The sequence below is a fragment of the Gossypium arboreum genome, chromosome 1 (assembly GCF_025698485.1).
Source record: "Gossypium arboreum isolate Shixiya-1 chromosome 1, ASM2569848v2, whole genome shotgun sequence".
NCBI classification, from domain to species: domain Eukaryota; kingdom Viridiplantae; phylum Streptophyta; class Magnoliopsida; order Malvales; family Malvaceae; genus Gossypium; species Gossypium arboreum.
The window spans coordinates 1,204,741-1,275,538 of NC_069070.1; the positions used below are offsets into that span (position 1 = coordinate 1,204,741).

Sequence of the window (70,798 nt, forward strand, 5' to 3'; positions counted from 1 at the left end):
TAAAATTATATATGTAAAATCATAGTTTGAATGAAGCTCAAATAATTAATCCTAATCAAACGAGTTAAATAATTCAATTGTATCTCGAGTTTTGTACGAGTTCAAATTAAATATTCATCCTTAATTTTTTAATTAATTTGGAATTCAAATTTATTACTGTTCAAATTTAATTTCAGACATTAAAATCTAATTTGTGGGTCAAGGTTTGTATTATTTTCAGACAAGATTGGTCATCTTGTCATTGAATGAAGCCATGGTTTCTTTTCAAAATAACATTCACCTTTAACTATTTCTTGTACGTATCATCACTTAATTATTAAAGCAATGACAATTGTATTAAAACTCTTTATAAAACTCCAAAGAGAATGGCCATTTAACTTTGGAAAATGACAAATTTGAAAAGAAAGGTTGAAATTAAAGTCGTTTATGGGCCGAGTCGAGTAAAAATTTTAGGTTCATTTTTTAGGTTTGGGTCTGAGTTCGATTCGAAATAAAAAAATATACGATTTGAGTCGATTCGAAATAAAAAAATATATATTTAAGTTGTACTTAACAAGCAAATATCTTTAAAATAATAACAAAATCAATACTAAAACAAGAGTTATACAATATCTAAATAATAACAATAAAATAATACTAATATAATTGCGAAATAATAGTAAAACAATGACAAAATAGTAAAAAAAACAACAATTTTTTTTTTTTGCAAATTTGGGCCAGGTCGAATCCAGACAAAAAAAACTTACTAAAGGCCCAGCCAGTTTAGAAAACGGGTCTTGTTTTTTGTCTAAACCTATTTTTTGGGCTTATATTTTGGCCCAAACCCTCTCACTTTTCAGATGTACTTTCCGATTCGACTCATGGACAAATCTAATTCAAATATTTCAAATAAAAATTTTATAATTCAAGTTGAAGTTTCATTATGTGCAAATATTATATATAGACTTTTTTTTAAATATTCTCAATTTAAATTCCATCATTCTGTCTAAATTTATAGATATAAATATATTCTGACTTTCGGTCTGTTGTACTTTGTATTAATCGATTATAATTTTAATTAATCAGAAATATATTGTTTGGGGTTTTATAATTGTGATTCATCCGTATTTATATTTATAAACTCTTTCAAAGATTTCAACTAAACTCATAGCATATTGTTGGCCTACATGGCTAAATTTAGGCAGTCATCCCATGTTCACTTATTTGACCTATCTTTACAAATTCATGCATTTGAACCCTTAAAAAATCATCCACATTGAGAAAATTGTGATATTCTGTGTATGATATTTGAGAGGAATTATTTTATGGAAGTTTTCTATCACACTATTTATGATTTTTTTAAATATTTAATGATATTTTAGTAATTTTTTTCATATCATTGACATGTATAATTTTAGTAATTTTTTACTCAAAACTTTAAATCTTGAACTTAAACCTTAAACCTTGAACTTCAAGTGGTTTGGGTTTAGAAATCGAGGTTTGAGGTTTGAGGTTCAAGTTTGGAGTTCGAGATTCAAAATTTTAGATTCAAGTAAAAATTACTAAATTATGTGTCAATAACATAAAAATTACTAAAATATTATTAAATAATTGAAAAGGAACCATAAATAATGTGATAGGAAGAATCCATAAAATAATCTCAATGTGTATTTCAATATATATATACCATATATTTCAAATATATATATACACACTATAGGGACTTCAAGGACTTGACTTTCTTTTAGGCTAAATTACCAAAAAGCCCATGAACTTCACATATACATTTTACTTTTAAATAAACATCAATTCGGATACAAGAATCGGATACAAGATAAAAGATCAATAATTTATTATAGTTATCTAAATCTACAAAAATTATAAAGTTTAAGGGCTTTTTTAATATTTAAACCATTTTATTTATATATAGCTGTATTCTTGCATTATTTATACGGTTTATGCCTTGACACGATAATTAAATAAAATAATTATTAATTTTTACTAAAACTGTCGAAAACCTAAAAGCAAACGAAAACAGAGATCAACAAGGAAAAGGACGATTAATAAATTACAGTAAACAACAAAGGCAGATAAAATAATTATTCTAAATTTCAACTATTTAAAACAATAAAATAACAATAAATTAAAATTAGTTTAATTATGCTCTAGTCCCTATATTCTTAGTACATTTAAAAATTTTAGTCTCTCTATTTTTAATTTCAAATTTTAGTTTATTTACTCTTTTAATTTAATAATTGAAGTCGAATGGATTTAAAACTATATGGGAGTTAGGTAAGAAAATTTTTCGACTCTCTGCTTTTTTAAAACATTATTCTCGATGCTAAAAGATGGTAAGGAGGAGATTGGAGTCGACTCACCATGTTTGTGTGGAGATCCATAAAGATTGAGTAATCTAAGAAGGCTATGAACAAAGAAGAGCTTGGGGAAGAAGATAATAAGGTTGGAGTTAGAGTACTGGAGAATGAGCATTTGTTCGAGCTTCAGGATTGAGAGAGGAATTAGTATAAGATTAACTTCCATTGTCACATGTTGGTCTCTTCTGTGATTTCTTATTAAGCCAACAATGCGACATGAAGTGAAGTTGCTAGGTTTGGGAGTGACACGTGATGGACGTTTTGTTAGAGTAACTTATTGACAATGGTGGTTGGTTTACGTGTTCCCTAGGATTTGGTGGAATATTTCTTACAATAGAGGGAATACATTAGTGAAGTAAGATGGTTATGGTGCTCCAGCGAGGGTGACTAGATGACGGAGCATAATATGTATAACAAATACTAAATAATCTTAAAATTTTGACATGTGTAATATCGGTAACATAAGTAATTTTTTATTTTAAAAATATTACATAATTCAATTTATGGATAGTTAAATTTATAAGATCAAAAATAAAGAGACTAAATTTAAATAAATAAAAAAATACAGGGACTAAGAGAAAAATTAGACCGCTAAAATTTTAAAACACGAATTGAAATTTCATTAAAAAGATTAATTAAATAAACTGAGGATTATTTTACTTGTTCATGTCAAACAAATTAAAATCTTTGAACTTTCAATTTAAAAGAGTCCCATTTGATTCATGCTTCTTCTCTTTTTATCTCTTTCTCCAGAGATCAAGAGAGCTACTTGAAATTTGTACTTGAGAAAACTCTCTTCTCCTTTCTTTGATTTCTCCTCTTCTCAGGTAAGTTACAATGCTTTATGCTTTCGTTTCTTGTATTTTTTTTCTTTGATTTATAGCTGTTTTTTTTTTAACTATTTTAATTTCAAATTTTAGTTACCCAAAAATTTTCTCGTATTTCTCTCTGGGGTTTCTCGGAAAAACCCCGAAAATTTTACCCAAAGTGGAACCCCTCCACCCCAACACTCAAAAAGCTGTTAATTTTTCATTCTTTTGTTGCTTTTTAGGGTTTTTTTTGCATTATGCTAAGTAGTAGAGAATCATTTGTATAATAAACTGAAATTTTGATTTCATGGTGCAGAGGATGAGGAGCTTGTGATATAAGATTGTAGATTCTAAGGTTAATTTTTTTTAAGGGGACAATGCAGTTGCTTCAATTGAATTCGAGTGTTACAAAGGCGCAAAGCAATGGAGGAAATAATCGTGCTTTGTTGTATCTCAATGTATATGATCTTACACCTATAAATAAGTTCCTTTACTGGTTAGGCCTTGGTGTATTTCACTCTGGGATTGAAGGTATCGTTTCTCCGATATGTTGATTTGTGTTAATTTTCTTCCTTTTTGAACTTCATTGTTATGCTTAGATGTGGATAATGTTGTTTTAACTTCATTGGCATTGCTAGTTTCTGACACCAAGTTAGTGGATAAATAGCTTTCAACATGCAGACATGGCAGGGTTTAATTTGGTTTTTTGTTTAAAAGCTCTTCATATACACATGTGCGTGTGTGCAAACATATATATATGTGTGTGTATGTGTATGGAAATAGGATCTACTGATTCATTAATGTCCCCAAATGTGTTAAAATTCCCCATTGTTAACTTCTTAATGTTGTTTTAAGTTGATTGGCATTGCTAGTTTCTGATACTAAGTTAGTTGGTAAGTAGCTTTGGATGTGCAGACATGGTGGGGTATAATGTGGTTTATTGTTTAAAAGCTCTTCATATATATACATGCACACGCACACGTGCGTGCATGCATGCATACATTTATATGTATATATAGAAGTGGGATCTAATGATTCATTAATGTCCCCGAAAATGTTAAACTCCCCCTTTATGAACTTCATTTTGCTGCTTAGATGTGGATAATGTTGTTTTAATTTGATTGGCATTGCTAGTTTCTAACTCTAATTTGATAAATAGCTTTGAACATGCAGGCATGGCCGGGTATAATGTAGTTTTTTGTTTAAAAGCATTTCATATATATATATATATATACATGCACATGCGTGCATGCATACATATATATGTGTATATGGAAATGGGATCTAACGATTCACTAATGCCCCCCAAATATGTTAAATCCCCCTTAAGGGTCTTCATTTTGCTACTTTGATGTGGATAATATAGTCTTGAGTACTAAGTTGATTAGCATTGCTAGTTTTCGACACTAGGTTATTTGATAAACGGCTTTGGACATGCAGGCATGGCAGGATATAATGTGTTTTTTTTTTTGTTTGTTTGAAAACTCTTTATATATATATATATGGAAATGGGATCTAATGATTCATTAGTCACCCCAGATATGTTATGCAATTTAAAAGTTAATCTCATTTTACTATCATCACTGTTTTATGAAGCGAGTCCATAGTCTTCATCTCTTAATAATTTGTTATTTATTAGAAGAAAATGTTAACCTTCGACTTTGTCTTGCTTTTTGTTTTCAAAAAGATTTTCTGTGGGATTAACGTAGTTTGCTGTATTTGCTGCCATTCAGTATATGGATCGGAGTATGGCTTTGGAGCACACGAGTACCCTACAACTGGGGTGTTCGAAGTAGAACCAAGAAGTTGTCCTGGTTTCATATTCAGACGATCGGTATTGTTGGGCAGCACCGACATGTCTCATTCAGAATTTCGGTTATTTATGGAAGAACTTTCGCAAAAATACCGTGGGGACACATATCATTTGGTTGCTAGGAATTGCAACCATTTCACCGACGACGTGTGCATGCAGCTTACTGGAAAACATATTCCTGGATGGGTAAATAGGTTGGCTCGATTAGGTGGGGAAACTGCCTACTTTTTTATGTTCTCGTCATCAAATAATCTGGATTTTGCGAACCGTTATTATGCTCGTGCAGTTATATCATCTGATCAAATGAGGTTTTTGATGTTTCAGGTTCGTTTTGCAATTGTTTACTTCCAGAAAGCATTCAGATTCCAGCAGTTTGGCATGTTCCTGATCGTCCAGCATTTTCTGGTATGCTATTTCTGGCTTATCATGTCTTTCCATTAGTTTCACCAAACGAGTTCTTATTAGCACTTCCGTATCGGATGAATTTATATTCAGCTTGCAATACGGTTCAAAAACTTGGTCACTTCTCTTACGGTTTTGCGACAATTATTACACATTGGACTTTTGTTCTGCTACAGATTCTTATGTTTAAATTTTATCAAATCTTTTATAAAGATTGCGTTTTTCTTACTTTTTGATCACTATATTTCCAAATGCAGACGATGAGAGATCGAATTCGGCTGGAACTTCTTTAACGGGGGAGAGCGAGGAAGAGGAAGCAGATCATCATCTACTGTCAACACCAAATATCGATGTTGCATTTCTCAAAGAAAAGCCAGTGAGGATTGCCAAAGAACTCCTATGAAGGTCCTTTCTTCTATTTGTTGTTCTTCAAATGCATGGTCCCAAATGCATCACAGAACATATATATATATATATTATACCTCTTCATTTTTATTCCAAATTGTATGATCAATTGATCATCATTCCATAATTAATTCCTTTACTAGTGTGGAAAGATTTTGATTTTGATTTTGATTTTTTTATATTATAAACCCATTAATTCATGAGTTGCAGCTAGATGCTAATTTGAAAGCATTCCCATGCTTTGATTCTCAAAATTTTTCTAAATTTCAGTGCCTAAAATAAAATATTTTGTGAATGTGGATTTCAATTCTGGTCCTTTTATTTTTTAATTATATAAAAATGGTCGAATTTTATTTTCAATCCATATACTATGTTCAAATTTGAACATATTTAAGATTTGATCTCCAAGGCATAATTTGAAACAGGCATTAATTAATTTAAATATTTTATTCTAATTAAAATACGAATGTAAATTTAAAAGAATTATTATTAAGGTCTTTTATTATTATGGTTAAATTTTTTATTAAATTCAAATTTATTACAATATTATTTTTTATTTTTAATTATTTTTAATTATATAACAATGGTTGTACTTTAATTTCAATCCATATATTCAAGATTTGATTTTATGTTTTAAATATTTTATTCTAATTAAATGTAAAATTTGTTATTAAATTTTGGGTAAACTCCTAATTAGTTACCCAACTTTTCATGCAATATCATTTTGATCATCCAAAAAAGATCCTTTCAACTTAGTCACTTTCGTTAAAAAAAATTATCATTTTAGTCATCAAACTCTAAATTCCTACCGGCAACTATTCTCACTGTTCATCTTCTTCCTCGTATAGTATATGAAAAACCACAGGTTGATCTCTATTGAAGATTAAACAAGCAGGCAAGGTTTCATTGAAGTAAATGAATGAATTAATCTATTGAAGATTAAACAAGCAGGCAAGGTTTCATTGAAGTAAATGAATGAATTAATCTTGTGATATGCCCATCAAGAGCTGGTGGGGGAATTTAAAAAAAAAAATCTCTGGAAATTCAAAATTACAAACGATGAAATGGGTCTTTTATTCTTGAAGCTGGAGATTGGTTTCTATTTCCCAATTTTAAATTAGAGTTGTAGATATTTAGGTAAACTGATAATTTTGAGTCAAGGAAGAAGATAATGAACAATGATGGGAGTACAAAAAAAAAAAAGTTAAAAGTAACGATGTGGCACTTATTATTAACTACGATTAGGAATTTAACATTTGGATGATTAAAATGATAATTTTTTCTAACGGTAATGACTACATTGAAAGGAATTTTTTTTAGTGATCAAAATGGAAGTGTGTGAAAAGTTGAGTGACCAATTAAAAATTTACCCTAAAATTTTTGTTAAATTCAAATTTATTACAATATTGTTTTTTATAACATGATTATCCAGAGAGCACTTTTTAAAATTTAGAATGTTACACTAACAAATTCATTAAATGAATTTTAATAGTATTAATCATTAAGTCAAAATATTTAAATTCAAAAAAATAAAAAAACTAAATTCTTAAAAAATAAAAATATAGAAATCAAATTCTAAATATACGGGAAGTACAGTCACTTGGAGGATATTATTTAGTCTAAAATCAATTAACTCAAGTGTGAAGTATGGGTTGTGGACAAAAAGGAATGCAAGTGATGGTTCACATGGTAAAAATTATGTAAGTGGGGTTGAAGGTGTTTTCCGATATGAGAGCCAGTAAGAGATTTCCTTATGGGATAAGTGTGGGATATATAATCTATTTGTAGATAATGTATAGTTTACGTGTTTGTAGTTATGTAACACTTTGATAAGATAATTTTTAAAATTGATCGTTTAAGATTTTAGTGTATAATGATCGACCTAATAAGATCTTTATAGCACAATGAAAACATATATCAACTATTTATATAATTCTCCGATTAATTCTCATTATTGAATTCTATTTCTATTTTGGGTTTTTCAAAATTTTTGGTAGCTTTGATTGAGACTTACCAGTTAGCACATACACTTTAAAGCCCGGTTGAGATTGCTTAATGCTAGAAACTACATAAAGTGGTAAAGGATGATTCCTTAACTCCTAGATAAGTAAATACCAATCATTCAATGGCGCAACCAACACGAAAGCAATCTGCTTTTCTATGGCAAAAATAAAGACTCATAATTATAAACCTCTTTAGGATCTTGAGATGGATAATAAAAGACCCCCAAACCAAATTATTGTGGTCCATAACATTCATAATTAAGACAGCAATTTCCACAAACCTTAAAAGGGGTGTATCTAGTCAACTTTTATATGAAGAAAAAATAAACTTTAATTCTCGATTTCATACCTAATTTTTTTTTCAATTTGATACCTAAAGCATGCATCCGTTATATTTTTTAGTCCATTTTCTGATAAACGTTAAAGATAGTCAATCATAAAGCACTATGTGGCGTCTTTATATACCAAATTGGAAAGTGATTGATACATTAGGTACCAAAATGAGAAAATAGGTATACCTCAAGGGCCAAAATGTGAATTAAGCCTAAAAAAATTATAAGCCTTATTGTGATATTTTAGTTCAGGTCAGTTTTTAGATTCCCATGACTTTGGGTTGACTAATTTGGTTTTGAAGTTTGAGTTCTCAAGATTGGGTATTTTTTCTTTCTTTTTGGATTATTTTAAGTTTTTTTTTAAATTTCGAGTTATTTATTATAGTTGGAATTAGATTTGGGTCATTTCGAATTTATTTTTTAATTTTTATGATCAAACTATATTTGGATTTGAATTAACTATATTGGATTTTTGAGTTTAGGCTAATTTTTCTTTAATTTAAGGATAAATTAAATTTGATGTTATTGAACTATTGGTGAGTTTATAGTTTAATTTTTAACTTCAAAAATTATAAAATGATCATTAAACTATTAAAATTTTCATTTAAGTCGTTAAAAATATTTTGGATTTTTTATTATCTTTTAATGAATTAACCTTCTTTGTTTGCATCGTTGCACCAATCGAAAATTTTTTTTCTATATTCTTTTTATGGTTTAATTTTTTATTAAATAACTTTAAATTTTACAAATTTGTAAACTAAAATTTAAATAATTTTTTTCGATCTCTACATCGATTATCAAATCGACTTAACTCTTAAATATATTCTTTTACTTGTTTATAGGTAATATTCTACTGTATTAATTAACAAACCATTACTTAGAACTTATCAATCACATTTTAAAAGAAAAAAAAAAGAATACTTAACAACTAATTACTTAAATAATTGAATGCGGCCAACACTAAGTCTTTTTTTTTTAAGTCAATGTTTCCACGTCTCTGCCGGTCCTTGTGTGTGTGCTTGACTCTTCCTTCACTCTTTTACATATTTTAACTCCACCACCCCCCCCCCCCCCTATACGGCTATATTAAACCATTACCAAAAAACCCCCAAACTCCATTCCATTGTTCTTTACCATTGTTAAACCATGAATACTCCCTTCATCTTCATCTTCATCTTCTTCTTCATCCTTTTCCTCTCATATACAGAAGCAACAAAATGTCGATCAAAGGGTCTCAATATCAAGTCCCCTTTCACCCTTTTACCCCATCACAATAATGACCCAAATTTCAACCTTTATTGCCAAAACACTAACACCACCATGATTCACTTCCCTTTTTATGGCAATTTAGTAGTCAAATCTATTTCTTATAATACAAGGAAATTAGACCTTATTGACCCCAAAAGCTGTGTCCATGAAGTGTTTTTAAACCTCAACCTTTCATTAACTCCATTTCGTTACTACTACGTTGTTAAGAATTATACTTACTTGAATTGTTCAGTTCCCATTAATGGCAATTCAATCCCTTGTTTAAGTGGCTATGGGCACCATGTTTATACTGTGAAACCGAGTGTTAAAGTTCCGGATTCTTGTCGGGCGGTTAAAACTGTTGAAATCCCATTTGGTTATAGTTCTTATCTTTCTGATAATAGCTTTGGTTTGGGGCTAACTTGGGAGTTGCCTGAGCGTGATGATGAAGACGGTGACGATGGGTTCGAAGAGGAAAGAACTTGGGTCCATTTGACAACGAAAAAAGGTAAATTTGCTCTTTTTTTCCTTTTTTTGGTGCAATTTTAGTTTTGGTCCCTTTATTATTGTTTAATTAGGGATTTAGTCTCTATACTTTAGTTTGATGATGACTCAACTTTTATAATACAATTACTCATTAACTATTTGGATTAAAAAGGTTGGTGTATATTTAAAAAAAAAAATACTGCTTTTATAGCGTCGTTTTCATATTGATTTTTTTGGATATATCATCAATTAATCCTTAAATTTGGTAATTTTTCCACCTTGATCCTTACTTTTTTCACATTAATCCCTAAATTTGAGATTTTTTTTTTTAATTTAATCTCTAAATTTGAATTCCATTGAGGTAAGATGATATGACACACTGAGATTATGCCACGTAATCATATGACTTTTTTTATAACTTTTTTTTTTGCATTTTTTAGATTTTATATAGTTTTTTTTTAAAATCCACATGTGATGGCATCACATAATCTCATAATATCATGTCATCACACCTTAATAAAATTTAAGTTCAAGGATCAAATGTTGCTTTTTTCCTAATTTTTTTTTATATTTTGAGAGTGATATTTATAAGAAAAAATAATACTCGCATCTTAACTTAAATAGTTAAGACATTATAAACGTAGAAGGACCAAATTAAGACAATTAAAATAAAAGAATTAAATCCAAACTTTGAGCATAGTAGAAAGACCAAAATCATAATTCTAAATATGGTTTATTATTGATTGCAGTCCCAATGATAGCAGGGTTGGTAGTTTTAGCTGCTGTTGCAATGGTGATGAAAATGAAGATCCTTTATACCAAAAAGATGTTGGTTTCAAATGAAGATATGGAAAATCAATTTTCAGAGGACTTACTTGCACAACAACATAAGATCCCTCAAGCATTAGGGTAGTGATTGTTGTTAGGAAATTTTACTCTCTTTTTTTTTGGGGGGGGTGATCCCTAGTTTCCTTTTTTATTTCACCAACTTAAAAAATCATAAAAAAGTTAGATAAAAATATCATGGAAATCCCTATATTAGGTTTTAGATTACAAAAGGGGCAAATTAGCCATTTTACTTTATATTAAAAAGTAAAGTAGTCTTTTTTTTTTTGTTAAAATTTCATTCATTTCTTTTGTTAAAATTTCGTTTATTTCTTTGGTTAAAAGTTAGTCTGACCGACAGAATAACCAAACACGTGTACTTCATGCAGATATACACGAATTGGTTTTTAACATTAGAATTGGATAAAATTTTGAACAGAATGACCAATTTACTTTTTAATTTAGTGTACAGGAATTTTTTTTTTTAAATAGAGAGGAAAAAATGTAATCTAATTTTTAACCATACTTTTACCAAAGTAATGAAATGTTTTGGAAATTTTATGCTTTGGATAATGTTTTTCTGTAAATATGTAGTAAAAAATATTTCATTTTATATGATACATGTGATGATGAAAATACGAATCAAGAGGGTTCATGACAAATGTATGAAAATGGCTGGGAAAAAGATGGTTGGTAGGTCATAAACATTAAACTTTGTCTTATATAACTTTAATCAGAACCAAAAATCTAAAATGATTTATACCTAAATTAATTCAAACTCGAAATAGCATAAATTAAATATGAAATTCAACCAATTAGAATTTGAATTTATTTAAACCCGTAATAAATTTACTCAAATATATTGAATCTCAAACTTTAATAACCTAAAGTAAAACGAGCCCAAAACAACCTAAACACAAAATAGACTAAACTAAAAATGTAGCCGTTACCCGAATTCGCGCAAGTGTGTCCACACCCCCCAAACTGACTTGACGAGGAATCCATTCTCGCGAACAAATAATATAAAATAATTTTAAAATCCAAATTGACGCAACTCAAAATCAATCCAATCAGGTCAATAGTTATAAGGTTGAGCATTATTTTGGTTAAATCGAGCTAATCGAATTTAATAAATTGAATTATTTTGGTTTTTCAGGGTTTAAACAATTTATTTAATTTTTTTTTTTTTTTTGAATATTCAAAATGAATAAACCCATTAAGCATTGTATCAACCAAACTTAGCCCAGTATCCATACCCAACCCAATATTTAAATATCTAATACCCTTGTATAAACCAACCCAAAAATAAATAACTCGACTCAATTAAATTACTCAAATATAAAATTAATAACTAAAATAAAAATTTCAACTTATTAATTTATAAATTAATTTAATCTAATATATAGAATAAAATATAAAAATATCGATTAAATTAAATTAAGTTATCCAATTAATTTAATCTAAAAATAAAATATTTTTATCAAAATGAGATCTAAATTATTTGTTATTTTTCTAATATATGAATATATATTCATCGATTATGAAAATAAATTCATTGAAATACAAAGTATTGTTTTAAATATTTAATAATAGATTTTTTTATATAAGTTGTAAAAAGAAAAAGAAAACAAAAGTCAAAAGTTAGGTTTGGTTTGGTTTATTCAATTTTGAAAACAAATACGGTTCAGTTTATTTGATTTTCAAGACTTAATCGATATATTCGATTATCGATATTAAAAACCTGAACCAATCAAATGTCCACCTGATAACCATATGAGAAGCGACCTAAGAGGCACTCACGGATGGCCTTTTGTCTTGTTTATTCTAGCTAGTCCTTCAGAATTCCGTTTACTTCACACCAACCATGAAGAGGCCACCCGTTGGACTTTCCATCAAGCCACCCGCTTTTGGTGGCTAATTTTTATCCCCCAAAAGAGGAACCATTAAGGCTTAACAACCTTGTACTATCTCAGTAAAGGGAATGTCAGAGCAAGATTATAGTACTACATTTGGCAATAATCAACATATAACGGATCTGCCACCTGGCCAACCACATGAGTGGGCCGCCATTCGTGTTGTTAGTGAAATGGCACTACTAGGCATGGGGACCTTCCCCCTATACATACCTTAAGGCATGATGAATTAAGGATCTTCTCCCATTTTGGCTCCCCTAAAATCTTTTACCTACATATCCAACATTCTACAACCTTCTTCTCTCATTTCTCCTTCCTCCTCTTTCTTTAGCTACTCTGATTCTCTACCTATTACAGGTGAATCGACCTCTTTATCACCACCACCTTTTCCTTCTTATCTCTTCCTTGTTAAACACAGATATCAACAATATATTACAAAACTTTTCATTCCCTAAGTGTTTAAAGTTCACAAAGATTCCTATTTAATTAGGAATTGAGTTATATTAGATTTTATTTATGAAACAGTTCTTTTAATGTTATTTTCTTCATTTACAAAATAAAAAATCCAAACTATCATTTAAAAGACATAAAATTACTTATCATTTAACTAGTAAAAAGAACTTACAACTTTGTTGGTCAAAATAAAAGGTATTGGTTATAAAATATTAATTTTTCCAGTCTAGGGGTTGTTAAAACTTCGGTTAAACCTGAATTAACTGATTAAATTGATCTAATTCGGTTAATCGGTCTGTTAACTAATCTAGTTTGGTCGAATGTCGGTTAAAAGTTTTTTGAAATTTTAATTAATGGTTAATTTGGTTTGAAATCAGGTAATTAACTAAACTTAATAAATAATATTATATATTATATGGAATTAGGCTATTACTAGTTCAATTAATTCGGTTAATCCATCAAATAAACATTATAAATTTATTTTTATATATTTTATACTTGTTTTAACAAAACAAAAAAAACATATAAATTTCGGTTAATTTAATTAATCGATCAAATTAACTGAAATATTTCAGTTCGATTTTTTTAAATTTCCGATTCAATTAACGGTTAAATAATTAAAAATTTTAATTAATTTAATTAATACTAATTCAATTCGATTAATCGTGTTAACACCCTATTCCAGTCTTCCAAATATGCTTATGAAGAACATTCTCACTTTTCCTTATAATTTTGGTACTTATTTTGATTATTAAAATTAAAGTATATCCGAAGCCATTGCGTGGACCTTAAGAGCATCTAAATTTAAGGTTCCACATATAGGAATAGATTCAAATGGAGAATAAAAACAATGGAAGTTAATACCAATATGTTTAGCTCGAGTAATAAAAAATTCAATATAGGAAAACAACATTAGTGGGATAATTAGGAGCTTTAGCTCCCTTGATTTGATAATTTTACTTATTAGGAGCGAATTCATAAATTTATTTGGGGTCGGAATTAAATTATAAATTCTTAAAAAGTTATAATATAATTTAATTATGTTTTATTTATGATTACATTATTTTTAGAGGACTTTACCGAATTAATTTTTGAGAGAATTAAAGTACAATATGACTATATATTAATTTATAATTTAAATATATCTTAAAGGATTGCATAACAATTTTTCCATTTTGGGACTAAAACCTGCCCTTAAAATAAAATGGTAAAATTTTGGATGGTCAAAATGGTAAAATGTGAAACTTTTATTTTGACAACTCAAAATTTTACAATTTTTCCCAGCTATGTAATTTTGGCTTGCCCTTGTGTATAAAAAAAAGAAATACCAAAAAACTTTGCCTCCCATTTAAATGTTTAACCTGTTTTAACTCCAAATTTAATTGAGATTTAATATAATTATCAAGGTTAAAATATTCCATAATTTCTTGTTCTCTTCAGATAATTTTCTATTTTGAATTTTAAAATTTTAGCCCAATTATTAATATTCTTAAAATTATTCTATTAAATTTAGATTCATTACAAACATCTTTTTAGTTACTTAACTACTGAAGAGTTTTTTTTAATTTTAAAATGTCACATCAATAAATTTAATGAATAAATTTTAACAATTTTAATAATAGGACCAATTTTAAATTTTGAAAAATAAAAGAATTAAATTAAAAAAGAAATATAGAGACTAAATTCTAAATTATTGAAAATTACAGTACTACCAACAATTTGTTGAAAATACAAAATACTTTTATTTTGCGTTTCTTATTCTTCCTAGTGGCATAAAAAAGAAGCTACAACGTAGCGTAGGCAATCCAAAAGAAGAATCTTGATGGGACCCATTTGCCCTTCGCCTTATCCTTAATTCCCATCATATCCCCACTCAGATTCTTTGCCCTTTGCTTTTTTGCCCCTAATTGTGCAAATTCTGCCATGCATGGCTGCCACCTTTTACATTAACAATGCATGTTTCTCAGTATACCAAGGTTGTCAATTGGAATATGTGTTTTACAATATTAATATAAAATCTAATTTAATATTTTTATATATTTATATAAATTTTATAAAATTAGGATTAAATAATTTTTGTATACTTTTTTAAAATTATGAATAAATCAATATCAATTATTAGATGAGATTTGTAGAAAGAACACTTGGGAACTTAAAAAGGGAAAGCAACCCGTAGATTAGCTTCAACTATGCTTTCACATTTCCCCATGAACTCTCTCTCCCATTCTCTCTTATTTTCCTTAACCCCAAAGTCTTCCCTTTCCATAATCTTTGCCATAAACAAAACTCTTCAATGGCAGAAACAGATTCTTACACCAAACATCATCAACTATTAAAACAACAAAACCAAACAAACCCAAACAAGCACAACACGAGTTTCCTTTACGAAAAACCTGTTGTAATCATCATTTTCTTGGTTATAATCCCAGTTTTTCCCTCACAAGCACCTGAATTCATCAACCAAACACTGTTGACCGTAGCTGGGAGCTTCTCCGCTTGTTGTTCTTCGGCATAGCTGTTTCTTACGGGCTTTTTAGTCAACGAAACGATGAAACCGATAAAGAACCCACCAACAACCAGTCCATGTTCGATAATGTACAGTGTTTCGTGTCTAGATTCCTTCAGGCATCGTCGTTTTTCGATGATGAAGCTGAAAACATGTCTGGGTCTGATGAGAGTAAGGTCCAGATATGGAGTAGTCAATATTATAGGAATGAATTACCTACTGTTTTGGTAGCTAAAAAGAAAGGTGATGATGAAATTGAAAAGCCTTTGCTTTTGCCTGTTAGGAGCTTGGAATCATCACGTGTTATGGAGGTCGATAATGGTGAGAATAACGTTGTTCTTCCTTCACTAATTCCATGGCGGTCAAGGGATGGTGATATAGTGAAGAACAAGACAAGTTACAGGTCTCCATCACCGCCGCCGCCTCCGCCGCCATTATTGAAACAAAGGGACTATGTTGACGGTGAAATTGAACATGGGATGGAAACTAGTGATGATGATAATGATGGTACAGAGAGTGAGGATGAAGATGAAATTGTTGGCAAAACATGCATTGTTTCAAGCACCAACAATGGTGAAAACAATGAGGAAGCTGTCGGTCCAAGCAATGGTATAGATGGAGGATCTGATGTTGATAAAAAGGCTGATGAGTTTATAGCTAAAGTTAGAGAACAGATTAGGCTTCAAAGGATTGATTCTATTAAGAGATCAAGTGGTCAAATCAAGAGAAACTCTACAAGGTAAATAGTTGAATAGCTTTGGAGGGGTTTTTTTTCTTTTTAATGTATAGATAGCTAATTCATTGAAGATTATTGATTGTGTTCTTGTTGTAATTGAAAGTATTGTTTTTGAGGTGTTATACTTAATTTAAGTTTTAAGTTTTTATCTCTTCATTAATTAAGTGGTGATATTTTTATCAATCAATGTCGTATAAAAATATAGGTTCGACTCTTATAAACATTAAATACAAATAAAATTTGAGATTAAAATTAAACAAATGCAACATAGGTTCGACTCTTATAAACACTATATACAAATAAAAACTTGAGATTAAAATCGAACAAATACTCTTGATGGTTTAACAAAGAGAGGAACCTCCTCTCAATAAAAAGGAAAAAGAACATTTTTGCTTCTCATGTCATACTTATATGTAACTATTATTACTTGGTTTGTTAAGATATGTGTTCCATATGAGTGTATTGGGTTCTATTTCGTATCGAATTGTTTGAAAAAGTCGGGTTTTTAAGGCTTTTAAGTATTGGAATAGTTGGTCCAATGGACCCAAATACGTTACGATGAACCAAAATCAGTATGTTTCATTGGGCTTTCCTTCTTATAAGATATTGTTAAATAGGGATGAAGTACAAAAATTTACTCTAGTGAATATCATATACGAATCATAAATTTTTGAAGGTAAAATGCAGTTTTACCATTATAATAACTTTCAATTCTTAACTTTCTAAAGAACCATAAGACAAATTTACCACAACGCTTTAAAGCCTATTTGATTCTTCAACAGCATCTAAGTAAATTTTTGCCCAAACCTCCAAATTTCAGGGGCACCTTCGGGTTTGGGCAAGTAACTCCATCTCTAGTTGGTGGTTTTGTTTAAATTTAAGGGCTAAAACTCCAGGTTGATAACCATAAGAATATTTCTAACATAACCATGACATATATATTGAACTCTTAATGAAAATAATCCAGTTCCAAGAAGAAAAAAAATCCATACGAGGAGCATGGAGTTCACAATACTGAAGACCCCTGATAATAAACAGAAAATTCACCCACAAACCGTCACACAAAAACACACCTTTGTATCTTCAGTTCATCAACATCCCAATAAACCCATTGGGACTTAATTTAAAAGTCGAAATCTTTTGCAAAGAAAAGAAGCAATTATATAAACCTTGGTTTCTTCAGCAACATCAGAGGATTTTCTTTCGAATCAGTTGTCATTCACCAGCTTCATTTTGCCTTTTTTGATATAAGCTTCGTCCTTTATCTCTTCGACCGATCTCTTGCCCTTTGCCTCGGCCGACTTCTTTGTGAGGCCATGCATTACTGGGTTATGGTGAACTTCAGCTACGGCAGGTAATGTGTTCTGAAAATCTGCACACCTAAATAGAAAAACTTGTTATCAATACAAGGGTGCTTTGAAATATATTAGTGAGCACATTAGAATTGCGTTCTTAAATGTTGTACCCTTGAACAGTAAAGGTGTTCTCATGTGCCAGGTTCATATTCAGTTGATTTGCTCTGGCATCACTGGTGCCTTCACCCGAATCACCATATATCTCATTGTCTAGAAAACATAATCAATATTTGCAAGTAAGATTGTTATAATGTGACAGTTTAGGAATGTAGACACCAAATTATAACTGTAGATTAACATAATAGAATATCAACTTGCAGCCATTACCTGACAGATCGCAGAGTCCAAAACCACCAAAGTTTTCCATATCAGAACAAAACGGCAGTGACAGAAGAACCTATATGCAAAAGAGAATAAGATCTGATCCAAAACTAAGCAAATTGAATTTAAAAAATATATACACGCCAAAACTTACAGGATCAACACTAAAGGTGTTCTCTTGTGACAGTTCCATATTGTGTGGATTTGCTCTAGCACCACTGGTGCCTTCACCCGAATCATCGTATATCTTGTCGTCTAGAAAACATAATTAATATTTACAAGTAAGATTGTTACACTGACAGTTTGAGAATGTAAACATCAAATTATAACTGTAGATTAACATAATAGAATATCAACTTGCAGCCATTACCTGACGGATTACAGAATTCGAAACCACCACCATGGTCTTTCGTATACAGAGCAACCTATATGCAGAAGAGAATCAGATCTGACCCAAATCTAAGCAAATTGAATTTAAAAAATATATACACGCCAAAACTTACAGGATCAACATCAAGATAACCTTGTAAATAAGTAGAGAAGTACACAGCATTAGACAGAAATTAGAAATTTACAGCTTTCCTACTCAGGAATTTTGTGTGTGCATTTGTCTAATATTTATTGTTTTGATTTGGTCTCTTCCAAACAAGTGGAATTGATCAAACAATGTTGAAACAACATTATGATATTTCTACAATTGCGTTTATCTTTATTTCATTCCAATTCATTAAAATCCTCCATGTATTCCTTGAACGAACGTACAATCTAAGAATCATAAGAAAAAGGCATAAAAGGATCAGAAGACATAAAAATCCGAATATTTTAGCTCCAACCGTTTCTGTCTGCTTATTGATGTTCAGGTAAAATAATCTGAGTTCAAAATTTGCTTACAAAGAAAGTACAAACATTTCTGGCCAATATATATATATATATAGTATGATCTTTACCTGTAACCCGGAGAATTAATAAAAGAAATGAATATTATGGTCATATCAGGTTATAGTTTGCAAAAGATGAAATATACTGACCGTCAAAGAAATTAAAGGGATGACAGACAAGCTCTACTTTATGCAAGTTCTGATAGGCACATAATTCCTACACCTACATGACATTCTTACCTGTATGTTGTTGCAAATCTCAGCTCCTCTGCTAGACTCAGGATCTCCATGAATACTAACAGGATTTGTGAGCTTTAGGTTCTGTGGCCTTCCTAAATAAGGACCCAAAGCTTGGTTTACCATATTTTCTACTATGCTAAACAACTTATCCTCAGTGGTTAATTGCAGCATTCGGTCCACAGTAGCCTCCAGCAGCACCACCATTTCCTTTTGTGACGCTTTAATGGAAAATATAAAGAAAACAAATAAAGTAAGAAAATCTAATTTAAATGACATCAAGATTTATCTATATGTTTATTAAAGAGCTGTTAAAGGTTTATGCTATTGTGCTCTATTAAAATTTTAGTCCCTGTACTTTTCAAATTTTAAAATTTCAGTTCTCACCAAATAATTACTGTTAAATTCATTAAGTTATGCTATTTTTAAAATCCGATGCAACAAATATATTATCATGTGTATAATGCCACGTCAGCTTGTTATTTCCACATATTACACACTAAATTTCAAATTAAATGGTTAAGCGACATGTTTTACGTTGAGAATGAAATTTCAAAATTCAAAAAATACAAGGGCTTAAAATGATCCAAATGAAGACAATGAACTAAATGTACAACCGTATGTATAAAACAGAACTTACGCATCGAAACATGTTGGGGAAGTCCATCGATGGCATTCCACAAGCACATCAACAAATGTTATTAATCAACATGTGGTACTTCCTTAAAAACCATACCTGTGAGTGAGATTGAGTCAGGAAGGTGCTTGGCACTTCGCTTCTTTTGAACTGGATTTGCATATCGCATCAAAAATGACTCAAGGACTTGAAATGCATCTTGGACGCCAACACTGGCATTTTCCGCAATAATAGGTTCCATCAGTTTTCTCAAAAACTGCAGTATGAATCGTGGATCTTGAAGTCGATACTTTGCTTTCATTACTGCCATCATCCTTTCAAGCACACACCCCTACATTCAAAAATAACTTAGAAAACAATAAAAAGTAAACCAACTATTAATGCGTTTTCTAATGTTATCAAAACAGAGCCTGAAATTGCAGGATTTGCATGGGTAAAAGCACCATGGCAGCCCTTGTACTAGGAGACCAATTGCCTTTTGCCCCCTCCACTCAAAAAATTTGACAAATTAGTCCATGTATGTTAGATTCAATTATTTCCTAAGGTTAAAATCCTGTCCCTGTTTGTCAGTATGAGGCACACTGCGTATAATTGTTTGGTTATTCTATTAGCCTTGTCGGTTTTTAACAATGAAAATAGATGAAATTTTTAACAGGAAGGACCCTTTTGCTCTTTGATCTAACATATAGAAACTAATTTGACCATTTTTTTAGTAAAGAGGGCAAAATGTAATTTGATTCCGGGAGGAGAGAAAATATGAGAAAATTGTATATGTATTTTTTCCTTTCATTACACTTATGGAAATAAAAATTTTGTTTTCCAATCTTTCTGTTTTTCTCCTCTTTTAGTTTTTCATCTTTCGCAGTACACCAACAAAACCTTAAGCTAAAACAAATTATAAAAGAAAGAAGGAAAGCCGTACCGTAGTTAGATAACTGTTATCACCATCCAATAGCATAGATATCACTTCTCCCACTGCTTTATTACATATCTGCAGATGGAAAGCAACCAAAAATTCAAACAATTATTAAACAAAAAAAATAAAAAGAAATTAGTGGGAAAAATAAAACTTGATTGGAAAAAAAAAATCAGTACTGCTAATCTTTCACGATAGCCTTTATCTTTATCTGTATCTTTATCTTCATCTTTATTTTTCTTCACGTTTTTCCCCATCGAACTACAATCTGAGAATAGGGAGAAAAATGATACTAAAAAGATCATAAATTTTTGAATATATAAACTAAAAACATGCGTATTAATGTTGGAAAAAGAACGATTACAAAGAAAGAGAGAGAGAAACTAGTAATCAAAGAAAAATATGAACCAAACTTGATTATATCAAAGCAAAGAGAAAGGAGCAATGGATTGCTTACGGCTGTAGAGTAGAGAACTGTTGTGCCCTGTTTATTATTGTCTAGCCCACAACTCTTATAAACCCTAAGGTTTTGCGCTATGTCCGCGCGATGCTATGTCCGCGCGATGCTATGTCGAGGTTTTGAATCATTTTCCCATCCCAAATTTTCAAAAGTTGTTGGAATTTCATTTGTTTATTTTAAAAGTCTTATTTACTGTTGAAAGGAAAACGACAGACCACTTCCATATTCCTTCCCGTCTTTTCCAAAAAGCAAAAGGTTTTTTTTTTTTTTTCAGTTTTTACTTCGAGGAAATCAAATGACATATTTAATGGTAAAAAGTACTAGTGATTGCATTTGCCCTCGGTAAAATTAATCTTTATACATTTTCCTTCTTTAATTTTTTTTAAATATGCTGAAAAGTTTTTTTTTTTTTGGGTAAATTCTAGAAATGATCATACAATTATATCTTTTGTTCTATTTTACTAGACCAATTATTAATTACTTAATTTAGTTACTAAATTTTTTGAAATTAAATATTTTAATCACTTTGAGCTAGAAGTGCTATGGTCGGGTCGAGTTGAGCCGGGTCTAAACATGACATTAATATACTTTATATTTGTCCATGCCCAGCCCGACCAGGCCTAAATTTTTGTTTGAACCTGCCCATATTTACAAAAGACTAATCCAAACTCATTTTAGGTCCGCTCATATTATATTTTAAAAAATATTTATATTATATTATTTTAATATTAATATTTTTATTTTTTATTTATTAATTTTTATATAGTTATTTTAACATTATTTTAATGCTTACTTTAGAGTATTATTATATATTTAGTGTGGATTTTTTTAATGTGCTACACATTACATAATACATAAAAATAATATAATATAAAATCATGTAAACTTAAAAGCGGGTCAGATTGGGCCGGGCTTAAGACTTGAATTTTTAAGCTCGAGCCGAATCTATATTTTAAATGAGCTTAATTTTTTGCCCAAGCCCATTTTTTGGGCCTAATTTTTTTGCCCAAACCCTCCTAAATTTCAGTTGAGCCTTTGAGCCTGGGCATGTAGCCCGACCCACGAACAAGTCTACTTTGAGCTAAAATGAGCTTTCTTTATTGGTCTAATAACAATATTAGCCCTCTAATATTTACATGTTCTATCAAATTGATCCTAAATATAAAAAATCCAACAAATTTAGCCCTTTATGTTTACAAAATATGTTATTTTAGTTCTAATTCTAAAAAATTCAATAAAATTGGCTCTCAATATTTACAAAATCTGTCAATTCAGTCCTAACATTAAAAATTTTAAAAATTATTTTTTTTTCAAAAAAAGTTCATTTTAACCCTTTATAACCCATCAGCTAACTAGTGATGGCAACGGGGCAAGGCAATGCGATATTTTGCCCGTCCCACCCCAACCTAATGCTCTACCGTCATGCTCTACCCCTGGCTTCAAAAATTTTAACCCACTCCGAACCCAAACATGAAAATTAATAGTATACTCGACTCTAATCCAATCCAACCCAAGTTTTATTTTTTATTTTTTATTTTTTATTTTTTTTAAATGAAAGGTTTTTGCACCATTTCTTATTAGATTTGGTTAACGATTTATCTTTGGATTTGTGTGTTAATGTATATTTATGCACATGTTTTGATTATAACACAAATGAAAAAAATAAATATTCCTTTGATAAATTATTAAATTAAGAAGACAGAAAATGGGGGAAATAATCAAAAGGAGATAGTATAGAGGGGATAGAATGAGACTAGTAGTGCTAAATGTAACACCCCCTACCCGTATTCTGAGCCTAGAACAGGGTACGAGGCATTACCGACGGGGCCCATATAAGGGACGTTAAACATATGTATGAAAGCTTTTTTAATTTAGAAGAAATTTTATTGCTGATTTTTTTTACATGATTGATCATATTAAGTTCGGTAATGCCTCGTACCCTATTCTAGGCTCGAAATACGGGTAGGGGGTGTTACATTTAGTGGTATCAGAGCTTCGGTTTAGTCGATTCTCGGATCAAATGAGATGTGTAAAGTGTTTAGAGAGACATGCCATATAAATCTGTGATAAAGTGATGTGTATAGTCCGATCAAATTTTTATTTTACTTATAGATAGAAATACTTTTCAATCGAGTTATTTCAGAAAGTGTTGAAAGTGACACTAATGTGTCTGAGTAAGAATGTGTTTATAATGAGTTGAAACTTGGAAAGGTATGAAAAACAATTCATGATATGGATGTGATGATGTATGAAATGAAATAAAAGTTTATCTTGTGATGAGCGCGCATATATTGTTTGGTATTTATATGATGTTATGTTGTTGATAAATGATATGTTAGATGTGTATATATATAAGAGCTAAAAGTCGAGGCTTTACAATCTTCACCCCCTATCATTATGGTATTATATAATAAAGTTTATGAAATTTATATTGAATAAATTCACAAGTGTGAAACAAAAGAGTTCAAAAAATGGAATAATTAATAATGTAGTCAGAGATAAGAATGGTTTAGCAAGTAAAAACGGTTGTGGAAGAGATGATAGATTGTTTTGAAAATCATTCAAATTAAGTGATGCCACAGTTAAAGAAGAGGACAATCAACTTATCCAGGTATGATATCTAAAGAATGTGTTATTAGGAATTCTTCGAGTTTTCTTAAGAAGATTGGCATCGACAAAGTGTGGATTGTGACTGTTTAAGCTAAATTTTTATATTGATTTTCTTTTATTAGGTAATATTGATTAAGGTCAATGACATAAATCGAGATGTGGTGTTTTGTTTGATTTAATGCCGTTAGTAACGCTTTCTAACTAGCATGTTACGGAAATTGTGAAAGGTTATGTGTTTGAGTTGTTCTAACAATTTGAAGAGGAAATTGTTTTGAAAGGTTATTATTGTTTGACAGTTAAGATGGAATCAAATGTTTTAATCAGAACAAGTTATTCAGTTGGAAGGTAAATTGAGATATATGCATGTAAATCGATCCTCGAGTTTGGAAATGAATCTTATGTATTCATGGGTAAAAAAGACAGATAGTCTGGAAAAAATAAAAAAATAAAAAAATAAAAAAATTGCTACATACTCCCTAACTCCAACTCCAAGGGTTTAAAGTGTCGAATATTAGAGAAAAATTTGAATTTAAGATAGTAATGATGAATTGAGCTATTGAAAGATTGTGAGTAGCTATCGATTAACCTTTGAGAGGAGTAAATGTTGATATGTATGCTCTGAGTAATGAAATTTTGCTTACTTTGCGAGTGATGATTACTTAATTGATATTGTATAATGACATTCAGAAAATTAAAAGTAATCGAGTACAATGTAAGGTTCTTAGGCAACATTACAGGATGGAGGATTTATGCTGAAACCTTAACCTCTTTTCTGGTATGATTTCGGGGACAAAAATCCCTAATGGGGGGGGGGAGTTGTAACAGCCTAATTTTCAGTGGTATCGGGAATAGAGATTTGAGATCACTAAATCCGACAGGTGAGTTGAAAATTTAATAAATTAATACCTATGAGTCAAATGTGAATATAAAAGCATTTTTGAATTAGTGAATTTGGTGATTTAAAAGAATTAATTAGGTAAATTGGGTCGAGAATGAGGTATCAAGACCTCGACTTCATAAATCGAGCCACAAATATTTTTAGAAATATTTATGGAGTGTTGATGAGGTAGTAATAAAATTTAGTCAGAAAATTTTGACGTTTGGGTGGTTAATTAAATAAAAAGGACTAAATTGAAAAGGGTGTAAAAGTTGTAAAAAGGATTAAATAACTCAATTGTCAAATGATGAAGGACCTAAAGTGAAAATAAGCCCAAAGGAGATATTTTGGGCGGCAATAGCTGAGAAAAATCAGGAAATGGGTGAAATAAGGGCAAAATTGGAAAATTGTCAAAATTGGCTAAATAAAAATGGGACTAAATTGGAATATCTAGAATTTTCTTCATTTCTCTTCGTATTCATCAGCTGAAAAACAGCCATGGAGGAGGGTTCAAGTTGGTTTTCATACTCTAGCTTCATGTAAGTTTAATTCTTGCTTTCTCCTTGAAATGTTTGTGTTTTTGTGACTTTTACAACTAGGTCCACTTGTTGAATTCATTAGTTTTTGATTCTATGAAAGAAACTGAAAGTTTCTATGAATATGTGCTGGAAGTATATGATGATTTGGCATGGAATTAGAGCTTTAAATTGTTTATATGCTGATTTTATTAAAAGAATTGAATAGAAAGTGAATGTTTGGGACCTAATTGTAAAAGAGTTTGAAGTTAGAGTTTTATGTGAAAATTATGAATTTCAATAGTTATGAAATAACTTATAATGTCTATAAAAAGTATTAATTGAGAAAATTATCTTAATTGAGGGGTTAATTGAGTAAGGACTGAATTGTATGAATTATGAAATTTGGGGCAAAATGGAAATCAACATTTTACGCTAAAACTGTTTTGGGCAGCAGCAGTAGTTTAATTTTGAAAAATCACCAAAAATTGTAGAAATTGAATTAGAGGATAAATGAAATATGAAATTAAAGCTTATTGAGTCTAGGTTCTTGTAAAAGAAATTATGTAAGCAATGGAATGTAAATCATGAGATACAATAACTTTTGTGAGATAAGGTCAGAATGATTTCTGGTTCCCCTGTTCTGACTTTGTAAAATCATAAAAAATTTGATAAAAATAATTATGGGATTAAATTTATATGTTTAGAATCCTGAATGAGTCTATTTTCAAGAGAAACAAACGAGGACATCATTCGAATCTTGTACGAGAAGATAATTAATTTTTAGTGAATAAGGGTTGAAACTGTCAGACAACAGAACAAGGGAGACTTCAATAAATAAACTGTATTAATTGGCCCAACCAAAAATTATGAAATTTTTATGGTAAGAATACATATGAGTGTAATTTCTGGGAAAATTTATGGATCTTAATTTGGAGTTCTGTAGCTCAAGATAAAAATATTTTGGTGACTATGACACAGATGGACAGCTTGAATATTCACATAAGTAGATAGTGAAAATTATGGATAATGTTACCTACAAGTGTGTTGTTTATACTAAGGATGCGGATGGAGAGGAGGAGGAGGAAAAATATACATATATATATGAATGACTCGTGTATAAATTGATCACATGCCCGATTATAATCGATAAGTGTTGAATTAGAAATGATATAATGATTTATTTGGAATATTTATTATGAAATTATGATTATCGTTATGATACAAAAATTGAACTTGTGAGTTTGTATGGCTAAAATTTTAGTGATTATTTGTTAATTTTATGAATTTCATGATGTGTTATTTCATATGTATTGATGATAAAATTGTGAATAATGTAAAAAGCATGAAAATTGAATAAATGATCAAATTGAGCATTTCAGTTCAGTGACAAGATGAATTGAAGGAAAAGATCATGGTTGGACCATGACAACAAGTGATAAGTGATAGCTTCGGCTACACTTATCTGATCAAGGAAAAGTGAAAGTGATAAGTTATAGCTTCAGCTACTTGATCAGTGAAAAGTGGTAGCTTCTGGTACCTGATTAGTGAAAAGTGGTAGCTCCGGCTACCTGATCAGAGAAAAGTGGTAGCTCCGGCTACCTGATCAGTGAAAAGTGGTAGTACCGGCTACTTGATTAGTGAATAGTGGTAGCTTCGGCTAAAGGAGACAAGTGATAAGTGATTTCCATATAAGACCATATCTGGGATATGGCATCAGTGTGATATATGCTACTGTATAAGACCATATCTGGAATATGGCATCAGTGAGATATGTGATTCGTGTAAGTCCATAGCTGGGCTATGGCATCGATATATGAATATATGTAAGACCATAACTGGGCTATGGCATCATTATGTGAAGATGTGTAAGACCATAGTTGAACTATGGCATCGAGAAAATGAAGTACTCAATTCTGTAAGACGTTCACTAATTTGACAAAGTTTGGTAAGTGTTACATGGAATTATGTGATACAAGGAACTACGTGTTGATAAGATATGAGTATAGAACTTGGTTGATATGTAATGAACCGAAAGTTACGGTATCGAAAATTGAGTCTCGAGTACTGTTTCCGTGAAATTTATTCATGAATATTTATTAGAAATATTTATGAATTATAGTTGAATGGTTATTTAGTGTTTAATTAAGTGAAGTAGCTTGAATTTAGTTTAAAGGATTAAATTGCATAAGGAATAAAAGTTTAATTATAGATTAAAGAATTAAAAGGGACTAATCTAGCAATTAGACCCTAAGTGCCATGTGTGTGAATGTATGATATAACATGTGTAATAGTTGGTATATATGTGTAATAGCTATAAGATATTTTATGTTATAGCTATTACACATATTAATTATATTTTTATAGGTTAATAATAATATAATATAGTATAATGAATAAATAATAATGAGTAAAGAAACATAGAAAGAGTTACAGAGAGCAAACGTGAGAAAGAAAGAAGGAAAGAAAGAAAGAAAAAGAAAAGGGAAATTTGAGGATTAAGGCCCTAAAGTTTAATTGGTAAGTTGTTTTAGCTCATTTTCTTATGATTTTTATGTTTATGGATGCCTAATTCAAAGTTCTACATGTATGAGGTTAAAATGAAGAAAAATAGAAAATTTTTAGATATTGATTTAGTTGAATAAATTGAGGTTTTATGGGTTAAATTGATAGGAATTGAAGTTAGAAGTGAAAATTGAGTGATTTATTAAAAGAATTCTAAGTTAGGTTTAAATAGGGATTAAGTTGAATAGAGCTCAAAATTTATGTTTTATAATGAATTTTATGAGTTAGAAATTGTTAATGAGTTGATTAAAAGAGAATATGAAGCTTAAGTTAAAGAAAAAAGATTAGTAATGGAAAAAGGACGAAATTGGAATTTTGTAAAAGTTTGATAGAAAGTGAAAATGTGTTTTATGAATTAGTATATTGATGAATTTTAATTGTATGATTGTTAGTAGCAAACGTAGCACGGATCGTCATCAAAGAAGGGAAAAGAGAAGTGAGCGAAGATATCGATTAAATTCGATAAATAGTGGTTTGTATTTCTATAAACCCAGCTTAATCGTTATTGCTATATTTGATATTTATATTGTATGAAAATGTGAATGAGGTAAGTATTTTTACCATATTGAAATGAATGTGATTTTGAATACCCTATTAACAGTGTCGGGCTAGTCGGATATAGTTGACATGTCATAGGAATTGGAAGTATTGGGATATTCCGACATTGAGTCGATGAGACACTATGTGTCGACTATAATGTTAAAGTTCCGGATTTGTTCCGATGAAGCACTATGTGCTTATCCCGGAGTGTGGGTTGGATCCGTGTATCCGTTAGTGTCCGAGTTATGTTAATAAGGGTAAATAAAGTAAAGGTTATTAAAGTACTGATTGATATTGAATAATAGCAATAATGTGTTTGAATTACCATGTTTTAAAGTTGATTAAGCTATTGTTTATGGAAATACCACTGAGAGTATTCTCAGCGTCACGGTTTGTTTCGTCTTGCAGGCTAGGTATCTGAAAGTATAAGGACTCAACATACAAGCCGATCCCGAACTCAAATTGGTGAAGTTTCTATCTTTTGGAAAATGGCATTGTACCTAGGATGTCTTTTGGTTATATTGAAAGTATCCAAGTTGTTAAATGATATTTTGGTATGTTTTGTAAATGTTACCAAAACCTTAAGAATGGTATGTTTTGATATGTTAGTGAAGAGTAATAAGAGGAATTGTTGGTAAATGTTGTAGAAAGAAGAAATGAAGATGTTATAAACTTAGTTATCAACATTTTATACTAAAACAGATTTGGACAGTAACAGTAGTCCAACTTTGAAAATATACCAAAAATAGTATAAAGTGAATTAGATGATGAATAAAATATGTAATTGAAGCTTAATGAATCTATTTTTATATGGAAGAAACAAAATTGGTAAAAGAGTTGTATTTTATGAGATATTTACGTTTTGGTGAAACAGGGTTAGAACAATTTCTGGATTCCCTGTTCTGACTTTAGAAATTCACCATAAATTGTGTATTAAGAATTAGGACTCAAACTTTATATGTATGGATTCATTATTGAGTCTATTTTAATTGAAACAAATGGAATAGTCATTGGATTTCTGTACAGGAAGAAATTTGATTCGTAGTGCACAAGGGTCAGAGTAGCTGAACCCTGAAACAGGGAGACTTCTTATAATAAACTGTACTAATTGGCCTGACCAAAATTCTAGAAAAAATTAGTAAGTAGATATATGAGTCTAGTTTCAGGAAAATTTACGGAATTGGATTTCGAGTTTCGTAACTCGAGATATGATTTTTTAGCGACTGTGACGCAGATGGATAGTTTACTACGAAAATTGTTTAAGTGCTAAGATAAGTTTTGTAATGTCTCCCTTGACTCGCAGCGGTCTCGGGTAGGGGGCGTTACAATATTGATTGGTATCAGAGCTATTTAGGTTTAGTCGGTTCTAGGACTAAATCGAATGTCAATGGGAATCTAGAGGTACATGCCATTCTTGAGTCAAATTTGAGTTGGGATTGGATCTTGATATGTTTGTTGAATATTTTTGTTTTATAGCATTAAGAATGTCGATAAAAGCATTGAGGATACTGATCAAGAGATGTATAGTGAAGATGATGAACCGTATAATGTGAATGAATCGAGTCTGCAACTCCAAGTGTGAATCCAGAGGAAATCAACCGAATGTTGGAAGTGACAATCTTGAATTCTTTAGAATAATCGCGATGCCCTTCAAAAGCGGTAGGAACTATGCTTGCTACGTCCTCTATCCCTACTACCGAAGAGCTCCAATTAAAGAATTGAGAAAATATGGAGCTACAGAATTTTTGGGTGCCAAGGAATTGATTCGACTCTGCTGAAAATTGGTTAAAGACTACAAAGAGAGTTCGAAGCAACTTGAATGTACACCACAAGAAAGCTTAGTGTGTGTTGTCTCATTCTGCAAGAGGAAGCTTTAGTATGGTGGGAATCGGTGATTCGAATGTACTTGAGGAACAGATAAGTTGGGACTTCTTTCAAAAGAGTTTCAAAATAAGTATTTGGGAGAAATGTACATAGAAGACAAAAGACAAGAGTTCTTAACACTGAAACAAGGTGAGATGCTTATAGTGGATTATGAGCGAGAATTTACGAGATTGAGCAGATATGCCATCGAGTTTGTACCGAATGAAGCCGACCGATGTAAAAGATTTTTAAGAGGATTACGTGATGAATTTAGACTACGATTGATGCCTCTTAGAATCACCGAGTTTATGGATTTAATGGAAAGAGCTAAGATGATTGAACAAATTCTTGGAAGGGATAAAAAGTCCGAAGTTGCTCATTCGATTGAAAAACGTCCGGAATGGTTAGTTCAAGTCCGCATGACCTAAGCGGTCAAAGGAATCACGAGGTAATTGGAGATTTAGTTCTCGATCGAAAGGAGTGATCGAGGTCGGAAAAGACAAACTCATGTGTCTCTTGGCGATATCCAAGTCCGATTCGAATCTGAAATTCCAATATGTGAGCATTGTGGAAACCGACACAAAGAGGAGTGTAGAAAATTGATGGAGGTTGTTTCCGTTGTGGAGCTACCGATCACTTTATTAAAGATTGCCCAAAGATATCTGGAACAACACCGATGGTGCAAAGATCTGAATTTGCTTCCAGAGGTCGGGATCGGGCGAAGTAGTTCGTTTGCTAGAGGTGGTACTAGAAGAACTAGTGAGAGTGCTACACAACAATCTGAAGCTAGAGCTCCAGCTCGGCGTATGTTGTGAGGACTCGAGAAGAGAAAGATGCTCACGATGTGGTGACAGTATATTCTTATTGAATTCAACACCCGTTTATGCTTTAATAGACCACAGGTCATCACATTCATATGTTAATCGAAAGTAGTTGAGACAAAAAATTAGAGTTTGAATTGTCTAAAGTTATAATAGAAGTGTCTAGTCCACTAGGACAAACTACTTTAGTGAACCATATATGTCAAAGATGTTCGTTAATGATTCAAGATAGAATATTCCTGTTGATCATTGATTATGCCATTTGGCGACTTTGATGTTATTTTGGGAATGGACTGTTATCGAACATGGAGTGATTTTAGATTTATAAGAAGAAGTTTATTGTTCGAATGAAAGTGAAGATAGAATTGAAGTAAATGGTATTCGGACTAGTGGATCAATTCGTATTGTTTGACCATTAAAGCTAGCAAGCTTCTTCATCGAGGTTGTAATGCTTTCTTAGCATATGTGATTAATTCGGATTCGGTTGAAAGTCGATGTAGTAAAATTGGATTGTATGTGAATTTTCGATGTATTCCCGAGGAATTACCGGATTACCCCGATCGAGAGGTAGAATTTGTGATTGAAGTCTACCAGTCTGAGATCCGTGATCGATACCTCCGCACTTAGTATGGCACCCTCTTGAGCTAAAGGAATTAAAAGTACAGTTGCAAGACTTATTGGACGAGAGGTTTTATACGACCTAGTACATCACCATGGGGAGCTCCAATGTTATTTGTTAAGAAGAAAGATGGGTCGATGCGATTGTGCATTGATTATCGACAACTCAACAAATTGATTTGTCAAGAACAAGTATCCACTTCCCGAATAGATGATTTGTTTGATCAAGCGAAAGGAGCTTAGTATTTTCAAAGATTGATCTAAGGTCGGGATACTATCGGTTGAAAGTAAAAGAGTGCGACATATTGAAGGCGGCATTCCGTGCAGGTATGGGCATTATGAATTTTAGTGATGCCATTTGACCGACAAATGCCCTGCCGCTTTTATGGATCTTATGAATCGATTTTTCAACCATACTTGGATCGGTTCGTAGTAGTTTTTATCGACGATATTTTGGTGTATTCCAAGTCGAAAAAGATCATGAGCAACATCTCAGTTGTTTTGCAAATACTACGAGAAAAGCAATTGTACGGAAAATTGAGCAAGTGTGAATTCGGTTATCGAAGTTGTGTTTCTTGGTCATGTCGTATCGTGGATGGAATTAGAGTGGATCCAAAGAAGATTGAAGCGGTTATTCGGTGGAAAGTTCCTAAGAATGTATCGAGGTACGAAGTTTTCTTGGATTGGTGGTTACTATCGAAGATTCGTCAACGGATTTTCAAAGATAGCCTTCTGATGACCAAGCTACTACTGAAAAATATTCCATTTGTTTGGAATGAGCAATGTCGAAAAAAGTTTTGAAGCATTAAAACGAATGTTAACAGAGGCACCGGTGTTGACTTTACGAATCGAAAGAGATTTTGTAGTGTACGGTGATGCTTCATTGAGTGGATGGGATGTGTCTTGATGCGAGCGGAAAGTCATTGCTTATGCTTCACGGCAATGAAACCGCATGAACGCAACTATCCAACTCATGATTTAGAATTAGCATTTGTAATTTTTGCCTTGAAGATTTGGAGGCACTATCTTTATGGTGAAAAGTGCTATGTTTATCTGGATCATAAAAGTTTGAAGTATCTACTTTCACAAAAGATTTGAATCGAGACAAAGGCGTTGGATAGAGCTTCTAAAAGACTATGATTGTGTCATAGACTATCATCCGGGAAGGCTAATGTAGTAGCCGGCCTTGACCGAGAGAAAAGCTGCGATTGAATTACGAGTAATGTTTGCACAACTTAGTATCATGAAGATGGAAGCCTTTTGGTGAATTAAGAATAAAGCCGGTAATGTTTGATCGAATCGGATCAAACGAGTTAGAAGATGATAAGTTGTTAAAGAAAGAGATGATTTGGAATGGTACAACGAAAATTTTAGCATTGATGGAAATAGTGCTTAAGATTTGAATTGACTTTGCATTCGAATAATTACGAGTTGAAAGAGTTAATTCTTGAGAAGCTCATAATAGTCCATTTGCATTTCATCTGGGAGGTATGAAAATGTATCGTGATTTCGTGAATTGTATTGGTGGTCGGGAATGAAAAGGATATAACGAATATGTGGCAAAGTGTTTGACTTGTCAGCGAGTGAAGGCGAACATCAAGTTCCATCGGGATTACTTCAACCCATCAATATTCTGAATGGAAATGGGACCGAATAACGATGGACTTTGTGGCGGGATTACCGATGTCTCACGAGTAAAAAGAATGCTATTTGGGTAATAGTTGATCGACTTACGAAGTCACTCATTTCTTAGGCTGTGAGAACCGATTGGTCGTTAAAGAAACTTCTTGAGGTTTATGTTCGAAATCATTAGATTACATGGTATTCCAAAATCAATAATTTCGCGAGAGATCCAAGGTTTACGTCAAGGTTTTGGAAGCAATTACATGAATCTTTCGATTTCGACTTCATTTTAGTACGACTTTTCATCCACGGTGATGGTCAATCTGAGCGGGTAATACAAATTTTAGAAGATATGCTTGAGCTTGTATGATTGATTTTGAGTCTAACGGGAATATTATTTGTCATTAGCGAATTTGTGTATAATAATAGTTTCGATCAAGTATCTGAGATGGCACCGTATGAGGCTTTGTATGGACGAAGATGCGATCACCGTATGTTGGAATGAATGAATGAGAAGAAGATGATTGGACTGAATTGGTTCAAGAAACGGAAAATACGATTAAGAAAATTCGGAAAGATTGAAAACGCTTTTGATAGATGAAATCGTATGCTGATTTGAAACGACGGGATATTGAATACTCGATCGGGGATAAAGTATTTTAAAGGTTTCACCTTGGAAGAAAATTCTAAGATTTGGTCAAAAGGAAAATTAAGTCCTCGTTTTATTGGGCCTTACGAAGTTATTGAGAGAATTGGACGATGGCGTATCGATTGGCCTTACCTCTGAACTACGAAAAATGCACGATGTCTTCCATGTTTCTATGCTAAGAAGATATCGATCGGATCCTTCACATGTTATTACGACCGAGAATGTAGAGATTCGACGACTTATCGTATGAAGAAGAACCGGTTGAGATTCTAGCACGAGAGGTAAAAGAATTACGTAATAAACGTATTCCTTTAGTAAAAGTGCTATGGCGAAGTCACGGTGTTGAAGAAGCTACATGGGAACCGAAAGAAGCGATGAGATCTCAATACCCCATCTCTTTTCGGTAAATTTCGAGGACGAAATTTATTAAGGGAGAGAATTGTAATGAACCGAAAGTTACGGTATCGGAAATTGAGTCTCGAAATCTTGTTTAGTGAAATTTATTCATGAATATTTATTAGAAATATTTATGAATTATAGTTGAATAGTTATTTAGTGTTTAATTAAGTGAAGTAGCTTGAATTTAGTTTAAAGGATTAAATTGCATAAGGAATAAAAGTTTAATTATAGATTAAAGAATTAAAAGGGACTAATCTAGCAATTAGACCCTAAGTGCCATGTGTGTGAATGTATGATATAACATGTGTAATAGTTGGTATATATGTGTAATAGCTATAAGATATTTTATGTTATAGCTATTACACATGTTAATTTATATTTTTATAGGTTAATAATAATATAATATAGTATAATGAATAAATAATAATGAGTAAAGAAACATAGAAAGAGTTACAGAGAGCAAACGTGAGAAAGAAAGAAGGAAAGAAAGAAAAGAAAAAGAAAAGGGAAATTTGAGGATTAAGGCCCTAAAGTTTAATTGGTAAGTTGTTTTAGCTCATTTTCTTATGATTTTTATGTTTATGGATGCCTAATTCAAAGTTCTACATGTATGAGGTTAAAATGAAGAAAAATAGAAAATTTTTAGATATTGATTTAGTTGAATAAATTGAGGTTTTATGGGTTAAATTGATAGGAATTGAAGTTAGAAGTGAAAATTGAGTGATTTATTAAAAGAATTCTAAGTTAGGTTTAAATAGGGATTAAGTTGAATAGAGCTCAAAATTTATGTTTTATAATGAATTTTATGAGTTAGAAATTGTTAATGAGTTGATTAAAAGAGAATATGAAGCTTAAGTTAAAGAAAAAGATTAGTAATGGAAAAAGGACGAAATTGGAATTTTTGTAAAAGTTTGATAGAAAGTGAAAATGTGTTTTATGAATTAGTATATTGATGAATTTTAATTGTATGATTGTTAGTAGCAAACGTAGCACGGATCGTCATCAAAGAAGGAAAAGAGAAAGTGAACGAAGATATCGATTAAATTCGATAAATAGTGGTTTGTATTTCTATAAACCCACTTAATCGTTATTGCTATATTTGATATTTATATTGTATGAAAATGTGAATGAGGTAAGTATTTTTACCATATTGAAATGAATGTGATTTTGAATACCCTATTACGATGTCGGGCTAGTCGGATATAGTTGACATGTCATAGGAATTGGAAGTATTGGGATATTCCGACATTGAGTCGATGAGACACTATGTGTCGACTATAATGTTAAAGTTCCGGATTTGTTCCGATGAAGCACTATGTGCTTATCCCGGAGTGTGGGTTGGATCCGTGTATCCGTTAGTGTCCGAGTTATGTTAATAAGGGTAAATAAAGTAAAGGTTATTAAAGTACTGATTGATATTGAATAATAGCAATAATGTGTTTGAATTACCATGTTTTAAAGTTGATTAAGCTATTGTTTATGGAAATACCACTGAGAGTATTCTCAGCGTCACGGTTTGTTTCCGTCTTGCAGGCTAGGTCTGAAAGTATAAGGACTCAACATACAAGCCGATTCCGAACTCAAATTGGTGAAGTTTCTATCTTTTGGAAAATGGCATTGTACCTAGGATGTCTTTTGGTTATATTGAAAGTATCCAAGTTGTTAAATGATATTTTGGTATGTTTTGTAAATGTTACCAAAACCTTAAGAATGGTATGTTTTGATATGTTAGTGAAGAGTAATAAGAGGAATTGTTGGTAAATGTTGTAGAAAGAAGAAATGAAGATGTTATAAACTTAGTTATCAACATTTTATACTAAAACAGATTTGGACAGTAACAGTAGTCCAACTTTGAAAATATACCAAAAATAGTATAAAGTGAATTAGATGATGAATAAAATATGTAATTGAAGCTTAATGAATCTATTTTATATGGAAGAAACAAAATTGGTAAAAGAGTTGTATTTTATGAGATATTTACGTTTTGGTGAAACAGGGTTAGAACAATTTCTGGATTCCCTGTTCTGACTTTAGAAATTCACCATAAATTGTGTATTAAGAATTAGGACTCAAACTTTATATGTATGGATTCATTATTGAGTCTATTTTTAATTGAAACAAATGGAATAGTCATTGGATTTCTGTACAGGAAGAAATTTGATTCGTAGTGCACAAGGGTCAGAGTAGCTGAACCCTGAAACAGGGGAGACTTCTTATAATAAACTGTACTAATTGGCCTGACCAAAAATTCTAGAAAAAAATTAGTAAGTAGATATATGAGTCTAGTTTCAGTGAAAATTTACGGAATTGGATTTCGAGTTTCGTAACTCGAGATATGATTTTTTTAGCGACTGTGACGCAGATGGATAGTTTACTACGAAAACTGTTTAAGTGCTAAGATAAGTTTTGTAATGTCTCCTGCTTGACTCCGGCAACGGTCTCGGGTAGGGGGGACGTTACATGATAAATGAATTCATTTGTGATTATATAATTGTTCATCTTGAATGTATTGTCCATATGTATTGATAATTTAAATGTTTTAATGAATAAAATTTCGATATGGAATAAATTGAACACGAGACAAATAATTATGAAATTGAACTCGAAATTCATGAAAATGACGGTTATTGATATATGTTGTATGAGTGCATAACGTGAAATTGTGTATATATATAAGAAATTTAATGAGAATTAAGCCCATACACGTTTCTTGTTATTTATATGAAGTGTACGACTGACAAGGGTGATAAAGTTATAAACAGAGAGTTATACGGGTTGAAAACATGAGCGTGTGACTCTCCAAAGTGTGAAAAATTTCTAAGTGTTGCAAAAGTTTCATATGTTAAAGGTTTGGTCCCGAACCACCCTGAATGTATATTTTGGGCCCCGTAGGCTTATATAAGGGACGTTAAACATATGTATGAAAGTTTTTTTAATTTAGAAGAAATTTTATGGTTGATTTTTTTTACATATTGATCATATTAAGTTCGGTAATGCCTCGTACCCTATTCTAAGCTCGGAATACGGGTAGGGGGTGTTACACTAAATTTTAGAAATTTTTAATTTAATTAATATTAAATATGCATAGAGTGTAATTTCATAAATATATCGGGGTAGGGTGGGCGATTTCATTCTAAACCCGACCCTGACTCGACTTGACCCTATTATTTTCCTACCCCGACCCCTAACTTCAATTAAAAAAAACTCAATCCTATTTAATTTAATAGAAAATTTAACAATGGGATAAATTTGCATGTTTCTAAATGTACAACAGCTAATTGCCCATTTTTTTAGTAAAGAAGCCAAAATACAATCCACCCCTAAGTACAAAGACTTTCTTAGTATTTTTACCCATTTTTATCCCTTATTTATTATCTAATGTATTTTATGTCGTATTTATATGGGTAAAAATACAAGAATAGTCATTCAACTATCCACTTCTTTCTATTTTGGTCGCATAATTATTAGTTTTTCATTTTAATTACTCAACTTTTTAGAATTAAATATTTTGATCACACTTTAGTTAATTACCTAACCCAAGTCTAACATGGACTTTTTGTTATTGATCTAATAACAAATTTAACCCTTAATATTTACACATCTATCAATTTGATCCTAAATCTAAAACTTCCACAACTCTAGCCCTTAATGTTTTACAAGCTTTGTATTTTAGTCCTAATTATAATAATATTTAAAAACATAAAATGTAAATGTGAAATATAAAAAGTTCAAAATTTTGAAAAAGTAAATATAGAAATATTTTAAAAAAAAGTAACTAAATTATAAAAATACAAAGCTTATCTCTAGTTGGTGGTTTTGTTTAAATTTAAGGGCTAAAACTCCAGGTTTATAAATATAAGAATATATTCTAACATAACCATAACATACATATTGAAATCTTAATGAAAATAATCCAGTTCCAAGAAGAAAAAAATCCAAGCGAGGAGCGTGGAGTTCATAATACTAAAGACTCCTGATAATAAACAGAAAATTCACACACAAACCGTCACACAAAAACACACCTTGATATGTTCAGTTCATCAACATCCCAATAAACCCATTGGGACTTTATTTAAAAGTCGAAATCTTTTGCAAAGAAAAGAAGCAATTATATAAACCTTGGTTTCTTCAGCAACATCAGTTGATTTTCTTTCGAATCACTTGTCATTCACCAGCTTCATTTTGCCTTTTTTGATATAAGCTTCGTCCTTTATCTCTTCGACCGATCTCTTGCCCTTTGCCTCGGCTGACTTCTTTGTGAGGCCATGCATTACTGGGTTATGGTGAACTTCAGCTACGGCAGGTAATGTGTTCCGAATATCTGCACACCTAAACAGAAAAACTTGTTATCAATACAAGGGTGCTTTGAAATATATTAGTGAGCACATTTGAATTGCGTTCTTAAATGTTGTACCCTTGAACAGTAAAGGTGTTCTCTTGTGACAGGTTCATATTCAGTTGATTTGCTCTGGCATCACTGGTGCCTTCACCCCAATCACCATATATCTCTTTGTCTAGAAAACATAATCAATATTTACTAGTAAGATTGTTATAATGTGACAGTTTAGGAATGTAGACACCAAATTATAACTGTAGATTAACATAATAGAATATCAACTTGCAGCCATTACCTGACAGATCGCAGAGTCCAAAACCACCAAAGTTTTCCATATCAGAAGAACACGGCAGTGACGGAAGAACCTATATGCGAAAGAGAATCAGATCTGATCCAAAACTAAGCTAATTGAATTTAAAAAATATATACACGCCAAAACTTACAGGATCAACACTAAAGGTGTTCTCTTGTGACAGTTCCATATTGTGTGGGTTTGCTCTAGCACCACTGGTGCCTTCACCCGAATCATCGTATATCTTGTCGCCTAGAAAACATTATTAATATTTACAAGTAAGATTGTTACACTGACAGTTTGAGAATGTAAACATCAAATTATAACTGTAGATTAACATAATAGAATATCAACTTGCAGCCATTACCTGACGGATTACAGAATTCGAAACCACCACCATGGTCTTTCATATACAGAGCAACCTATATGCAGAAGAGAATCAGATCTGACCCAAATCTAAGCAAATTGAATTTAAAAAATATATACACGCCAAAACTTACAGGATCAACATCAAGATAACCCTGTAAATAAGTAGAGAAGTACACAGCATTAGACAGAAATTAGAAATTTACAGCTTTCCTACTCAGGAATTTTGTGTGTGCATTTGTCTAATATTTATTGTTTTGATTTGGTCTCTTCCAAACAAGTGGAATCGATCAAACAATGTTGAAACAACATTATGATATTTCTACAATTGCGTTTATCTTTATTTCATTCCAATTCATTAAAATCCTCCATGTATTCCTTGAACGAAGGTACAATCTAAGAATCATAAGAAAAAGGCATAAAAGGATCAGAAGACATAAAAATCCGAATATTTTAACTCCAACCGTTTCTGTCTGGTTATTGATGTTCAGGTAACATAATCGGAGTTCAAAATTTGCTTACAAAGAAAGTACAAACATTTCTGGCCAATATATATATATATAGTATGATCTTTACCTGTAACCCGGAGAATTAATAAAAGAAATGAATATTATGGTCATATCAGTTCATAGTTTGCGAAAGATGAAATATACTGACCGTCAAAGAAATTAAAGGGATGACAGACAAGCTCTACTTTAGGCAAGTTCTGATAGGCACATAATTCCTACATCTACATGACATTCTTACCTGGATGTTGTTGCAAATCTCAGCTCCTCTGCTAGACTCAGGATCACCATGAATACTAACAGGATTTGTGAGCTTTAGGTTCTGTGGCCTTCCTAAATACGGACCCAAAGCTTGGTTTACCATATTTTCTACTATGCTAAACAACTTATCCTCAGTGTTTAATTGCAGCATTCGGTCCACAGTAGCCTCCAGCAGCACCACCATTTCCTTTTGTGATGCTTTAATGGAAAATATAAAGAAAACAAATAACCAAGTAAGAAAATCTAATTTAAATGATATCAAGATTTGTCTATATGTTTATCAAAGAGCTGTTAAAGGTTTATGCTATTGTGCCCTATTAAAATTTTAGTCCCTGTACTTTTCAAATTTTAAAATTTCAGTTCTCACCAAATAATTACTGTCAAATTCATTAAGTTATGCTATTTTTAAAATCTGATGCAACAAATATATTATCATGTGTATAATGCCATGTCAGCTTGTTATTTCCACATATTACACACTAAAATTCAAATTAAATGGTTAAGCGACCTGTTTTACGTTAAGAATGAAATTTCAAAATTCAAAAAATAAAAGGGCTTAAAATGATCCAAATGAAGACAATGAACTAAATCTACAACCGTATGTATAAAACAGAACTTAAGCATCGAAACATGTTGGGGAAGTCCCATCTTTGGCATTCCACAAGCACATCAACAAATGTTATTAATCAACATGTGGTACTTCCTTAAAAACCATACCTGTGAGTGAGATTGAGTCAGGAAGTTGCTTGGCACTTCGCTTCTTTTGAACTGGATTTGCATATTGCATCAAAAATGACTCAAGGACTTGAAATGCATCTTGGACGCCAACACTGGCATTTTCCGCAATAATAGGTTCCATCAGTTTTCTCAAAAACTGCAGTATGAATCGTGGATCTTGAAGTCGATACTTTGCTTTCATTACTGCCATCATCCTTTCAAGCACACACCCCTACATTCAAAAAGAACTTAAAAAACAATAAAAAGTAAACCAACTATTAATGCGTTTTCTAATGTTATCAAAACAGAGCCTGAAATTGCAGGATTTGCATGGGTAAAAGTACCATGGCAGCCCTTGTACTAGGAGACTAATTGCCTTTTGCCCCCTCCACTCAAAAAAAATTGACAAATTAGTCCATGTATGTTAGATTCCATTATTTCCCAAGGTTAAAATCCTGTCCCTGTTTGTCAGCATGAGGTACATGTGGCACAGTACGTGTAATTATTTCGTTATTCTATTAGCCTTGTTCTTTGATCTAACATATAGGAACTAATTTAACCATTTTTTTAGTAAAGAGGGCAAAATGTAATTTGATTCCGGGAGGAGAGAAAATATGAGAAAATAGTATATGTATTTTTTCCTTTCATTACACTTATGGAAATAAAAATTTTGTTTTCCAATCTTTCTGTTTTTCTACTCTTTTAGTTTTTCATCTTTCGCAGTACAAAACAAAACCTTAAGCTAAAACAAATTATTATAAAAGAAAGAAGGAAAGCCGTACCGTAGTTAGATAACTGTTATCACCATCCAATAGCTTAGATATCACTTCTCCCACTGCTTTATTACATATCTGCAGATGGAAAGCATCCAAAAATTCAAACAATTATTAAACAAAAAAAATAAAAAGAAATTAGTGGGAAAAATAAAACTTGATTGGAAAAAAAATCAGTACTGCTAATCTTTCACGATAGCCTTTATCTGTATCTTTATCTTCATCTTTATTTTTCTTCACGTTTTTTCCCATCGAACTACAATCTGAGAATAGGGAGAAAAATGATACTAAAAAGACCATAAAATTTTGAATATATAAACTAAAAACATGCGAAATAATGTTGGAAAAAGAACGATTACAAAGAAAGAGAGAGAGAAACTAGTAATCAAAGAAAAATATGAACCAAACTTGATTATATCAAAGCAAAGAGAAAGGAGCAATGGATTGCTTACGGCTGTAGAGTAGAGAACTGTTGTGCCCTGTTTATTATTGTCTAGCCCACAACTCTTATAAACCCTAAAGTTTCGCGCTATATCCGCGCGATGCTATGTCGAGGTTTTGAATCATTTCCCATCCCAAATTTTCAAAAGTAGTTGGAATTACAGCTGTGCATGGGCTGGGTTTTTCGGCCCGGTCCGAAGATTCACCCAAAATGTGAGAATATTTAAATAAAAATATAGGCCTAAAAAATAGGCCTAGACAAATAAATAAGGCCAGTTTAAAAAATGAGTCGGGCCTCAAGTAATATATATTTAGCCTAGACCCGGCTCGGCCTGACCTGAATTCATTAAAGGATAAAAAATTTGTATATTTTTTATTTTTAAATGTTATATTCTTATTATTTTCTCAATATTTTACTATCATTTTACTATTATGTTCTTTGTTATTTTATTATTATTGTTTGGATATTGTATAAAATTTATTTTATTGTTAATTTTCTTATTATTTTAAAAACATTTGTTAATTTTTTATTATTTTAAAAGCAATTGCTTGTTAAATTACATTTATGTTAGTGTTATTTATGTTTACATATTTTTAAAATTTATTTTTAATTTGTTAAAAATATTTATTTTGATATTTTAATATTTTTAATGTATTATATATATTTAAATATAATAATAAAATAATATAAAAATTAATATGGACGAGCTAAGCCGAGCCCAAATTTTAATATTTTTATCGAGTCGACTTAGGTAAAATTTTAAGCTCATTTTTTAAACCCAACCCGTCTCCATTTCAATAAATAGGTATAATTTTTTATTTGAACCTGACTCGAATCCGACTCAACTCGGTCAATGAACAGCTTTAGTTGGAATTTCATTTGGTTATTTTAAAAGTCTTATTTACTGTTGAAAGGAAAACGACAGACCCCTTCCATATTCCTTTCCGTCTTTTCCAAAAAGCAAAGATTTCTTCTTTTTTTTTTCAGTTTTTACTTCGAGGAAATCAAATGACATTTTTAATGGTAAAACGTACTAGTGATTGCATTTTGCCCTCGGTAAAATTAATCTGTATACATTTTCCTTCTTTAATTTTTTTTAAATATGCTGAAAAATTTTTTTTTGGGTAAATTCTAGAATGGTCATACAATTATATCTTTTGTTCTATTTTACTAGACCAATTATTAATTACTCAATTTAATCACTAAATTTTTAAAATTAAATATTTTAGTCACTTTGAACCAGAGGTGCTTATGGTCAGGTCGAGTTAGACCGGATCTAAACATGACATTAACATACTGTATAATTGTGCAAACCCAACCCAGCCTAAATTTTTACTTAAATCTGTCCATATTTACAAAAAACTAACCCAAAAACATTTTAAGCCCGCTCATATTATATTTTAAAAAATATTTATATTATATTATTTTAATATTAATAATTTTATTTTCTTATTTATTAATTTTTTTTATATGATTATCTTAACATTATTTTAATGCTTAATTTAGAGTATTATTATATTAAAGAATTCAAAACCCCCACCATAGTCTTTCATATACAGAGCAACCTATATCCAGAAGAGAAGCAGATCTGACCCAAATCTAAGCAAATTGAATTTAAAAGATATATACTCGCCAAAGCTTACAGATTCAGCATCATGATAACCCTGTAAATATGTAGAGAAGTACACAGCATTAGACAGAGAATTAGGAATTTACAGCTTTCCTACTCGGGACTTTTGTGTGTGCATTTGTCTAATATTTATTGTTTTGATTTGGTCTCTTACAAACAAGTGGAATCGATCAAACAATGTTGAAACAACATTATGATATTTCTACAATTGCGTTTATCTTTATTTCATTCCAATTCATTAAAATCCTCCATTTATTCCTTGAACAAACGTACAATCTAAGAATCATAAGAAAAAGGACATAAAAGGATCAGAGGACATAAAAATCCGAATATTTTAGCTCCAACCGTTTCTGTCTGCTTATTGATGTTCAGGTAAAATAATCCGAGTTCAAAATTTGCTTACAAAGAAAGTACAAACATTTCTGGACAATATATAAATATAGTATGATCTTTACCCGTAACCCAGAGAATTAATAAAAGAAATGAATATTTATGGTCATATCAGTTTATAGTTTGCGAAACTGACCGTCAAAGAAACTAAAGGAATGACGGACAAGCTCTACTTTATGCAAGTTCTGATAGGCACATAAATCCTACATCTACATGACATTCTTACCTGTATGTTGTTGCAAATCTCAGATCCTCTGCTAGACTCAGGATCGCCATTAATACTAACAGGATTTGTGAGCTTTAGGTTCTGCAGCCCTCGTAAATAAGGACTCAAAACTTCTTTTACCATACTTTTTACTATGCTAAACAACTTATCCTCAGTGATTAATTGCTGCATTTGGTCCACAGTAGCCTCCAGCTGCACCGCCATTTCCTTTTGTGATGCTTTAATGGAAAACTACTCTAGGGAGTATCAGAGATAAATCAGAAATTTTTGAAAGTGAAGTGCGATTTTACCATGATAATAATTTATAATTTCATAATTTTCTAGAGAACTATAAGACAAATTTACATTCTTCAAAGAGAAGTCCGCTACTTGCCCCTTGTCTACACCCCTGTTAAGCCCAACACTTTAAAGCCTATTTGATTCTTCAACAGCATCTCAGGGCATTTTTAACCCTCCAAATTTCAGGTGCACCTACGGGTTTGGGCAAGTAACTCCATCTCTAGTTGGTGGTTTTGTTTAAATTTAAGGGCTAAAACTCCACGTTGATAATTATAAGAATATTTCTAACATAACCATGACATACATATTGAAATCTTCATGAAAATAATCCAGTTCCAAGAAGAAAAAAATCCATACAAGGAGCACGGAGTTTATAATACTAAAGACTCCTGATAATAAACAGAAAATTCACACACAAACCGTCAAACAAAAAACACACCTTGGTATCTTCAGTTCATCAACATCCCAATTAACCCAATGGGGCTTTATATAAAAGTTGAAATCTTTTGCAAAGAAAAGAAGCAATTAAACTTGAAAAGAAAAATCTGCTAACCTGAAAATGCATTGTTGTGATAAAAGAAGCAACTTTGAACGCCTTTGCAAAGAAAGTGTGAAGGAGATTTTAGGAAGAATTTTCTGTATTTCTATTCGGTGATGGTCGGAATGGCTATTCAAAGCCATCACCACTGAATCCATATTAGGCATTTGAGGGAATAGAAACACCATAAGTGATTCGACCAAATGAAGAAACCGTGAACCAAACAACAACATTACTATTCATCTAAGAATAGGGAGGGAATGGCTATGCCATTCCCCCCAACCAAACGTGGCCTTAAATGTTAAACCAAATTTTTTAAAACAACTCTCAAAATCATTTTTCCAAACCAGTTTTTAAAAGAAACTCTAAACTATCGTTTATTTTACGCAGCTGTACTTGTTGTGCTAAAGGAGGCTTCACCTTGAGAGAGCAATTAACATATACATACACACATACATACATACATACATACATACATACATACATACATAATATACATACCAGAAAAAGAAGAAACTAACCTGAATTAGTTTTAACGCAAATGCCTCCCAATATATATATATATATATATATATATCAGACTCGTAAATCTCAGCCCGGTTTTGGCTTTTGAACTGGATTTTCTGGCTTGACTTTTGTAAATCTTCAAAAACACATTTCAAGTGAGCAAATCCAGTTCAAAAGACAAGACGCAAACTAAGACAGTAGAACCAGTATTAAAATACTGAGCTGCATCATGAATTGTGGTATTCACCGCGATTCATTGCTTCGCTTACAATCTACCATCTATATACTCTGCATGGAGAAAAATTGAAGCAAATAAAAACAATTTATAAAAGAGATTTTGAAACCTTTGAGGGATTTCGAAATTTACCTTATTCAATTTCCAGATCTATAAGAAATATGAAGCGAGAGGCTTGTCTGCAGCCAGAGAAAGCTGGATTTTATATATAAAGAAAACTCTAGGGTTAACTCTTGCAAAATGAACTAAAAACCTGCAACCCTTCCAACAAAAAGAGCCGTTAGATCTAATATTTTAAAATCTGAACCGTTGAAAATAAAAAGTGAAAAAAGTTAATAATAATTAAAACTATGAAATCAAATCCCGATTTACATGGGTAAAATTACCATGACGGCCCTTGTACTAAGAGAGAATTGTATTTGGCTTTCTCTACTCAAAAAATTGATAAAATGTTAGATCCAATTCATTCCAAAGGTTAAAAACCAGTCATTGTAATTGTTTGGTTAGTTAGGCATGTCAGTTTTTAACAATAAAAATAGATAAAAATTTTTAACAGAAATGACCCGTTTACTTTTTGATCTAAGATATAAAAATTAATTTGATTTTTTTTTTTTAGTAAGGAGAGTAAAATGTAATTTGATTCCGAGGAGGGAGAAAATATGAGAAAAAGTGTATATGCATTTTTTAAATATTTGTTTTTTTTTCCTTTCATTACACTTACGGAAATAAAAAATTTGTTTTCCAATCTTTCTATTTTTCTACTCTTTTAGTTTTTCATCTTTCGCTGTATACCAAGCCAAACCTAAAACAAATTATAAAAGAAAGAAGGAAAGCCATGCCTTGGCTAGACAAGTGTTATCACCATCCAGTAGCATAGATATCAATTCTCCCACTACTTCATCACATATCTGCATATTGAAAGCAACCAAAAATTCAAACTATTATTTAAAAAAAAGAATTTAGTGCCAAAAATAGAACTTGATTGTAAAAAAAAAAAATGGATACTGCTAATCTTTCACGATAGCTTTTATCTTTATCTTCATCTTTATTTTTCTTCACGTTTTTCCCCATCGAACTACAATCTGAGAATGGGAAGAAAACTGATATTAAAAAGATCATAAAATTTTGAATATATAAACTAAAAACATGCTTATTGATGTTGGAAAAAAGAAGAAGAAATATCTCCCTAGAACAGAACGATTACATACTGCAAAGAAAAAGAGAGAGAAACTAGCAATCAAAGAAAAATATAAACCAAACTTGATTATATCAAAGCAGACATGTTTATCATTGTTTGCCCAACACTCAAAACTTATAAACCCTAAGCTTCTCACCAATCCATCGTGCGATGTTATGTCGAGGCTTTGAACCATTCTCCCATCCCAAATTTTCAAAAGTAGATGGACTTTCATTTGTTTATTTTAAAAATCTTACTTTACTGTATAAAGGAAAACGACCATTTTCATTTCGGTATTTTCCTAAAAGCAAAAGGTTTATTTTTCCAGTTTTTACTTTGAGGAAAATAAATAGTATACCCAATTCTCATCCAATCCAACTCAAGTTTAATTTTTTATTTTTTTTAAATCGTTATTAATTAATTTTTTAAAATGAAAGGTTTTTGCACAATTTCTTAGTAGATTTAGTTAATGATTTATTTTTAGAATTGTGTGCTCATGTATATTTATACACATGTTGTGATTACAACACAGATGAAAAAAGAATAAATAAATATTCATTTGATAAATTATTAAACTAATAAGATAGAAAATGGGGAAATAACCCAAAGAAGACTAATATAGAGGCAGTAGAATGAGACTAGTAGTGATAGATTTTAGGGATTTTTAATTTAATTAATATTAAATATGTATAGAAGGTATTTTTATAAATATATCAGGGTAGGGTGGGTGATTTCATTCTAAACTTGACCCGACTCGACTCGGCCTAATTATTTTTAAAAATTAATCCACCCAGCCTGACCCCGACCCCCAACTTCAAGTAAAAAACCTTGATCCTATTTAATAAAAAAATTAACAAAGGGGTTAATTTGCACATTTCGAAATGTACAAGAGCTAATTGTCCAATTTTTTTAATAGAGAGGTCGAAATGCAATCCGGCCTTAAGTACATGGGCTTTATTGACATTTTAACCCATTTTTATCTCTTATTTGTAATCTAATGTATTTTATGTTGTATTTATAAGGGTAAAAGTACACATCATCAACTATTCAATTATTTCTATTTTGGTCACATAATTATTAATTTTTCATTTTAATCACTCAACTTTTAAAATTAAATATTTTGGTCACACTTTCGTTAATTGCCTAATTGAAGTATAACATGGATTTTTGTTATTGACCTAATAACAAATTTAGCCCTTTATATTTACACATTCTATCAATTTGATCTTAAATCTAAAAACTTCAACAGCTTTAGCCCATAATGTTTTACAAGTTTTGTTATTTTAGTCTTAATTATAAAAATAATTTAAAAACATAGAATGTTTAAAATGTAAATGCAAAGTATAAAAAGTTCAAAATTTTGAAAAAGTAAATATAGAAATATATTTATTTTTTATTTATCTAAAACGACTTTTAACGATATCTTACATTTTATTCTTTCTTTCATTCAATTGATGGAGCTGGAAAAATCAAATGTTAAGACATCTATTTGCAATCTTTCTCTATTGTTTAAGCTAGAAAATGATAAAACATGAGAACAATAGAGTCTGAAACCAATATTATCTCTGTAGCAAAAAGTAAGGCCATCGGAGTTAGTGTTTTCAACTCAACCTTTTTTATAGGTTTATAAATTTGTTAATTTTTAGCTCATTTTTAGGTTTAAATTAAGCATATGAGACAAACAATGTAAAAAAAAAACTAAATCAAAGGAGATTGAATAAAAGTATCTTTAAATAATATAAAAATATTTTTAATATTTGTCAATATATATGATTTTTAAAATTAAAATTAAAATATAAATTTTGTAAATATTAAAATTAAAATGATCAATTTTATAAGCAATAAAGACTAAATTTGTTAATCATTTAAATTTAAAATCAAATTAGTAAAATATGTAAATATTCAAAGGGTTAAATATTTAGCATTTCTATTGGATTTTGATTAAATTTTAGATAGGACTATTATGAAATGGATAAGAAAAGTGAGTGTGATGTTGATTGAAAACATTGTTGGTTGAAGATGATGCTTGAGACGATGGTTTACCATAATTGTTGGTGTTTTGGGAATGGGAAAGGTAATGTTTTAGAGAAAACAATGATTTTTCTTAGAGATAGAAAAAACTGAAAATGGAAAAAGTAGAGGAGTGAAAGTCATTAAGATTTGATTAATGATGAAGCTTCATGTTAGAGTAGATATCAAAATTTAGATTTATTTTTGGTTAAATTCATTTTAGCTCTGGTTATATGTTTACACTGTTATGTTTAATATTTTAATTCCGTATTTCATGTAAGTAATTTCGTTTTAATATCTTATTTTATTTACATTGTTATATTTAACTCATTTTTATGATATATTTTTAATTTTATTTTAAATTTATCATCTGATAAAAAATTAATTGTACTAAAAATAAAAATTACAATTTAAAGAGAAAAAGTGTTTAATTGGGCTAAAGGAGGCTTCACCTTGAGAGAGTAATTAACAAATACATACATAAATACATGCACGCACTCATGCATACATAAATACCAGAAAAAAAAAAGAAACTTACCTGAATTAGTTTTAACGCAAATACCTCCCAATATATATATCAGACTCGTAAATCTCAGCCCGGTTTTGGCTTTTGAACTGGATTTTCTGGCTTGACTTTTGTAAATCTTCAAAAACACATTTCAAGTGAGCAAATCCAGTTCAAAAGACAAGACACAAACTAAGACAGTAGAAGCAGTATTAAAATACTGAGCTGCATCATGAATTGTGGTATTCACCGCGAGTCATTACTTCGTTTACAATCTACCATCTATAGACTTTGCATAGAGAAAAACTGGAGCAAGTTAAAACAATTTATAAATGAGATTTTGAGATCTTTAAGGGATTTCGAAATTTACCTTATTCAATTTCCAGACCTATAAGAAACTTGAAGCCAGAGGCTTGTTTGCGGCCAGAGAAGAGTGGATTCCGTATATAAAGAAAATTCTAGGGTTGGCACCTGCATAATGAACTAAAATACTGCAACCTTCAAACAAAAAGAGCCGTTAGATCTAATGTTTTAAAATCTGAACCGTTGAAAAAAAAGTGACAAAAATTTAATAACAGTAACCGATTAACTTTACTAAAACTGAGAAAAAAAAAAGTGTGTTTAAAATTTCCCTTTTGTTTCGGATGAGGGGCTAGGGTTTTAGACGAACTAAATCTTCGATTCAGAAATGGCGGCTGCGACGGGGTAGGTAAGCGAGAAGAGAAAGCCGGTGTATGTTATCATCGTTGATGACGATGAAGCATCAATGAAACAATTGACTGCGACGGGTCTTGTTTTTTCTGGTGGGTTGAGGGATCGGATCCGGATCTTGAAACAATTGAATTCATGAAGAAGAAAGAAAAAAACACGGTAAAAACACCTCTTCAGTCTCTCTCAATTTAGATATTGAGTAAATTGGTCCTTTTCAAAAAATTTAAGTTATCAATTTAAAAGTGAACAATTATGGACAACAATATTAATATTTTTCCTCAATTGTTCATATTTTTGTTGGTATAATAAATTTAGTCTTAAATTCTTAATATATTTTGTTAATTTGATATTAATTCATAAAAATTCAGTAAATTTAATCTCAAAATTTACAAAATAATATGTGTTAAATCTATTAAATTTGAATCAAATTGATAAAATGTCTAAATTATTGAGAGTTAAATTTATTTTTATATCAATCTAATTTATGTAAATTTGATGAAAAAATTAACCTGTAATTGTCCTTAATTGTTTATTATTGAAATTGATAAGGATTAATTGCTCTCTTTTTTAACTAGGATCAATTTACTCAATGCTAAAATTGAAAGAGATTGAAAAAATTGTTTTTACCACAACAAAAAAGAATTTAGCTGATAACAGTATCACAAGCAGTCCCTCGAGGAATGTAAAGTTGGTTAGCTGGAGGAAACCTGATTTGGGATAGTACAAGTTGAATATTGATGGTGGGTGTAAGTCTTTTACCGGTGTGTCTGCTTGTGGGGGTGTTGTACGGGATTGAAATGGAGAATGGGTTGTTGGGTTTTCTAAACTCCTCGACTCATGTTTAATATGGAAGCGGAGATGTGAGGTGTGGTTGAAGGACTCATGCTTGCTTGGAGGAGTGGACAGCAACAACTGATTCTCGAAGTGGACAATATTGATATTGTCAACTTTTTGACCAACAATGTTAAAGATGGGGATATCAATTTAATTCGAAAGGCTCGGGATAATTTGAAGGAGTAGAATGTAGTTATCAAACATGTTTACAGAGAGGGTAATAAACTTGTTGATGACTTAACATCGATGGCTTGGGGACAAACATTGCAAAGTGTTTTCTATTTTATTTTTCCAGTTGCGCTTTTTGATCAACTTGGTACTGAAGCTATTGATATTATAACATCAAGAATTATATTCGTTTAATTTATATGTTTTTTCTTCTATGATAAAATAAATAGCAAAATAGTTGGATTCTCAAATATTTGACAAAATAGTGATGTTAGTAAGAGAGAAGAAGACAAGTCGGCAAACCCCTGCCGACTTCAGCCCATCACACGTTAAAAACGTTCTTTCTCTTCTTCGGTTCAGTTTTTCGTACCCTTACGCTCCTAAGATTGTTCAACGGAGCTTTTGAATGAATACATATTACTAAAATTGAGTCCTTTTAAGTTGCCGAACTGACCTGCAATACCCTCCATTAAAGTTGTACGCAGAAAATTAAACCTGCCGGCACTCAAATTCGATGCCAAATTATGGTGAAAGAAAAAATGAGTTTTATGGGAATTATCAATCCAATAAGCAGGATTCAACACTCGACATGGAATCCAAGAGTTCATATTTTTTAAAGTAGATATCAATCCAATGCTTTGCAAAACTACCCAGATAAGCTATTGCAAAAAGACGAAGATAGAAACATGGTAAAAGCTTGGGAACCTTGAGTTTCTAGGGTTGCTTTCTATGGTATATAAAACTAATCAATCGAATTTTATATTTTCTAATATTTTTTATAAATTTTTAGTAATTTATTTGATTTATTGAATTTTTATGTTAACTATTAATTTAAATTATTGAATCAATTCAACTGAGATGATATCAATTTAATCAGGAATAATTAATTTGATCCATGTGATTTTAAAAAACATTAACCCTTTTGTTTTTAGTTTCAGTTTTTTTTAAATTAATGTGATTTTTGTTTTAGTTTGTTTTTATTTTAGTTCACTCATTTTTTTTTTGAAAAATATTATGGTTCTTGTCTTTTTGTTTTTTTAAATAAATAGTTGGATTTATTAAAAATAACTCGTAGAGGGTTTTTAAGATAAAAGAGGATAATAGGTCATATGAGACTTAGGGTGAGTTTGGATGGGCGGTGTGTTTAGCTGTGGTTAGTGTAAAAACAGCGATGGCGGTGAGATTAGACACTGCAGCGATACTGTAGCGTGAGACAAAAAATAAGCTAAACGCATTGCACCGCACCGCAGTCAATCGCCCATCCAAATGAAGCCTTAGCCTTTTGTGCATCATTGATGTGGTGGATCCCTTAGCAATGGTTTTTTGTTGACTGGAGTTCATTGTCAGATTGATCTAATGATGATAAAAATAAGATGCAATTTTTAAAAATTTGATCAAAGTGATATATATTTGGTTTGCTTCTGAATTCTTTGAGTGCCACGATTACTGTTAGTTTGTCTTTCTCCTCACTTGAGATTATTTTACAGACATGGTATATATGCATTAGTTTGTAGTGTCTTATTTATCGTTTGTACTATGTGTCATATCTTTATATATTTTTTTATAGTTTTTATTAAGGTTAAATCACTATTTGAAGTTTGAATTTAGCAATTATTCTCAAGTTGAATCTTAAAAGTTTTTTTTTGTCCAAGTTAAGCTTAAACTTGACAATTATTCCTAGATTGGGGCTTGAAATTTTTTTTATCTAAATTAGTCTTTAAAAACCCCAAAGTTCAAGCCTCAATGTGAGAATAATTGTCAAGCTCAAGCTTCATTATGAAAATAATTACCAAGTTCAAGGTCTAACTTAGATAAAAAATTTTAACCCCGATGTAGGAACAACTGCTAATTCAATCTCTAATGTGAAAATAATTGACAAGTTTACGACCTAACTTAAAAAAAAAAGTTCAAATTCTAATATAAAAAAAGTCGTAAAGTTGAAACTTCAAATAGTGATCTAAAAAAGTTGTAAAGTTGAAACTTCAAATAGTGATCTAACACTTTTATTAATCACAATATATTCATAAAAAGCAAAAATTATTCTTAAAAATATCCTTTTCAACCCATCACTCTATCATAATTAGAAAGTGTGCTTTTAAGAAAAATCTATTCGATATGAATAATTACCATAATTCAAATTAATCAATAACATTAAAAAGAAAATTAAAAGATCAAATTTTACTAAATTAAAATATTTAGATCAAATTTTAAATTTAAACACAATACAGGGACCAAAATAAAAGTTCGACCATTCTAAAATCAAAGAAAACTTTTACTTTTCCTAGTTTTTAATTTTCCGCTCGTTTAGCCCTAAGACCCCCGTCGAACGCTCACAGACTCAATCTTCACTCACATTTTTTCAAAATCACCTCTTCAAATTTCCCAGGAAAGTCCTCATAAAAACTGGGAAAAAAGAAAAAGGAAAAATGGAGAAACATGAAATCAACGGTCCGGTTCATCCTTCGAGCTCCGGCAGTAACGGCCGTACCGTTAGATCACCAGCTCATCAACCCAACTTCAATAGCCGTGCCGTTCAGGTTCCAACTCCAAAAACCCTTGCTCCTTCATTTTCTTCGGCTTTTAGTTTCTTTTTCATATTATTTTTAATTTTTGTACTATCATTGTTGCTATTATAAGGAATTAAGAACACATTTGCTTACATAGAATTGGTTAGTTTATTATTAAGTTCACATTTTTGTTGTAAATAATAGTGTTTTAGGTTTAATTAAGTTTAGGTGAATTTTGAATAAATTATTGTATAGCTTTAGAATAGGCTGGGAAATTATATTTTCTAGTTTAAATTTCAGGAAGCTTTAGAACACTTGGCATCTGTTGACCTTAGTGAGTTATTCAATGAGGCGAAAACTGAATACTGTCGAGCAACTAGAGACTTAAGACGATGTGGGCGTTACGTGAAGTACGTGTTGAACTCTTGCGGACATGCCTCGTTATGTGCCGAGTGTTGTCAAAGATGTGATCTTTGTCCGATTTGTAGAATCCCACTGAAAAGTGGTAACAATAGACTTCGCCTACGCCTGTACGATGAATGCATCGACACTGGCCTCATTTCTAGAAGATACGGTGATATTTTTCAAAATAAAGAAGATAGAGATGATCAAATGAATGCTGATGTTCAACGTCTTTATTCTTTTTTTGATGTCGCCTTGGAGAATAACTTGGTTTCTTTGGTTTGTCATTGTATCCTTTTACTTGTCTAGATTTAGTCTTTTAGGGCATATTGATTTGTTTATATTTTTATAAAACACGTGCCTAATACTGATGTTGTGATTGTTTGGTAGAACTCCGTGTTTACCTTAACGGAAAAACAACAGATGTTACAGATATATGCATGGATGAAACTGCTCTTTCCAGTGATGCTATCACTGCTTTGCTACTGGATGAGAAGGTTGTCAAGGATTGGGTCAAGCGGAAGTTTAAAAATATTACAACAGAACTTCAACAGATATGTATCCTTAAATAGTTCGTGGAATTCTTTGAGAACTATGATTTTTGTTTATACCATGTGCGTTGGTGTTCCCTAACCGTATTATCAGATTGTCTCAAGGTAGGAGAAATGGAAAAGAGTTTAGGTTTGCTTCACAAATATTCAGCATATCTGGCTAGCTTATCCAGTATCCTTGAAGTTTTGGAATCATCTTTCAAGGGTCGTCCTTTGGCACAGTTCCATGACTTGCATCACCTTCAAGAGAGTATATTGAAGACGAAGCAGGTTTGATTCAATTAAGAAGATATTTAACCATATATTAGCATCTTTTTAAGAGCAACAACTGTTATAAAATTTTCAGCATCTTGAGATCATAATGTGGTGTATAAGGCACCAATTCTTGGAACATGTGAGGTCTCGTCATGCTAATTTCACATCCTGGCATAATCTTGTCCGTGAAAGAAAATCGGCTGCAACTGCACGTGCATGGCCTGATGTAGTAGATCGCTCAGCCGACTCCACTAGACAGGATGGCTCTCTATTCATTGAAGATGCACTAGCAAACCTTGACATCGAACAAGCATATGATCAGGAGCTTGGAGAAGAGTCATATTTTGCATTTTTACTGAAGGACAGCGCCTCCTTTTCTCGGTCTAAAATAGAGGGATTGATAGGGTGTTACCCATTTGAAAGTCTCCAGGCTGCTGTGGACATCCTCTTTCTACGTGGTAGTTCTGATTTGGTGGTTGCAAAGCAAGCAATTGTATCCTTCTCTTTTTGATGTGGTTTGCTTCTATTGATTGGACATGCTTTCAGTTGCGCAAATTCCTTTGATTTTCTTAATTGAGATGCAGTTTGTATATTACTTGTTTGATCGGCATTGGAGTAGGCCTGAAGAAGAATGGAGAGATATTGTGGATGACTTTGCTACCTCCTTTGGTATAAACAGGCATTCATTACTCGAATCATTCATTTTCTGTCTTTTGGACGATCACACAGATGAGGCTTTACAGGTATAATAGTAAAGAACTACTTTTTCTCCATAAGGTTATACTCTCACACTTTTATTATAATTTCACATGCTGATTATTTTTAGCTAAATCGTATTTCTTAGGAATCTTTTCAACTTCTTCCCGAGATATCTGGCCCAACAACTCATCCTAAGATTGCACGAGTTCTGTTAGAACGGCAGAATCCCGAGGCTGCTCACATGGTGTTACGCTGGTCTGGTCGTGATGATGGATCACAGTTGGTTTCGCTTAGTGAGGCTGTGACTGTTGTTTGGGTGAAAGTGGAATGTAGGCTTTTGACTGAAGCATTCACATATCAGCGGATGCTTTGTACTAAAGTCCGGGAAAAGAATTTCAAGAATGGTCCAAGTGAGGATGGCCAATACAGGTCCTGGATGGACTGGACAGAAATATTGGTCTCTGAATTATGCTGTTTATGTATTCGGAGGAACTTGGTAGATCGAATAGTAGAGTTGCCATGGAATTCTGATGAGGAGAAATATATTCATAAATGCCTATTAGATTGTGCAAGTGATGATCCTTCATCTGCTAATGGAAGTCTCCTTGTTGTATTCTATCTTCAGGTAACTGACATACATACAGCATGCAATTGTGTAACATTTAGATTAGGGCTGTATGGGGTAAAATGGATGCTGATTGCTGTATATTGTTGATTTCTTGGCTTACGCTTATGCCTTGCATTTTCATTGTGATTCACATATTTTAACCATTAGATGCTCTATAATGCTCATTTTTGGATGGTCCAAGGATCCAAAAACTTATATGCTCATTCTCTGTTACTAATACAGCGCTATCGATATGTTGAGGCATATCAAGTCAGTCTTAAACTATGGACCTTAGAAGAAGACTTCATTTCAACTCATTCTGTTAATGAAGAATTTCTAGAAGTTTTATCGAGAATGGAATCTTGTCGTCAAAGGAGAAAAGCATTGGTTGTAAGTACTTTAAACTTTGCTTTGGGGGGGGGGGGGGGGATCTTAATCTTTATGGTTCAACTGAAGAAAATGAACTTTTTTCTTTTCTGTGCTTAGCGAAGTTTGTAGGTCACTGCTAGTAAGTAGTGTTTTATAATGAATCCACTAATTTGCTTACCTATAATGAATCCACTAATTTGCTTACCTCTCTTCGATAGGATAAAGGTATAGAATTGCTACCAGAAGTCTTGCAGCAACAAGTAAAGACCGGAACGTTGCCTGATATAGTGGTTACTTTTGGTCAAGAGAATGAAATGCCAGCAAGATCCGGCCTTCCCGAGTTGCAAGAACCAGAACCAGCCCCTTTGTTGGTTCCTGCCACTTCTGATTCTATTCTTCTACGACCAGATCTTTTGACAACTCCTTCAGGGCCAGCAGTTTCTGAAATTCCTAAAATATTTGGGGGGTATGTTAACGATTCTCATGTCGGCGCTGGTAACCACAGGTCTTTATCAATTCTCCATGGGAGATTATTTGCAGGTCCAGAAACCATATCAAAATTTGAAGTTGGCAAAAGCTTCAACTTTGAAGACATCGCAAGTCCTGGAATCCATCGTGTAAGTCCCACATATGCTACACCGTTGAAAGGAATCAGTCAGAGTTCATCAAGAGAGCTCCCAATCAGACATTTACAAGAAAAACAATCTGATAAAATCATTTCAGAGGGAGAGCAAAACGGGTTTGTTAACCTGGTTCACAGTACAAGCCCTCCGTATTCCCGAAGAGTGACAGCTAATCCTGTATCCATGCCTAGCAGTAACTATAGTTTAAAAGGTTCTGCAAATAGCTTACGTTCAAATATTTCCGGTAAGAGGGGTCAATCAAATAGAGATGACAGCTATTGGACTGTGCCTCCTAACGAAGACTTAACGGATGTCGTCAGTTGGAGGTAAAATTATGATTTCATCAACCATTCTCTTTCCTTTAGTCTCATATATCAATAAAAGTCACAGATGGGGAAGGATTTTGGTATATCATCTTGTCACACTGTTTCCTATTTTTGCATATTTGTAGTCATGAACAAAGGCCTTTCGACGACAGATACATAAACGAGGGACTGAGATGGAGAGCCGATGAAACAAGTGACGAGGAAGAGCAAAATCCAGGTGGAACCATAAAAGTTGGCAGTCCAACCCCCAAGAAAGGACATAGAAGAAGGAGATTCGCCATAAGATAAATTCATGTCTTCTCCATGATGATCGAAACCATGAGAATGAACCCGCCTGAACCCTGAAGTGGGACTCAAACCCGTACCTACGGCCCAGTTTGACTGCTTTCATTTGGGTAAACAAAGGTACAACTCGTCTTATACTGGTCTAAGATTCACATTAATGGCAGATTCAGAGACAGGAAGTGGGTTGTCAATACCCAATGCTTTGTCTTCAATGATGAGATTTATTTTTATAATTGAAGGGACCAATTAATCAAATCGTCAAGGATCCCCATAATTTTTGTATCTTTTTTGCTTCTTTTCTAAGTGAGCTCAAGGCCATATTGATAGTTCCTAGTTTTTCGAGCTGTAATAATCAAGCTTTTTTTTTTTTTTTGGTAAGTTGAGTTAGAGAGAGAAAAAAAATGTATCAGTTAATTAAATCAATGTTTAAGTGCGATTTTGTTATTGTTTTAGTTTGCATGTTTTAGCTTTTTCACATTTTTTATTTTTAGATTTTAAAATTAAAGTTGAAATATTAAATGTAATTATTTATTTTGAGATAAATTTCAAATTTATATATGAGCTTTGAGTTTGTGCAATTATACACGTAAAATTTTAATTATAGTTTAAATGTATATTTTAAATTTTAATTATACACATTTAAAGAAATAAATACATTAATTTATTTTTATATTGGATAAATATAATTATTTATATATGTAATATATAAATATAAAATAATGTTATATCAATAAATATGTTAATAATTTACGAGAATCGAGCAAATCAAAGTTTATGTATATAATTGCACATTCAATTATAGTTCATGTATAATTTTGAGATTTATCCCTATTTGTGTTATATTTTAAATTTAAAAATAAAAGACTAAATATCTTGAAATGAAAATAGTGATTAAATTCTTAGTATACTGAAGATTACAAGGATTTATAGTATATTTTATTCTATACATAATCTAAAGTAAAATCTTTATAATCTAGAAAGTGTCTAATTATGCTTTATAGTTGTTTTAGAATTTTGAAATTTTAATTTTTATTTTTGATGTAAAATTCAAATTCAAATAAATCCAATTGATAATATAGTTAATTGATTTATGTAAAAATTTGAATGTGTTATCAACTGAATATTAAATTTTAAAATAGATTTCTGATTATTAAAATGTCACAGTTAAATTTTAACATGGATTATTTTAATTTTAATTTCTCAGAGTTAAACGTTTGGGGATTAAATTTTAAAATTTAAAAAGTAGAGGATTTGTAAACAAAATTAGACCCCAAAAAAATCATCACAAAAGGGTAAAAGGATAACACGTTTATCATTTTGTCATTTGATATCCAAAATAACGAACTTAGTTGTCGGACCTGAATCACATTAATTAATTCGATTTCAAAAAACCGTAGCCGTCCATTGAACTATTGGCCCACAAAAATATATAGGTAGTAATGATCTTGTTTCGTTGTGGTCCACAAATAAAACAATAAAAGGTGAAAATATTTGATAGGTCCCTCTATTATAGAGACTGAATCAAATTAATCATTCTATTATTAAATACATTAATGTAATCTTTATAATAAAAATAACTAAGATTAAATTTTAATAGAGTTAATATTTCCTGTCTAAAAATAGCATGAAAATTATTTTATTTATTTGTCATTTAACTCCAAACAAAAGATTTTATTTAAAGAATTATGAAAATTTTAAAATTATTTACACACCTAAATTTATTGTTGCTTTTTTCCACCCAAACGCAAAAGCTAGGAGTTAGCTGCCTTTGGTTTTTATGTTTGGAAGTGAAAATTATCAAAATACATTTATTCATATAACTGTTTAAAAGTATATAAAAATTAGATTTGTAACACCCTAACTCATATCCGCTGCGAAAGGGTTTGAGCATTACTACCATTTGCAGATCACTTAAAAAAAATTTAAATACTTACTGATTCAATGCATCATATAAATAAATATATTACCATTCAATCAACAGTTTAGTACTTGTATAAGCATCAAACAACAACATTGTTAGTGTACTTGTAACAGCCTAATTTTCAGTGGTGTCGGAACAGTGATTCGAGATCACTAAATCTGACAAATGAGTAGGAAATATTATTAATTTAGTGAGTATAAGTTAAATGTGAAGTTAGGAAAAATTTTGAAATAGTGAATAGTGTACTAAAAATATATATATTAAAATAATTAGAATCGAAAATGAGGTATCGAGACCTCGGGAATTTTAAATCGAGCCATAAATATTTTTATAAATATTTATGGAGTGTTAATAAGTTAGTATTAAAGTTTCGTCAAGAAATTTTAAAGTACTGATAGCTAATTGAACAAAAAGGACTAAATTGTATCAAATGTAAAATTGTGGGAAACGATTAAATAGCTTAAATGATAAAAGAAAGAGGGTTTAAAAGGCAAATAGACCCAAGGTCTATTTGGGCTGGACGGCAAGAGCATGAAATCAGCAAGAAAATAAAGGGAATTAAGGGCAAAATTGGAAAATTACAAAATTTACTTAATAAAGCTAGGACTAAAGTGGAATTATCTAGATTTCTCTTTATTTTTCTGCATTTTCATCAGCAAAAACACCATGGAAGAGTTTCCCTTAAGCTGGTTTTTCATATTTTTACTGAAAGTAAGCTAAATTCTTGATTATTTCTTGAAATTTTTGTGTTTTTGTGACTTTTACAACTAGGTCCACTTGTTGAATTCATTAGTTCTTGATTCTATGAAAGAAATTGAAAGTTTCTATGAATATATGCTGGAAGTATATGATGATTTGACATGGATTTAGAGCTTTAAATTGTTTATGTGCTGATTTTATTGAAAGAATTGAATAGAAAGTGAATGTTTGGGACCTAAATTGTAAAAGAGTTTGAAGTTAGAGTTTTATGTGGAAATTCTGAATTTCAATAGTTATGAAATAACTTATAATGTCTAGGAAAAGTATTAATTGAGAAATTTAGTTTAATTGAGGGGTTAATTAAGTAAGGACTGAATTGTATGAACTGTGAAATTTGGGGCAAAATGAAAATCAACATTTTGCACTAAAACAGTTTTGGACAGCAGCAATAGTCTAACTTTGAAAAATCACCAAAAATTGTAGAAATTGAATTATAGGATGAATAAAATATGAAATTAAAGCTTATTGAGTCTAGTTTCTTATAGAAGAAATGATGTAAGCAATGGAATTGTAAATCATGAGATATAATAAGTTTTGTGAGACAATGTCAGAATGATTTCGGGTTCCCCTGTTCTGACTTTGGAAAATCATAAAAAATTGGATAAAAATAATTAAGAGATTAAATTTATATGTTTAAAATCCTTAAAGAGTCTATTTTCAATAGAAATAAGCGGGAACATCATCCGAATCTTGTACAATGAGATAATTAATTCTTAGTGAAGAAGGGTCGGAACTGCCAGACAGTAGAACATGGGTAATTTTAAAGAATAAACTGTACTTATTGGCTAAGCAAAAAATTCTGAAAATTTTATGGTAATAAGATATGTAAGTCTAGTTTCAGAAAAAATTAGTGAATCTTAATTTTGAGTTCTGTAGCTTAAGATATAAATAATTTAGTGACTATGACGCAAATAGACAGTTTTGAATATACATATAAGTAAATAGTGAAATTATTGATAATGTTACTTGTTGCATGTTATACGAATTAAGGATGTGGAATGGAGAGGAGGAGGAGGAAAATATGTATGAATATTCAGCTAGCATGGTTAATTTGCATGTTTTAGGCTCATGGACTAAATTGAATAAAAGAAAAACGGTAGGAGAAATTTTGTAAAAAAAAGTCAAAAATGACCAAAATGAAGGAAATGAATTGTTTTATTATTTAAATTATAAAATTGAATGAAACTATTAATTTAGATCAAGATCGGGTGAAAACATGTTTTAAGGATTAAATTGAAAAGTGTTGAAATTATGGAAAATTTTGATATTTTATAGAATTCATGGGTTGTTATCAATTTTTTTGAGAATAATGGCTGGAAATAAGGATTAAATTGCAAGAATTTTATTCTATTTTAGCCTAAGGATGAAATCGTCATTAAATAAAAGTTTAGGGGTAAAATAATAATTTTGTTTAGAGCATTAGTTGAATGTATTACAACATGAAATGAATGAAAACGACGATCAAATTTCTTTATAAAGATCCGGATGACTCGAATACGAGACTTGAACTCGGAAAAGAAAAGATATCGGATTAATGAAATATCTGATATATAAATCGGTAACTCCGGTAATGCTCCGTAACTTTATTCCGATGACGGATTCGAGTTAGGGGCGTTACATTTAGTTGCACATATCTCATATAAATTCAACATTGATATAACTATTTTCTCGACATATCGTACTTGAGTTCAATAATAGTCTCAACTTACATAATTTTCTTGTAAACATTTCACACAACCATTTCATATAACCATTCGTTATCTGATACATATTACCTGAATATCAATTGCTCAACAGATGTCATAGCGTCTCCCATCCACGGTCTTATTTATCTTTGACATGATGCCATAGTATCTTTCAACTATGGTCTTACTCATTTTGTCATGTTGCCATGGTATCTTTCAACCATGGTCTTGTTCATTTCATATCACGTTGCCATGGTATCTTTCAACCATGGTCTTACACATTTCATATCAGGTTGCCATGGTATCTTTCAACCATGGTCTTACACGTTTCATATCGAGAGCACACTCATGAACCTCATCCTTACAAAGGATTACCACCAAAGCTAAATCCAGTAATATAAACTTATAGAGTATTTTGGGATTACCACCGTGCTAAATCCTCAACGACAATTACTCTAATGAGCTTGGATCTCAATTACCAGCCCAAAGCTAAATTCAGACCACGATTCGGACTACCCGTCCGGCTAAATCCATTTTACACATATTCTTAGGGAGGGCTATATCAGCATAGGATCACCCGTCCGGGCTAGATCCTTTTTACCGTCAATTCCTTTTCAGAGATCCATCGAATTTTCCTTTCATTCAACCAGGATTTCTTACCCTTTTATCAAATATATCAATGTTTCATAAATTTCCATATAATGAACATTCAAATCATATTCATATCAAAAACATGCATTTCAAGCATTTAAGAATATAATTCAAGTTACATGAACTTACCTCATTGCTTGTTTGTGTTTATAATTTCATTAATCCGATATCTTTTCTTTTTTACGATCGAGTCTCATATTTGAGTCGTCCAGATCTTTATAAATAAATTTGATCATCATTTTAATTCATTTCATATTCTAATGCATTTAATTAAAGCTTTAGGCAAAATTACCATTTTGCCCCTAAACTTTTAATTAATGACGATTTTATCCTTAGGGTCAGGAAAATAAAATTCTTGGAATTTAATCATTATTTCCAGCTATTATTCTCATATATATTGATAACAGTCCATGAATTCTATAAATTATCAAAATTTTCCATAATTTCAACACTTTTCAATTTAATCCCTAAAACATGTTTTCCCCCGATCTTGAACTAAATTAATAATTTCATTCAATCTTGTAATTTAAATAATAAATTAATCCATTTCATGCAATTTGGTCATTTCTGATATTTTTACAAAATTTCCCATAAAGTTTTACTTTTATTCAATTTAGTCCCTGAGCCTAAAATATGAAAATTAGCCATGCTAGATGAATATTCATACATATTTTTCCTCCTCCTCCTCTCCATTCCACATCCTTAATGTAGATAATACACTTGTAAGTAACATTATCCATAATTTTTATTATTTACTTTTATGAATATTCAAGCTGTCTATTTGCGTCATGGTCACTAAATTATTTATATCTGGAGCTATAGAACTCCAAATTAAGATCCGATAATTTTCCATGAAACTAGACTCATATATCTTCTTACCATAAAATTTTCAGAATTTTTGGTTTATCCAATAAGTACAATTTATTCTTTAAATTTACCCCTGTTCTGCTGTCTAACAGTTCTAACCCTTCTTCACTAAAAATTAATTATCTCCTTGTACAGAATTCAAATGATGTTCTCATTTATTTCTATTGAAAATAGACTTGTTCAAAATTCTAAAAATATAAATTTAAACCCCTAATTATTTTTATCCAATTTTTTATGATTTTACAAAGTCAGAACAGGGGAACCCGAAATCATTCTGACCTTGTCTCACAAAATTCATCATATCTCATGATTTAAAATTTCATTGCTTACATAATTTATTCTATAAGAAACTAGACTTAATAAGATTTAATTTCATATTTTATTCATCCTATAATTAGATTTCTAAAATTTTTGATGATTTTTCAAAGTTAGACTACTACTGCTGTCCAAAACTGTTTTAGTATAAGATATTAATTACCATGTTATAACACCCTTATTTTCTTTTTCTACACCATTTCTCATCACTTTCTCTTATTTTCTCTTCACTAACATATCATGAACATAGGACCTTAAGTAAGAAAACTCTACTATAACATTATTTCCATGCTTTGTCAATAATAACAAACTTAAAAACATATTGAAATCTTGATATACTTACCTTGTTCTATTGATACTAATCTTTAACTTGATTTTCTCTCTCCTCCAGCTTCTATTTCTTGAATCCAACTTGATATTCTAACTCCCCATGGTCTCCTTAACATTTTTCTCTCTTGGTAGCTATGGAAATTCATTTGATTTTTGGGTGAAAATGGTGAATTTTTGGTAAAAATGACCAAATTGTAAAGAAAGCAAAACTTTCTTTCTTCCTTTCTTTCTCTCGCGTTAGTGCATGGGAAATATGGATGAGAATTTCTCATCTTTCTTTCTTTATATACTAATAAAATAATAATAAAATATCTTATTAAAATATTAATAAAATAATATTTATCTAATTAAATAATTATAAAATATCAAAATATCTCTAGCATCATTATTACTTTCTAGATTTCTCTCTCTTCCAATTGACCATTTTGCCCTTCATTATCTTTTAAAATTCCATCCTTGAGTCATCATTTAATTTGGTAAAATTGCAATTTAGTCCCTCATAATTCTTCATCTATTCAATTTGGTCCTAATTCATCCATTTTCCTTAGTTTCTCGATTATTCCACTCTTAAAATATTTACACTATTGGTCCTTTAAATTTTTCATATTTACACTTTATCCCCTCAAATTTTGAGTATTTACTCTTGTGCAACATCACTTTTCTCAGTTTTGCAATTAATATATCATAATATACTTCTCAATATTGACATAACTCAAAATTTCCTCTTTTTTTTCACTTTATTTCCTTATTTTACTATATCAAGAATAATATCTTCTGTAAATATTTTCACGGTATTACAAGATTAAATTGTATTTTATGTATCATTATATTAAATTATTTATATATTTCATGTATCATTATATTAAATTATTTAAATATCATATAATTTAACTAATTTTAACTTTCTAGTATCATGTCTAAAAAGTCGTTTTACAATCAACCACAATTTTTGACAATAATGAAAAACACTAAAATTAACAAAGCACATATTTTCACAGCACTTTTCTCTGCTCTTTTCAAAATTTAGGTTTAATTAATAATACTATTAAAAATTTTTCCATTAAAATCATTTACGTAGCATTTTGAAATATCACTTGTTAGTTATGTAATAGAAAATTGATGTTGTAACAAATCTAAATTTAACATAATAACTTTAATGATATCAAAAATTAGATTTGCATTTTTAAATCTCAAAAGTAAATGGACTGAGTTGATAAAAATACCTCTCTAGTCCCTCTCAATTTTGATATTGAGCAAATGGGTCTCTTTCAAAAAAATTGGAGCAATTTAATCCCTATCAATTTCAAAAGTGAGCAATCAAGGAAAATTAGTCTCGGCGTTAATGTTTTCTGTCAATTTTACGTAATTTTGAATTGTATAATAACAAGTTTAAGTCTCAAATTTTAGACATTCTATCAATGTGGTCTTGATTTAACAAAATTAGCTTGCAACATTTGTGTAATCTTGTAAAGTTGAGGCTAAGTTTGTTGAATTTTTTTAGAATCAAGATAAATTTGAAAAAAATGCAAACATTAAGGGCTAAATTTGTTATTATACCAATCAAAATTGTGTACAATTGATGAACACAATGGTTTCCTTGGTTGCTCTGTAATGGCCTAAATTCAAGGTTATCGGAACAATGGTTTCGTAACCATAGATCCGATTTAAAGAAAAATTTATTTTAATATTTTTGCTTGAAAATTTATATGATAGGAAAATCGTATGAAAATATTGATAGGAAAATTTTATCGAATTAGTGATTAGTTCGAAAAAGAAATTATTGAAGAAATTGGGTAAAATAAGGTATCGGGACCTCTATCTCGTAAAACCGAGTCAAAAATAATTTTATAAATATTTATGAAATGTTATTAATGTGGTATTAAAATTTCGTTAGGAAATTTTAATGTTTGGGTAGTCAATTAAATGAAAAGGACTGAATTGTAATAGGTGTAAAAGTTGCTAGAGTGATTAAATAGCTTATTAGTCTAATGAGAAAGGATTTAAAAGGTAATTAGACCCAAAAGTTATTTGTGCTGGCGGCAAGGGTATGCAATCAATGAGAAAAATTGATAAATTAAGGGTAAAATTGGAATATTGCAAAATTAACTAAATAAAACTAGGACTAAATAGGAAATATCTAGATTTCTCTTCGTTTCTCTTCAATTCCAGCAGCTAAAAACGCCATAGGAGGGTTCTCTAAGCTGGTATTTCATAATTTTTGCACCAAATCCAGAAGATTCAAATATGAAGCTAGATCGAGGAAAGGAAAAAGTTCGGGATTAATAGATTTTTACTGTTTACAATCAAGTATCAAGGTAAGTTCGTGTAACTTGAATTATATTCTTAAATGCTTGAGATTGTATGTTATTGATGTGAATATGATTTGAATGTTCATTATATGGAAATTTATGAAACATTGATATATTTGATAAAATGGGAAGAAATCCCGTTTGAATGAAAGGAAAATTCGATAGATCTCTGAAAAGGAATTGACGGTAAAAAGGATCTAGCCCGGACGGGTGATCCTATCCTGATATAGCCCTCCCGAAGAATATGTGTAAAATGGATTTAGCCGGACGGGTAATCCGAATTAGGGTCTGAATTTAGCTGGATGGTAATTGAGATCCAAGCTCATTAGAGTAATTGTCGTTGCGGGATTTAGCTCGGACCGTAATCCCGACAATACTCTATGAGTTTATATTGCGGATTTAGCTCGACCGGTAATCCCGCCGCAAGGTTGAGGTTCATGAGTGTGCTCTCGAAATGGAAATGTCGCACATGAATATGAATTGACAGACTTTAATTGTACACTAAAAGTGTACCTCGAAAATCCATTGAAATTCGATAAATTCAACGGGATAAATATGAAAATAATAAGGAATGAAAATCATGGTATTGATGAGTACATCAATCATGGTATATATATATATTATTGATACATGGAAATTATTGTACTAACTTGAATGTTGAGTTTGTGCATGTTAGGGTAATAATGCATTGAATGGATATATGAATGTTTATTATATTGTATTGAAAATATTAGGTAAGTATAATTCTTGTTACATGAGCTTACTAAGCATAAAGTGCTTACCCGCTTCCTTTTTCCCTGTTTTGTAGTGTTAAGAGCTCGGAGGTCGGATTTGGTGGGAGACACATCACATCATCAACCTCGGGATTTCGGTATATAAAGAAACTTTATTTTGGAAATCAATGGCATGTATAAGCTAACAAAGTAAATGTTAACGTGAAATGAATGTAAAGTTAGCCATTAGTATGGTTAACAAACTTGGTTATAGATATGTGATGACGTTATTTTATATAAATGCATGAATTTATCATAAAAATATGTTGAATTAATTTGGTTGATGTGGATTGGTCTCGATTTAATATTATAGGAAGGTTAGATATTTATAAAAGGGCTATATTGAATATAAAAAAATTAATTGTAAACTCCTAGAATGCCTCGTACCCTATTCCGCAATGAATACGGGTAGGGTATTACATTTATTGGTATCGAGCTACGGTTTAGCGGTTCTAGGACCGATGTAGCAAATACTGAGATTAGCTATACATGCCATTTAAATTATTATTGATAGTGTGATATCTCCGACCATTTAAAATGTGTTTTTCTTATAGTAATGTCAACCGACCGAGCTCAATCTGAGGAAGTGGGAGTCATGCTCCGCTTCAATTACAAAGAGAAGAAACTAGCGATGAAGGCCCGAGACAGAGGGTCGAGGGAGGAGGCAAAACAACCTTCTTTCAAATGATGAATGAATGGTTTAATCAATACTTAAGAACTAACCTCAGAGTGCAGAAGTTCAAGCTTCCCTCCTGCTCCTTCACGGTTCCGAGATCCCACAAGGTACAGTCTTGAATCATCGAAAAGGAAAGCTCTAGTAGATAAAATTCAAAATATGGGGTCAAGAATTTCAAGCGGCTTGATGATGATTCGAACGGCTGAATTCGTTAGAAAATACTACTCGGGTTCGGAAGAATTATCTTGTACACCGAAGAATGTCCGAAATGTGCCGTCTCACTGCTAAAAGATACAATTACCATTGGTGGAATACTAAAGCTTCAGTTGTTCCGAAAGAAGAAATTACATGGGAATTCTTTCGCATCGAGTTCGAAAAAAATATATCACCAGAGGTTCCTTGACCAGAAAAGAAAAGAATTTCTTGATTTAAAACAGGGCAATAGATCAGTATCTGAATATGAAAGAGGATTTGTTCGATTGAGTAAATATGCTCGAGAATGGGTACAGTCAGAAGCTGAAATGTGCAAACGATTTGAAGAAGGGTTGAATGAAGACATTAAGTTACTGATCGGAATTCTTGAAATTCGAGAGTTTGCTACATTGGCGAGAGAGCTTATAAAGCGAAGAATTGAGCAAAGAAAAGAAACAGTGAGAGGAAGCTCGAATTTTAGTAAAAGACCGATGGGAAAATCCCAGTTACGCTTCAAAGAAATTGAAGAAATATCAGGATCGTTCTACTTCAGCCATTGGGTATTCGGGCAAAGAGCGAGGTTCTCAACGCACTAATCCAAGGCCTTCTACTCCGTCAGTGACCAGTGTTGGCAGTGTTGGCACTCCTAAACCGAGATGCTAGTACTGTAATAAAGCTCATTTTGGTGAATGCCGATTTAAGAGTGGGGCTTGTTACCGATGTGGTTCTTTTGATCATTTCCTCAGAGATTGTCCAGAAAGGGTTGAAAAAGAAGTTGAACATATATCGAAGCCGAGTAATCTAGTTTTGAGGGGCAGACCATGTAACACCCCATACCCGATACCGTTGCCGGAGTCGAACACGAGGTGTTAACGGACTTAATTCATTAATTAAACAGCTCATACAATTCATTTTAAAATTTCTAGACAAGCTGGCTAACTGCATCACAGTCGCTTTAAAAATCATATCTCGAGTTACAAAACTCGAAATCCAATTCCGTAAATTTTTCCTGAAACTAGACTCATATATATATCTACTAATTTTTTTCTAGAATTTTTGGTTGGGCCAATTAGTACAGTTTATTAGTTAAAGTCTCCCCTGTTTCAGGGTTCAACTACTCTGACCTCAGTGTATTACGAATCAGATATCTCCCTGTACAGAATTTCAATGACTATGACGTTTATCTCTAATAAAACTAGACTCAATAAGGAATCTGTACATATAAAGCGTGACTTCTAATTATCTTTGTAAAATTTATGGTGAATTTCCAAATTCATAACAGGGGATCCAGAAATCGCTCTGGCCCTGTTTCACAAAAATTTAAACATCTCATAAAATATAGCTCATATACCTGTTTCGCTTATTCCATATGAAAATAGACTCATCAAGCTTCGATTCCATAACTTATTCATTATTTAATTCCATTTCTACTATTTTTAGTGATTTTTTAAACTCACGTCACTGCTGCTGTCTGAATCTATTTTATGGTAAATTTTACCTATTTCATGGTTTCCATGGATTAGCTAGCAATTTGACATACATAATACCAAATATGATCATGATTAGCCATTCCAATGGCTAATCATTACCAAGCATTTCTATTTCCATACCACTCAATAACCATATCATAAGACCATATATACAAAATGATTATAATGCTATACATGCCATACTCAAAATATACAAGCCATTATGCCAAGATGGTATACGGATAGTGTGAGCGTGCCTCCGACCGCTTCCGATTTCCGAGCTGGCTTGTCAACACTACAAGGAATGAAAAGGAGGAGTAAGCATAAATGCTTAGTAAGCTCACATGCAAATAGCAAGTAACATAACCATATAAGCAAACATAAAACATCATTTGCATAATCATCACCAAGACATTCATATCACCTTTTCATTTATCATCTTACCGTATTGTTGTTATATTGAGTTTTCAACCCGAGGGTTAAGTACATACCTGTTCAAAGTATCCATTTCACAACACTTACCAATACGTCCCTTTCATCTTGAGTATTCCTCGATTTGAGTAGAACTTTACCCGTTGAACACATCGGAATATAATTCGGATACATGGAAAGTTTGCACATAAGTGCCACATATGTAGCCAAGCTACCATGTAACCCGCCCATAAGTGAACTCGGACTCAACTCAACGAGCTCGGGCGTTCGATCCATAAGTGAACTCGGACTCAACTCAACGAGTTCGGATGCCTAGTTACATCTCACGAACTCGGACTCAACTCAACGAGTTGGACGCTCGCATCCATAAGTGAACTCGGACTCAACTCAACGAGTTCGGATGCCCAAATATCCCAAAGTGACATGTCACTTGTATCCTAATCCATTCCTGAGGTTCAACGGACCTTTTCCCAATCATGTGTCTCAACCATCTTCTACGGAATGCCGATACCGATACTCGGTAGTATTTCACATTTTCCAAGTATATCACATAATTTGACATATTATCAAACAATTATCACAAATATAATATTTCATAATAATTATCATATCATTTAAAAACATTAAAACATTTAAAATAATAACTATGTTACCAACATTTACATATGAACTTACCTCGTATGCTAAAATGGCTATTTTACCATTTCGTCCACAACTTGGTAT

The 70,798-nt window shown here is 31.3% G+C and overlaps 6 protein-coding genes, 2 long non-coding RNA genes and 1 pseudogene across 13 annotated transcripts; 5 read left to right on the forward strand and 4 right to left on the reverse strand.

Moving 5' to 3' along the window:
- Positions 1-2,997: 2,997 nt before the first annotated feature.
- LOC108481982 (deSI-like protein At4g17486) lies at positions 2,998-5,986 on the forward strand. Its single transcript, XM_017785086.2, has 5 exons — positions 2,998-3,181; positions 3,480-3,694; positions 4,897-5,184; positions 5,301-5,381; positions 5,636-5,986. The coding sequence occupies exons 2-5, from the start codon at positions 3,541-3,543 to the stop codon at positions 5,779-5,781; spliced, it is 669 nt and encodes a 222-aa protein (XP_017640575.1). The 5' UTR covers positions 2,998-3,181; positions 3,480-3,540; the 3' UTR covers positions 5,782-5,986.
- Positions 5,987-9,191: 3,205 nt separating this feature from the next.
- LOC108482412 (putative RING-H2 finger protein ATL21A) lies at positions 9,192-10,973 on the forward strand. Of its 2 annotated transcripts, none has more exons than XM_017785540.2 (2): positions 9,192-9,874; positions 10,602-10,973. In XM_017785540.2, the coding sequence occupies exons 1-2, from the start codon at positions 9,265-9,267 to the stop codon at positions 10,763-10,765; spliced, it is 774 nt and encodes a 257-aa protein (XP_017641029.2). In that variant the 5' UTR covers positions 9,192-9,264; the 3' UTR covers positions 10,766-10,973. The 2 variants fall into 2 exon arrangements, with proteins under 2 accessions (XP_017641029.2, XP_052874022.1); XM_053018062.1 differs by having other exon boundaries at positions 10,617-10,973.
- A 4,196-nt stretch (positions 10,974-15,169) lies between these two features.
- On the forward strand, positions 15,170-16,445 carry LOC108481491 (uncharacterized; annotated as a pseudogene).
- A 755-nt stretch (positions 16,446-17,200) lies between these two features.
- Positions 17,201-21,305, reverse strand: LOC108480888 (uncharacterized). Of its 2 annotated transcripts, none has more exons than XM_053025838.1 (10): positions 21,087-21,305; positions 20,809-20,921; positions 20,636-20,704; positions 19,813-20,044; positions 19,080-19,297; positions 18,332-18,386; positions 18,116-18,216; positions 17,968-18,037; positions 17,751-17,850; positions 17,201-17,665 (listed from the first exon to the last, which is right to left on the reverse strand). In XM_053025838.1, the coding sequence occupies exons 2-10, from the start codon at positions 20,884-20,886 to the stop codon at positions 17,494-17,496; spliced, it is 1,095 nt and encodes a 364-aa protein (XP_052881798.1). In that variant the 5' UTR covers positions 20,887-20,921; positions 21,087-21,305; the 3' UTR covers positions 17,201-17,493. The 2 variants fall into 2 exon arrangements, with proteins under 2 accessions (XP_052881798.1, XP_017639506.1); XM_017784017.2 differs by having other exon boundaries at positions 20,809-20,897; positions 21,087-21,300.
- A 16,710-nt stretch (positions 21,306-38,015) lies between these two features.
- Positions 38,016-42,225, reverse strand: LOC108483015 (uncharacterized). Of its 2 annotated transcripts, XM_017786179.2 has the most exons (11): positions 41,873-42,225; positions 41,601-41,683; positions 41,430-41,498; positions 40,648-40,879; positions 39,911-40,128; positions 39,298-39,318; positions 39,165-39,219; positions 38,949-39,049; positions 38,801-38,870; positions 38,584-38,683; positions 38,016-38,498 (listed from the first exon to the last, which is right to left on the reverse strand). In XM_017786179.2, the coding sequence occupies exons 2-11, from the start codon at positions 41,670-41,672 to the stop codon at positions 38,327-38,329; spliced, it is 1,110 nt and encodes a 369-aa protein (XP_017641668.1). In that variant the 5' UTR covers positions 41,673-41,683; positions 41,873-42,225; the 3' UTR covers positions 38,016-38,326. The 2 variants fall into 2 exon arrangements, with proteins under 2 accessions (XP_017641668.1, XP_017641669.1); XM_017786180.2 differs by lacking the exon at positions 39,298-39,318 and having other exon boundaries at positions 41,873-42,014.
- Positions 42,226-43,347: 1,122 nt separating this feature from the next.
- Positions 43,348-45,394, reverse strand: LOC128290397 (uncharacterized). The gene is made up of 2 exons (XM_053025846.1): positions 44,109-45,394; positions 43,348-43,526 (listed from the first exon to the last, which is right to left on the reverse strand). Exons 1-2 carry the CDS (start codon positions 44,310-44,312, stop codon positions 43,428-43,430), a joined length of 303 nt encoding a protein of 100 aa, XP_052881806.1. The 5' UTR covers positions 44,313-45,394; the 3' UTR covers positions 43,348-43,427.
- Positions 45,395-49,263: 3,869 nt separating this feature from the next.
- LOC108483016 (uncharacterized) lies at positions 49,264-49,854 on the reverse strand. Its single transcript, XR_001870990.2, has 2 exons — positions 49,730-49,854; positions 49,264-49,648 (listed from the first exon to the last, which is right to left on the reverse strand). It is a non-coding gene; the product is annotated as an uncharacterized LOC108483016 (long non-coding RNA).
- A 288-nt stretch (positions 49,855-50,142) lies between these two features.
- LOC128290398 (uncharacterized) lies at positions 50,143-51,307 on the forward strand. Its single transcript, XR_008280217.1, has 2 exons — positions 50,143-50,229; positions 50,646-51,307. It is a non-coding gene; the product is annotated as an uncharacterized LOC128290398 (long non-coding RNA).
- A 2,013-nt stretch (positions 51,308-53,320) lies between these two features.
- Positions 53,321-58,239, forward strand: LOC108480374 (E3 ubiquitin-protein ligase HOS1-like). Of its 3 annotated transcripts, none has more exons than XM_017783354.2 (10): positions 53,321-53,609; positions 53,880-54,270; positions 54,405-54,539; positions 54,627-54,802; positions 54,879-55,280; positions 55,372-55,530; positions 55,632-56,111; positions 56,337-56,483; positions 56,681-57,411; positions 57,537-58,239. In XM_017783354.2, exons 1-10 carry the CDS (start codon positions 53,499-53,501, stop codon positions 57,697-57,699), a joined length of 2,895 nt encoding a protein of 964 aa, XP_017638843.1. In that variant the 5' UTR covers positions 53,321-53,498; the 3' UTR covers positions 57,700-58,239. The 3 variants fall into 3 exon arrangements, with proteins under 3 accessions (XP_017638843.1, XP_052881817.1, XP_052881818.1); XM_053025857.1 differs by having other exon boundaries at positions 57,564-58,239; XM_053025858.1 differs by lacking the exon at positions 53,880-54,270 and having other exon boundaries at positions 53,478-53,609; positions 54,372-54,539.
- Positions 58,240-70,798: the final 12,559 nt, after the last annotated feature.

What these genes read in the sequence shown, in the direction of transcription:
- LOC108481982 (XM_017785086.2), top strand. Translation starts at nt 3,541, where the DNA reads ATGCAGTTGCTTCAATTGAATTCGAGTGTTACAAAGGCGCAAAGCAAT. An exon ending in ATTTCACTCTGGGATTGAAG is followed by an intron (nt 3,695 to 4,896) that starts GTATCGTTTCTC and finishes GCTGCCATTCAG; the next exon opens with TATATGGATCGGAGTATGGC. An exon ending in AAATAGGTTGGCTCGATTAG is followed by an intron (nt 5,185 to 5,300) that starts GTGGGGAAACTG and finishes TTGATGTTTCAG; the next exon opens with GTTCGTTTTGCAATTGTTTA.
- LOC108482412 (XM_017785540.2), top strand. Translation starts at nt 9,265, where the DNA reads ATGAATACTCCCTTCATCTTCATCTTCATCTTCTTCTTCATCCTTTTC. An exon ending in CCATTTGACAACGAAAAAAG is followed by an intron (nt 9,875 to 10,601) that starts GTAAATTTGCTC and finishes TATTGATTGCAG; the next exon opens with TCCCAATGATAGCAGGGTTG.
- LOC108480888 (XM_053025838.1), bottom strand. Translation starts at nt 20,886, where the DNA reads ATGGGGAAAAACGTGAAGAAAAATAAAGATGAAGATAAAGATACAGAT. An exon ending in ATAACAGTTATCTAACTACG is followed by an intron (nt 20,045 to 20,635) that starts GTACGGCTTTCC and finishes TTTTGAATGTAG; the next exon opens with GGGTGTGTGCTTGAAAGGAT. An exon ending in ACACCTTTAGTGTTGATCCT is followed by an intron (nt 18,038 to 18,115) that starts GTAAGTTTTGGC and finishes TTTTGCATATAG; the next exon opens with GTTCTTCTGTCACTGCCGTT.
- LOC108483015 (XM_017786179.2), bottom strand. Translation starts at nt 41,672, where the DNA reads ATGGGAAAAAACGTGAAGAAAAATAAAGATGAAGATAAAGATACAGAT. An exon ending in ATAACAGTTATCTAACTACG is followed by an intron (nt 40,880 to 41,429) that starts GTACGGCTTTCC and finishes TTTTGAATGTAG; the next exon opens with GGGTGTGTGCTTGAAAGGAT. An exon ending in AACACCTTTACTGTTCAAGG is followed by an intron (nt 38,499 to 38,583) that starts GTACAACATTTA and finishes TTTTCTGTTTAG; the next exon opens with GTGTGCAGATATTCGGAACA.
- LOC128290397 (XM_053025846.1), bottom strand. Translation starts at nt 44,312, where the DNA reads ATGGCGGTGCAGCTGGAGGCTACTGTGGACCAAATGCAGCAATTAATC. An exon ending in AGATTTGCAACAACATACAG is followed by an intron (nt 43,527 to 44,108) that starts GTAAGAATGTCA and finishes ACATATTTACAG; the next exon opens with GGTTATCATGATGCTGAATC.
- LOC108480374 (XM_017783354.2), top strand. Translation starts at nt 53,499, where the DNA reads ATGGAGAAACATGAAATCAACGGTCCGGTTCATCCTTCGAGCTCCGGC. An exon ending in TGGTTGCAAAGCAAGCAATT is followed by an intron (nt 55,281 to 55,371) that starts GTATCCTTCTCT and finishes ATTGAGATGCAG; the next exon opens with TTTGTATATTACTTGTTTGA. An exon ending in TTGTTGTATTCTATCTTCAG is followed by an intron (nt 56,112 to 56,336) that starts GTAACTGACATA and finishes TTACTAATACAG; the next exon opens with CGCTATCGATATGTTGAGGC.